Source organism: Tetrao urogallus, assembly GCF_951394365.1.
Source record: "Tetrao urogallus genome assembly, chromosome: 8".
Lineage (NCBI taxonomy): Eukaryota > Metazoa > Chordata > Aves > Galliformes > Phasianidae > Tetrao > Tetrao urogallus.
In genome coordinates, this window is record NC_136821.1 from 22,888,649 (window position 1) to 22,960,737 (window position 72,089).

The following is a 72,089-nucleotide window of genomic DNA, read 5'->3' on the forward strand; positions in this document are numbered from 1 at the left end:
TCTTCAGCTAGATAAGTTTACACTGCCACCTAGCTTTGGTGAAATAAATAGTACAGTCCAGGAGAAAAAAAACAACACCTTGACTGCTCCCCAGTACAACCACAGAATCTACGAAATCATCAATTACTAAATTTATTGTAACAGCAGTATGTAATAAGGCCATTCTTGCCCTGACTTTGATGTCTTTCTGAACTATAAGGAGAAACAAGTTTAATACATACAAACACTTTGAAGCTGCACCATCATATGACATTTAGTTCAAAAACTATGCGTAGTGCCTTCAGCAAACACTTTGCAAATGGGTTATATTTGGTGCCAGAAAATCCACACTGTCCACAGATTAATAAGGCACTGGGGACCATTTTGTAATTTCTGCTCGTTTAATTTGATGCCAAAGTTGTGGATCCCTCTAAAGTAACTTTTATCTCAAAAATGGTAGGTTAGTGTAAGGACAAATGAATGTGTATGTATTTATATATATGTATATCAAAAAGCGTGTGAGGAATGTGAAGAATGAAATATTTTCTTGCAAGTCTACGAAACATGCAAAATGTTCATCTTCCAAATGGCTTTAGTGATTTTTTGCACTTTAACCAAAATGGCTTTGAACAGAAATTGGTTTGAGATTACAGCATATAAATATACCTCAAATGCTGGAAAAAGCATTAAAATTCTTTTTAGTACAAACAATGCAAAGAAATGAAACTAAAGCATTTTATTTATCTTTGAATTAGTTGACGTAAGTCAGTAAATGTGATAATGTTGCCTTGGAATGCTTTCTATTCAGATTTTGTAATTAACATGTAAATGTTGGTTTCCTGTTCTTAAGATATGAAGCAAAAGTCAATTCGTTGTTAGAAACAAGGTTGACAAAAATAAATGTACACTGTCTTAATGGTGGCAAAATTATAAAGAATCACTTGATTTTACTTTACTAAAGAGAACTCCAACAAGTTGAGCATGAATGCTGTTTCTTTTGTAAGTTCTTTTGTGAATTTTCAGTTATGTAATAAAAACAGTTAAATCTACTCCACGTAGCTGGAATGTTCTTCTCATACACCTTCAGGAAGCTTAGTTTAAATTGTCATAAACATTAAAATATTTGGTGCAATACAGTAGCAAATACAGCAACATAATTGACTACTCACTGTGACTCAGAACAGCCATCAGCTGAAATGAGAGGATGCCACTGAACATCAGGAAAATCCTTTTCCCCACGAAGATAGCCCAGAAGTGGAGCTCAGAGAGGTGGTGCATCTCCTTCCTCAGATGGCTTGAGATCATTTTGAATAGTTGGGAGAAACCAGTGTTGACCTTGTAGCTGGACCAACTTGGGCAGGAGATTGGGCAGGGGCTCTGTCAGTGCCCCGTTCAGTCTGAAGGATGCTATGATCCTGCTCTGCCATCATTGCCCCAGTGCCAAGCATAACTGTAGCTGCAATGGTCCTATAATGATTACATCTGAAAGAGGCATTTATACTGTCTATGAATTTGGCTTCTACTACTGGCCACGTTTGTCCACAGAAGCTGCGTGAGGTTTCCAACAAGTAACAGCTTGTTCTGAGAACACAAGTAGCCATCCTCGATACTTGTGTACCTTATTTACCACCAGTAAGAATTTTTCACGAGACTTACAACAGAGTGAAATATACAGCTCATGCAGGTCTTGAAAATACAGATCCCATGTAAGGGGATTTAATGAAATCTTAAACGACTGGATTTCACAGTATACTGAGCTACTTACAGAACAAAGACTTGGAGCAAACCTGTGCCAGCCATGAAACAACGCTGCTTTCACACCATTGTGCATCCACCTGTTTCATAACAATTCATAGACAAGAGAACAGAACCACATGCTTAGCACTGCAGACAAACCCACCAGGCTGCTACTTTTCATCATCTTTCTGGAAACTGGCTCTTCCTTTGAGAATCTGCTCTAAATTTGCATTCATCTCAAATAATGTAGAAAATATGTAAGAAGTCACCTAAAAAAAAAATAAACACTTACTTATAAAAATATTTATGCCCTTTAAGATAGTTACCAAAATTTGAGTCAATGAGAAAAGGTTTTTTATCACAACTTTATTCTCAGCAACAGAGAATTAATATTGTTAGCTCTACGTTACATTAAATACTTTAAATTTTTTTTTTTTATTTTGTACAATGAGTAGTCTTTAAAATACCTTTCAACAAAAATTACACGTCACCATGTTCTTTTTTACTACTGTTTGACTAGAAACCAATTTGAAAACAAACATTAAGGAAACATTGTAAGTGATACCTAGAACTGGAAATACCTGATCTACACTTTGCCACTACTCTTCAGTGTGAGGACTATCTTATCTCCACTCACTAGTTCTGTTTGAACTGAGTAACCTGACAAAATGGTAACAACAGCAAACTCAAAAATACTTCATAGTAGATATACTGCAGAAGCCTGAATAATTTTAAAGAAAACAAAAGACTTTCCATCTATAATGACAGATCATTTCAGAACCCAAAATTTATTAAAGAAATCCATTTAATCATTTTTTTCATTTTTTTCTTGTTAAGCCTAATAAAGTTTTTTCACAATAAAATATAACAATAAAAATATATAATTTGATAAAAATTTTAAACTAGAAATGTAATAAACATCCTTTTACAACTGAGTTCAATAAGTGCAAGAATGGGACATAGAAAGAAGAGCATACAGGTGTGACAGGGACTTATAAAGAACATTCAGTGTATCCCTTCTATATGCAATTGCACGTTGCTTTGGAACTCTCCAGATCATCAGTGTTCACTCCATAGAGATTAATAAGTTGAGGATGCACCCTGCGAAGTGAGGAAGTCAAACTATCAATTCCATCAAGTCCTGCAATCCATGCCTTTTTTTAAACAAATATACATAAAGTGCTATATGGAATAAAATAATGTGAATTACATTGTGACATCTCCTACAAGGTCATCTCTAATCTCTACAAGCATATTATTTTCTCAGTCATCCTATAATGAAATCAGTCTTCTATAGCTCAGACTATGTTACTCTGTACACACTGCAGAAAAAAACAAGCCATCTCACATTTATTTCTACTGCTAATCCTCTAATTTCTGTGTATTAATTAATATTCTTTCTTCAATCCTACATATGGACACTATTCTCAATTACTACAAAGTTTCCCACAATTGAACAGCTAAGTTTTTATTAAGGTTACAAACAAGGCTTTCCACGCGTACCCAAATAAGTCCTCCCAGGCTTACTGAACTTCAAATTTAACTGTCCTCTTCTAACAAACAGAAGAGTAAAGTAAAATGGGCTGAAAGAGCAGAAGAGGAGCTGGAAGGTCATAGGGACCATGAACCTTTCCAGAGATGTGCACAAGGCAACATGGCAGAGACCCTGCACAGCAGGATACAAAAATATTAAAGTATTTACACTCTCTTTTGGTGTATTTGCATATATACACTTAAGATTGCAGTGCTAGTCTTCTAGAGGGATATTGTCCATAAACATAATACTCAGCCTTACCGAACATGAACTTCTGATGCTTCTACTAAGTCCCCATCTATATTCCAAGGGTAATTTTCTTCTGCAGCAGTGTTTTCTTCAGCATCAAGCCCACTTTCAATTCTTGGTTGCACTTTTACTTCTTGAACTGTGTATGTCTCAACAAAGGGAAAACTGAACTAAATCAAACACAGGCACATGTTAAACAAAGATGAAAGCTATAGGTGATACTTTGCAACAAACTGGATTACATGAAATTAAAAAGCTTGGGGATGTTTTTGCCTCTTAATTGTATGAGAACCCTTAACTCTAAATGTGAACACATATAGAACGTATTGTATATTCCAACTAGCATTCATAGATTACCTGCTATTTCTTATCCTAAATAGTGCCTCAGTGAAAAAAAAGAAAAAAGAATAATACACATCATTCCACTCGCATTCCTATATCAGACTTGCTCAATTTACAGATGAGGTGGTATATTTTTCACATGCCAAAATGGCACATGCTCTCTGAATACATTAAAGTCCATGGAATTTTTTTCCTATCATTTGTTTGCCACTACCAGTGATCCTGTTCTCAAGTCTCAAGTGAGGCTCTACCATCTAACTGTAATTTTTAACTATAAAGACAGAGAAAAGCAAAGCCTTCTTCCTCCAAGGGCGTAACTATGACATAATTGGAAAACACAAACTGTTTCCTAAAAGCATCTGTTAGTGCTGTCACACGGTACTGCCACCACCTCCATGACAAACTCTGACTGCTCAATGATTATCTAATCCAAGCCTGGACCTACCTGTAAAGTGAGTTCACATAACCCTGAAATGTTTGAATGACTACCACGATGTTTAGGCTACATATGGGGTACTTAGGATGACATTTATGTTTAGATGCTTCATTTTTTCTTTAAAAAAAATATATATATATATATATGATCACAGTTTTTATGTACAGTTCTATAAATATTCATAAATGGTTGAAATGTATATCTGCTAAACTCAATGGTGATAATCTGATGCTGTCGGTGTAAGGTTCAGCAATCTGCAGACGTTATGGACTTCACCTATTTCTTACAGAGATGCATCATGTCCCCAAGTCTTGATCTCTTACGCAAGATTTAAATACAGCATGCATTTTTCTATTGTGCTTTATTCCCACAAATCGATGGTAAATCAAAAATACAATTTAAACCACAACAGATGGGTTGAAATAGGCTAATCGGTATTAGTCTAGTGATTTAAGAAAAAAAAAAAAAATCAGATAAAAAGGGGGCTAATGTATTCTGACAGGAAGCTAAGTCTCCTTATGAGGATGCTAACATTAACTCTTCCAGCATGTCTACCTTCACGATTTACTGTTCCTTTTATAATCACCGGAAGGAAATTAACAGTACCTGATTTTTTACACTGGCATATCTTTTCAGGTGTTTTATAAACTCAGTTCGGGAGGTATTCCGTACAATAATCAGAGCCATGCTCCCATTATTTAACCTGAAAAGCAGACAGATTTAGTTCCCTGAAGTAAACACATTACTGGAAGTTTAACAGGCTTATAGGTGCAAGAGCACATTAATAGAATAGTTATAATTTAAATATATACTTTTAAACAAAACAAAATAAAACCCCCACATCTTTATAGGTCAATTAAAATGATGCATTTGAAGTTACTCGGCATCTCTGTACCTAAAACACACATAAAAGAAATTTAACTTCTTTATCAGTAGCTATAATTTATTAAATGCTACAAATATTTAAATGAAAATGCTTTTCTACTTAACAGCAAAATTCTTAAACATCACAAATTTGTTTTACATTTCTCTCCAACAAAGTATGATGATTACCAGAAATCCTGTGATTAACCGCTCCCATGACATGTGAAGCACATACCACTCAGTGCAGTTAGACTCATTCAGCTCCACCATTCACACTTCAGCTGCCTTAATGAACATCCTCATCTTAACCATGATGCTATTCAAACCCTCTTAGAAATTCTCAGCAGAGTTCTACACTCCACATGTTTCACGTAGAATGAATAACTTCAAAACTGAAGGGAATCTTGTACAAAAGTGTACACTGGAGGTAAATCAAGAAGAGATCTTACAGTGCAGATACTTATTGGTGCTAGGTACTTACTTACAGTGATATTCAGCACTTCTAAATTTGGGTCAGACAATGAGCTGGTACTACTTCACAGGCTCCTTAATGCAACTGTATCCTGTCACAGAAACTAGCTGCCTGAATCTCATTTCAACCATTCCTAAGTTTTATTCAAGTTATGGAGAGAAACCAAGTTTCAAAAAGTGTGTCTGGTAAAAATGCCAATCACTGCTGAGACTGTACTTTATATTATATTCAGAAGATACATTTATTCATTCACTAGGAGCAATTAAGAAATAGGTTAAGGTCATTTCAAAACAATACTTTCCAGCGCCCCACCACATAACTCCCCACTCAGAGCTTCCTGGCTGTTTAACAACTATAATTGGAACATTCTCAGACTACAATAAAGCAGAACCTAGGAAGATAACTTTTATACAGCCATGGAACAAGTCAGATAGCATAGCGTTATTTTACTGATTTAGAAAATAATTTTTTTTAGTAAAATTGAAACAATTGCCTCCTTATCAAGTTTTTACTAGAAAAGACGTAGCAGGTTACTGGAGAATGCATTTCACATTAGAGCATTTCTGAGGTGATTAAGAATTCTCTTTAATTCTTTTGCAAGTCCAATCTGCAGCGAAGCATGACACAATGCAGATTTAGGCTAGTATAAAGAGAGTTGCAATAGTCAAAGCATTCATTCATCTTCAAATGTCTTCACATAGCAAAAAAAAAAAAAAAAAAAAAAGAAATCTCATGAGAAAAAACAGATTGGAGTGAAGAAACCTAGATGTACTTAGCTGACACTACCATAATGGATTCTGCCTCTCAAACAAACAGTGCAACATTTGTTTCACAGGTTGAAAAGCTTTACAGCCAAGATATTATTGACTATGAGAAATGGATCAACTGTCTGAAACATTTATGCTTTCCACCCTGCCAGATAACTTAATTTCTATGATAATATTCAACAAAGAACAAAAATGGTATACAAAATAGGGGGATCCACTAAGCAACTCTGCTGAAGGAGAAACAGGTTCATTCAAACCTGTAATAATTGCACGGAATTGTCTTAAAATTCTGTATCACTGAGGAGCAGGTGTCATAACAGATGGAAAAAGAAAGCAAAGCTAAAAAAGACTATTCAGTTCTTGTCAGAAGGTTTCTGCTAACTGAAATATAACAGTAAATGCTGAACAGAGATAGTTTTCCTGGGAGGGGAAAGCAGCACAGCACTACCTTAAAGAATATGCACCTCAGCAGGACTTCCCAAACTAAGAAAAATTCTCCACAATATCTTTATCAAACACAACTATTTTTAAGTCATTTTAAATAAGGCAAATCCTACCAGATCAGCAAGTAATTTGGAAGATAAATATCTAACAAGTCTTACGGCATATTCATTTTCACTAAAGATAATTAAAACAGGCTCATTCCATAATTTTTATGAACAGTAATGTATAAGGACTAATATATAATGTACAAGAAAAGTTTATGAATTCTTATTTGAGAGATTGTGTTGAATTTCACATACAACTGTGAAGTTCCTACTTGCTATTATTCCACTTTTAATTGTTAACCTAATACATTAGCTACAAAGATTTATCACCTGATAGCTGTTTGAGCACCACAAAATATGCTGTCAACAATGAGCCAAGGCAAACTGAATAAGTGTCAACAGCCAGATTACATGCACATTTGTTTTCAAAAGCCTAAATATAAAACTGCATTTCCTAAATTTGGCAAAAAATAAGGCAAAATACAAGTATGAATTCAGTTCTTGACAGAAGGACTCATACTTCATTGCTCCTGACTGTAAAGCAGAAGACAAATGGCACCTTTATGCTTGAAAAAGTAAACCAAAATTTAAGAACAAAGTTTCTACATATAGCCAAAACCTATGACAGACAACTGCTCGATGACTACTACTTAAGTTGGACTTGCCAACTAATTTAATCACAGCAATTATCTACTCATTATTCTAGTTAGACTACTTGACCTTATTTGCTTGATCCTAAAACTGATTACAATTCCTGGGATTATCAAGTCTGCTGCAGACCACACTCCCTCCCCTGCTCCATAGTCTAGACTACCTAAACACAGCCTTGTATTCTGGGAAAAGCCAAGGTCTTAAGGTAAGATGTCAGAATTTATAGATGTGACTAATTCTTTAAACCGCCACTGACCTCGTATTAGGTGCCAAGCCTCTTGGTGCCATTGAACACAGACAAGGGATTGCCATAATGCTCACGTTCAGGAAGTCACCCTGAATTTTGTGCCACTGATCCTTGCTACCTAAATATAACAGAGTAATTCATATTACTCCAGTTTAACCACTCACAGTTCATTTTTAATGAATCATAAAAGCTAAGGCTCACCTTTTTTTTTGTTTTTTCCTTTTTTCTTTCTAGAAGGGTGAAAAAACATGTAGGGAAAATATTTTAAAATAAATTTAGCACATATAAATAATATTTCTTTAGGAAAAAAAAAAAAAAAAAAAAAAAAAAAAAAAAAAATCAATGTGTCACCGGACGACAGAAATAATGGAATTGAACAACACAAGAATATTAAGAGAAAGTCTGCTTTGTAATAAACCCTCTGTAGTCTCAGAGACAGAAAGACTATTTTACAAACTGTGAAAGTTCACAGTTCTCAAAATAAATCTTTTTCCTTTTAAAATTTTATTTTATCTGATGACTAAATTTGAACGAAATACAGAATTTGCACAATTTTCAACAACTTTTTTTTTTTTTTTTTTTACATTTGAGTTTGACTCAGTTTTACTTACCTGTCATTCTCATAAGAGTCTTCCTGTGGAATTTGTAGAGGTAGAAATGATAATTCACATTTCTCTGTCCTGGAAAAGTATTTATATATAGTGTAATATTTACTGTAATCCAATTTTCTGACTGCTAGACAAACTTTTATTCAAATTAAAATGATTTTAAGGAAATGCTGAATATAACAAAGTTAGCAACCAAAAGATAAGTCAAGACAGCTAAACTACTGTTGTCTATATTTTACCGCATTCATTATTGCATATTCCTCAAGAAAATGAGAAATGGTAGAAAAATGTAACAACTTATGGCGTACTTGAGATCTGCCAGTGTTTTGATAAAAGCAAAGTTCTTTCGCTGATTGGAGGGCATCCAACGGTTCTTTTCAGCCAAAGCTAGAGTCCTTGCACCAAAACCAAACATAGCCGAGAACCCAAAACGCAAAAGCCTGCTTGGAGTACTGAAAGTACAGGCATCTACTGGTTGAATATGACCTAAAAAATCAAAGACAAAGATCAGAAATTACAAACAACAAACCAAACATAACTTACTATTTCATTTTCACCTGATTTTAACTGAGTGAAAGATCTACAGAATATTCTCTCCTTAGGAAGTCGAATTTTACTAATGAAAATTGGAATCAATTCAGATATAATCAAGACTGTAGAAGTACTCATTTCACAGAACAATGTTCAGGAAGCTTCAAAATGTCAAAATTTTTTACGGCAAAAATCCATCCAACTCGTCAGGCAGTACATATTGTGACTTTCAATTACTATACAAAGAAAATTACAGTTGCTACATAAATACATTTATGTCCTATATTTAAGAGTTCCTGAAATATAACATCCAGTGCAATCATTACAAGCAATTGGTGAAATGGTCACAAATGTTTTTACAGTTACAGAACAAAGACATCTAATTTTGTTCAAAATAGCGTATATATACATTTTTTTTTTTAATGAATGAATCTGTTGTTTCCATTATGTTCACAGTCTCTGGAAAAGACAGTTTCAGATTTTGTATATAAACTGTAAGCTTTACTATCCAGGAAAAGGAATATTCCACTGCTGACTGTAAGGTCTAGAAAACACACGTTCAGGATGAAGCTTCCTTATCCATTATTCTCTTTTTGAAAAATTATATATGTATTTTTATATATGCATCCTAAAAAAAATTTACTTTAGGAGAAACATTGACCTTATTCAGTTAAGCATTTGCTACTTCCTAAGTCCTGGAAATATGGCTTACACAGGCAAGCTAGTTGTTCCTCTTAGCATAATCAGATTTTCACACATAAAACCCCATTTGTTGTGCAGATCAGACTGAATGGCAAGAAATGAAGTTCTTCTACAAATAAAGCTTTCTTATGGAAACTGTTGTGTGTGTTCTGTTTTTTTTTTTTTGTTTGTTTGTTTTTGTTTTTGTTAAGGAATGTTCAGCCAGTACATAACACACAGAGTAACACAGTTCACACTACACAGTCCAGAAAAGGTTACTCTTTGCAATAAAGAACATCAGCAAGAGGAAATGAATGCCAGAATTGTTACAGATTGTTATAATTACCTCTACTATTAAGCTACATGCAAAGAACATTCCATACTCTATAAACCAGGTCAGAATCATTTGGACATAAAAGTCTTACAGTATAGGTTACAGTGCTATAGCATAACACTAGGTATTTTATTAAACAATTGGCTATGGCAAATCCCTAAATGCTGCTTCACTATTTAAAAACAGACACTGTGCCTATAAGTATTTACCCATTACAATGTGCAGCGTTGCAGTCACCACATGTTTGATGCCATAGAGAGTGTAGGCCAAAATATTAGTAGTACCTGCAAAAGTAAACACAAACTATCATAAATAAGATAGAAGATAGCAAGAAGTATATATTTATGGCATGTATATAAAAATTTCAGAAGAGGAAATTGAGATGGTTAATACATTTCCAAAGCCCCCTACACAAATTATTCCGCCTTGGTAAAAGCAAAATGCTAAGTAGCACAAATTATAAGCATACAAAATTCCAGAGATCTACAAAATCCGATCTGTATATTCACTGATACGTGCCATAAAATCCAAAAGCAAATACTGCCTTCTTTGTTGCTGCTATTAACCTAACTCCCTTTACAAATATATTTTTTTATATACATAAGTCCAATACCGGGAAAATGTACCAGCAGGCAGATTATCAAGTAGGATTCATCTGGGGAATGCTGTTTTGTTTATTTGCTTGTTTTTAAGTTGGAAAAACAATACAATGTCAGGCCATTGAAAACATCAAGTTTCCCATGCAAAATTCTACAATATCTAGTCAGAATGCTGTTTTTTCCCCTTGCAGACTATATCTGAGAAGTAACGGCAGATGTTGTTGATTACAGCATGTTTATTTTATGTATAAGGAGAACATCAATGACTGAAAAACAGCTTTTCTCAGCCAAGTAGCAGGGCCACAGGATTCCACTCTGCACAGCTAGAACTCCAGGGCTGCGCAGAGAGAATATTGAGCTTCTTTATAGCACTGAGTAAGGCATGAGTAATTCAAGAACAGATTAATTCAAATTACAAAAATTGTAAATGAACAATTTAGAACCTAACATCCCATAAAGGAATAAGTTCACTTACTCGAATTTTCAAATCATTTTCTTGTTGCTTGAATTATTTAATATGCTACAGCAGCAATAGACAACTCTGGTTGATAGATTTGCCTTCTATTTTATGGATGCATTTAAATTTCTCTGTCAACAGTGGGGGTGTGGGGGGAGAGAAGCGAGGAAAGGGAAGAAATCATCATATTTCAAATAAGAGGCACTCAATATCTCAATAAGCACTTTAAAAGCATCATATACCAGACTGAAAAATTATGCTCATCTCAAAGTTTTGCCATCTTTGACATCACTTTAGTGGTAGAAATCATACTAAATATGGAAAGATTGATGTACATAGTTGCATAGCTCTAAAGGCATTTTGTCATTCTTATTCAGTAATACACGCTTTGCTTTTTTTTCCCCCCCAGTAATTTCCCTAAACAAGAATGTTAAGAGAAAAAAAAGAAAAGAAAGCCAGGTGTATTTTATCACAGTATCTCACAGAGAACCTGTTACCTCCTTAGGTCACCTCAGTCTCTGGAAGCAACCAGAGTGCTCAGAGCCTCATGGAAAGCCTTCAGAATGTCAGAGAGAGAAGCTCTGAGTAAGGGCCTCAGGGCTCCTGTTATGTGAAGGAAATGAGGGAGGTACATATATCAACATAACAGACACAACATTTCTTGAAGTTTACATCCTCAGTCACAGTGGAAGAAATCTGACCATGTGCAGCTTTATTCTTTGAACAATTCAAACAGAAATGAAATTTAATTCAGATATTTCTCAGAGTTCAGAGGTGACTATAATACCAGTTTATTTTTCCTTTTCCTAAAGAATATATTTAAATATGCCCATGAAACTGGGATTACAAAGCACTTTGAGAGAAGAAATCAAAAAATTCAATCTTAACTTTCTTTTTTTTCCCCCCCAAAGAATTTTTCTCTACATACAGTACCAGAAAGTGTATTTTATTATGTATACTACAATGCCAGCAATTTATCTCCAACAATTTATATCCAGCAACTCAACGAAAAGCTATTTGAACTTTCCTTTCTGTACAAAAGCAAACACAAAATTGTAGCTCGAGACGCCGTTTAATATTCAAATCAGCAACTTTTATCACTTCAATGAACATAAAATATAGTTCCATACAGAAAACTTTGGGATAAAAAAAAGAAGTTTGCCCTAAAAAGTTATTCTTCAGAGAACAGTACAAGTCTGTGCTTACAGTATTTCATGTTTGATTATTTCTGACATTTAGACTCTAGATTCAACTGTTTTTGTTTAGTCAGTGAAGCTCAAATAGGAGCTCAAAGCATTCAGAGATATCTCCTTGGATCAGGTTTTTGTTTTTGAAACTCTAAGTGACTTTTATAGGAATCTTTTTTTGAGGAGAAAGAAAAAAAAAAAGAAAAAAAAAACAATGTGCTTTGTAATTGGGATGAAAACAAAGGAAATCACCCACAAGCAGTATATTTTTTACAAGTAATGCAAAGTTATTCTGATAAATATTGCTTTTCTATGTCATTGAAGATCAAGCTAACAGAAGAGCACAGGGTAGAATAAGCTTCAAAAGATTGGGCTTGGTACCTCTTAAACTGGAATTCCTCCTTTAAGTAAGAGTGATTCATCAATACAGATGGCAACAAGATAACAAATGGCCAGGGCTGAAATCAATACCAATTTTCATGCTGACTTTATGGGAGTTAAATCTCTTTCCTACTAAACAGGATAGCACAAATAATTGCATCCTTGTCTTAAATCTGTGAAAGTCATTAAAATCTGCAGAAGTAAACAAGACAAAACCCCACCTCTCCCAGCTACTGAGAAAGTAAGCTCTGCCTGTGTTCAAAAATGTAAGTACTGCATGCAAGCAAGCCCTTCCACAAGCTGCAGATCCAGAATATGCATAGTTATACAGCAGGGAATGTCACCACCTATTCCAGAAAACATTCTTAACACGCATCTAGCAGCATTTTGACCCTAGCAATGATTGAATTAAGCATCCCTTCATCTAGGTCTTGTACAAAGAGGATGATGCAAAGAAAGATTACACCAACAGAGATAAAACAATCAAAGTTATCATACAAATAAAAATGTTAGGATGAAAACTTTGCTGACTTAAATGGTGATTCAATAATAATGGCTTTAACGCCTGTACAATCAATGAATATACAGATGGTATAGCATACCCAGGAGTATGTCTGATGTAATTATGATACTAGAGTAAGGAAAAGAAAACACTCACCGTATCCTGGGCTCGCACAATAAACTCCAGTGGAGTAGCTCTCCAGAAGACATCCTTCCCCACTGGTAGTCAGTTCTTAAATGGGCCTAGCCTAGTTCCACCCCTTCCTGCAGCACAGGTGAATTGCCTTCACCTGTGCTCCCTTGGTTGACTCAGTGCTTGCCTCAGGTGATTAATCAGAGGTTCAGGCTGTGATTCAGCAGCCCAATACAATGCCATGATTCATCTTTTTAAGTCAACCTTAAACCTTTCTTAATTCTATGTAAGTTTGGAATATTACTTACCATCAACAAAGTGGCTTCCATGAACACTATTGTACTACACTGAAGAGACTAATAACCTCCTTTGATGCTCATGTATGGCCTTGTTCTCCCCAAAGATTACAACAGGCACATTTTTAGGTCTCACTCCAACTACTCAGTTTATTGTAAATCAGCATAAAAGTTATAGACCATACAACTCCAGCATCTTTGTCAGACATTTTTTTTTTAACAGAAACCAAAATAGATTTTATTATTCCAGAACTATAACCCTGTTCTAAATATTCACCCTGTTTCCTGACATTACCAACAACTTCCCACAATCTTAATCCTACGAAATGCACAAAAGCATAATGGTAAGGATTAAGTATCTGCAGGTCACGTAAAAAATGACTGATGGAGGTACCAAACAGAAACTGTAGGGAAAAAAATTGTCCTTGGAAGTGCAAGCACTTCTGCAGTACAATTAACTTAATTAACCAGACAACATGAATATTCATAAGGCTGTTAATGTCTCCCCCATCCAAACAGATAAATGTGATGTAATGACTTCCTAGTCAAGCATAGCTAAAATTCTGATGAAAACTGCACCAACATTTTGGTTCTTTGCCTGAAATATCACAGAAATTAACAGTCCCTCAGTAATATTTTATTTTACAAATTAATTGGAAACCATGAATTTATTTAAATGAACCACTTAGGACTAAAAGGCTCGCAGCCATTGGATACAGATTGACTCCTGCTCATCACAACAGGATCACTTTCCATGTCCTCCTGCTCCCTCTGCAGCCCCTCAGCTGCAGTTCCCATAGCAACAAGCTCTTGCTGGTGGCTGGTGGGACCACCACAGGCCGCCCTACATCACCCGTCCGGCTGGGACCACAGGAAGGCAGCCTGGGAGCTACTGCCATGGTGCTCTGCTAAAAGTATGCTCTCGTAAGATCTGTCTGCCCAGAAGGGAAGCAGTTTCAAATGCAGCTTCTCCCCATCAGGTGGATTGGAACTTCAAAATGCTGCTCTATCTACTGACAACACACCAGACCCAGATCTCAATCTGATCTGCCTTCAAAGAGTGCAATCCCACAGAATCATAGAATGGCATAAGATTTCCAGGGGCATCCACAGCTTTTCTGGGCAGCCTGTGCCAGTGCCTCGTGCCTCCTGAGTAAAGATCTTCTTCCTAACATCTAACCTAAATATTTCCTCTTTTAAAGCCATTCCCCTTTGTCCTATCACTATCAGATTGTGTAAAAAATTGGTCTCCCTTCTGATTATAAGTCTCCCTCAAGTACTGGATGTCCACAATGAGGTCTTTCTAGAACCTTATCTTCTCCATGCTAAACAAGCCCAACTCCCCCAGCCTTTCTACATAGGAAAGCTGTTCCAGTCCCTTGATCATCTTCATTGCCCTTCTTTGGACCCCACAACATTTTTCTATTCTTGCATGGTCAGAAAATCCTAATAATTGGTTCGGTGAAATTACAGATGGAAAGACCATTGAAGTACATCTTTATGTGCCCAAGTATTACACTGACCTATTTCTTGACTACTTTTTGAAATATAAACACTATTGAAATAAAGGAAGACACTTAGGAAACCATTAAGAAGTTTCTCACACTTTCACTATAAATTGATCCCAGTCTCTTTTAAGGAAGCCTACAGCAGTCTGTGTAGCAAGCAATAGAACACTCAGGTTCTCATACCCTTTCATGACATTATTCTGCTGACAAACTGAAGAGAGGAAGCACTGGCACTGAGGCGCAGTGACTTGCTCACAGCCAGACAGCGTGGAGAGAGACACTGGAGAGATTCCACCCTGCCACCACTTATACACACACAGTCTTAACTGACAAGTGATGGTCAAAGCATGTAAAACTTGCTTTCTGAGTTTACAAATTACTTACTCCTTTCTTTGTAGAAAGCTGAAAAGAATAATTTGCTGTTCTCTTGGCTGACGGTTAAAATCATTTCCTATTGGTTAAAATCATCTGAAAAATTACAGCAAGCATTCACATTGGCAGTCACACCTGAGGGTACTGTCCATGCAAAAATGCCCCCCTTCTTTCTAAGGGGCATAACCCAGACACAAGTGTAAAATAAGCTCTGCATGCAGTTCTGCCTCATCCAAGTTACACTAAGAAGGGCAAGAGAAAAAACACGGGAAGAAGGAAAAAAAAAAAAAAAAAAAAGCACAAGAATTACGTACAAGTTAAGGTAGGAACGAGAGCATTATTCAAAACAGATGCGTGTATTTTCAGATCTGTGGAAGTGAAGGAAGATAAAACAGTTTTCTGTACACAGTATTTTTATTTTTTAATATCATTTGCAATATATATTCCTGATACACCATTTAAAAAATAGATCGTAAGCATGAATATAACTAGGAATCTGCCAAAAAAATTGGAGAGAGAAGAGAAAACCACCACGGACTGAATTAAGGACAATCTAGAAAACAAAGTTTGCATTTGATTGCATTTCTGTTGGCAAATAAGTGCAAAACAGGATTTTTGCATGGATCATCTGAAGATAATTTTAGTTTTCTGCCTCCAGAGCTGCTTCCTTTAGGCAAAGAGCTCATCTGTGCCATTACTATAAATTATCATAATGATTTAAAATCTAGTCATTTGTAATCAATCTAAATCACACATATAGGTCATTTATTCAATAACTCCCTTAAGTAACTGAAGCTTTAGCACCAAAAAATGCCTTTAGTAGCCAAACCTATAAAACTTGCCAAAGGGACCTAGAACAAATCACTGACAAAACATAACAGTGTTGTTTAGTCTCACCTGCTGGTATCACTCCAAGAGGGACTGGTGCTCTGACAGGTGCCGATATGAAGTCTGTGCCCTTTCCAGCATCTATCTGGGCTTTAAGTAGCAGACCATGAGCAACTTCACTGACAAATCCATCTCCACCAACACAAACTACTCTATTAAAAAACAAAAACATTTCACAGTTCAAAATAAACCATTCCATAATTGAGCAAACCAGCAGAAGGCAGCTAAAATACCACGTCAATGCAATGGTACTTCAAGCAGCTGAAATCCACTCTTTCTTTAGGAACAGTCAAAGCCTTACTGTCAGGTCAGTGCATATCAACTAACAAGATATAAGCATCCTTTTTTCTGCTTCCCTCTGAGTAGGAATAACTATACTTAACTTCTAACTTATATCTCCTCTTATAGCACCAGAGCCACAAAACCAAGCAGGGGAGGACTCCAGCATAAGTCCAAGTACTTCAGAGGAAAAGCTCTCCAAATCTTTCAATATTGACCACCATAAGCATTCCACTGGTTTTTAATTGCCATTATCATAACAACTAACCAAATATTAAACTGAAAATACTTGAAAACACACTATGCAGACAGTGGAGGGATTTAGGAAGGTATAAAATCCTCATACCAGCAATCCTTTGCATGAAGGTACTTAATCACTGCTTCTGGAGCATGTAATTAAACTCCCACCTGCTGTGGCTATAGAGAAGAATGTATTTGTCTATAAAAGCTCTCTAAAAGCTCTATAAAAGTTACAGCAAGTGTCCATCGTTGATGCCATTTTTGGTTCTATTTATTTATTTTAGGCAAACATGAACACGATTCTCCAAATAAGCATGTTTGGAAGTTGAAGGTTTTTAAGGTGCACATTCTACAGAACAACAAATAGTAATCTTACACTCAATATGTTTACAATATAGGTAAGTCAGGTTTATTGTAGAAGGTGCTTATTTAAACTGTTTTATCATACATTCATGCAAATGCAGTTGTGAAACTATGCCCAAAAATTCAGATAAAAATGGTATGCTCTTTAAAAAATATATTCATGACATTACTAAGTGCTTAAATTAAATCATCCATCTCTTTGGTCATTATTTTCTTTCTACAGCTTAATTTCTAAATTGGCAGGAATATTTTTCCCTCTGAGCTAAACAATTCTCATATGCACGCACACAAAAAAAAACAAAAAAAAAGAAACAGGAAAAAAAAGGAAAATAGAAACATTTGGATTCTGTAATCTTACTGTGTGTAATCAGGAGTCAGATTTTTACTTCATTCTTTATTTAGTTTGACAGAATCATGGAATCCGTAGAGTTGGAAAGGATCTTCAAAGACCATCCAGTCCAACTCCCCTGCAATGAACAGGGATATACATACACAGCTCAATCAGGTTGCTCAGAGCCTGAGCCAGTCTGGCCTTGAAAGTCTCCAGGGATGGGGCACCCACCACATCTCTGGGCAACCTGTGCCAGTACCTAGGCTTGAAAATCTCTGCCACAGGAGAAAAAAAAAAAGGAAAAAAAAAAAAAAGTGATCTTTGGAGTGTGATAAACCTAGAGGGACTTAAATGCAGATTCTAAATATTAGCACTACTGAAAACAGACAAATATTCTGATTTGGGATCTGTATTGTTGTTATAAACAAAGGAGATAAAAAAAAAAAAAAAAAAAAAAACACACCCTGAAAGCCAGAAAGAAATGTAGCTAACTTTATTTTTTTAATTCATGTTAGTTCTCAACAGTTTTCCTTTTGGCCAGAAACAGAGATGGTATTAGGCACCAGGGATTTCAGATCTAATCAGCAAGAACCTGTTATGCATAAGGAGTGAAAAGCCTTGAGCAAACAGATTTGACTAAGACCACGAAGAAGGCCTCTTAGAGGAAAAAAACATCTGTCTAACCATCAGACACAAGTTTATCAGTCATCTGTTCCCTGAAGTCTGACCAACTCTAGCTACTCTAAATAAAATCCAGTCATGTAGGCTCGTGACTGGGGAAGAAATACTTGGATATACCTTTCACATTTGTTACTGCATAAACAAGAGAATGCAGCTCAGAGGCAGTTTGCATCTGAGATGCACGCGCTCTCTAACCATGGCTTGGCCTCCAGACAGGGAAAAAGCACACAGCCAACTTCAATAATTTATGGTGTGGGTAAGAAAAACAGAAGAGGATACAAAAAGAGGTGAAGTCACACATAAGATGCTTGACATACAGCCATGATGTTGCAGAACAGCATGGGAGCCAGAGAAATCAGGGAAAATAAATGAAATAGAACACAGTCGAGGCCAGCTCTGACAAAGAATTAAAGCACTGCAGAATTGCTTACAAAAAGCACCCAAGATACAAATATGCTGGACTAACACCCTGCTGGAGGTGGAAAGCTTCCAAATTACTTCATGTACCGTTTAACATGTAAGGAATCATAAGCCTTTTTGAGACAAATTCAAGATCATAAATTGCACTTCATTATACTGCTTGCTTACTCTAATAAATAAAACAACATTGTATCTTTGAGGTACAGAAATGCTGTTCTTCTGTTTTGTAAACAGGCAACCAAGAGAAATGTAGCTGACTTGAATAAAACTGAACTGGAAGTGAAGGCAAAACTAGAGAGACTGGAGTCCACCAAATAACAAGCAATGCTGCTCAATAACTGGGTAAAACTTAAAGGAAACAGCAAACAGACATCACATTAGGTGGCTGCCAGAATTGCTAAAAGGGTGGAAAGAATTACCCTTACCATTAATCCTCCCTAAAACCAAACTATTACCATTTAGAAAGGACAGGGATCTGTTCGAATCAGGCATCGCTGCATTACATTATTTTTTTTTCCAGCTTTTTCTGTTTTATTTCCTTTTGTACCTATGGCTACTAGAAAGCCTTACAGAAGCACTCCAGTGACTTCACCCAGTGTTCAAAGACAACAGTTTAAGAAAGCTTTATGTTTATTTATCATTATTTATGAATTAAAATACCTGCCTGTTGACAGTTAAGTAATAAAAAAATGAAGCATCTAAAGAGAATTGATTTTCTCAGTCTGAACATATATCATAAACAGAGTAACTCATAAAATACCTCTTGGCAGGCTTTGGGTGGAATACAAATAAAAACTAGTGTTACAAGGTTTATTAATGTTCACAGCCACTAACTGACTTACCCATCAAATGCTTGGAGTTCACATTCTTTAAGTATTGACAGAGCATGTCCTTCATATTCAGTTACTGTGGAAAACAACATTACTCAATTATCAGAAGATTGGATAAATTGATTTTTTTCCACTTCTAGCATAAGAAACACACATTAATTAATTCAGAATATAATTTTTATCATTAAATACATTACAATTATGAGAAGGTAAGTTGTGCAATTACACTAGCTAAAGGGCAAGACATCAAAACTCAGCTGGCATCAGGCACATGGCTATTCAACACATTTAAATTCAGAGAATTAGAGAAGATGTTTGTTGCATCAAAATGGAACTTGTAGCATTGGTACAGTTGGTAACCTTCAGGAAAATGTAAGCATATCATCAGTTAAGACTGAATTATTTCCGTATCAATCACCTTTAATTGCCTTTGTATGCAAATTGCTAAATGAAAAATATCAGGAGTTACACACAGAAATATGAAATCAAGCCAAATACCAGTGACAACAGAATATAACACACAGAGGAAGGTGGCACAAGTATGCACCAGAGTTCATAGCCTCTGGAGGAAATGAATCTGTCAGTCTACATTGATGTCTTTGTGTTTGCTGATACCCTGTATTGTACCGTAAATGCCAGTGAAGACAGGATAAACTGGCATACTACAGATGGCACGAAGCATCATAACTACATTTAGCATTTTCTAGGCCAGCTTTGCCAGAAGAGACTGCCCAGCTGCACCCACCCATCAAAGATTTTTGCTGACTGACATGACACTTGCAGATGGATTTTTTGTGTAAGAATGTGCATCATTATATGCAAAATTACATTAATCTTTTATGCTTGTCTGTCCCTGGTACTAGCATAGTTCAGAGCTTTTCTCCAGCGTTTCTAAATACTGTTAAAATTATTAGTCTTGGTGTCTAAAACAATCATCCTGTATCTGTACATGTTATAGCATACTATTTCTGCAGACTACTCAAATGCTGCATAAAGATGTTGAAAACACTCCTCTGTCTATGCACAGTGTGCATGTATACAGTGAGTATAACTCATTCTTTAAAAACCAATAATAATAATAATTTTTTAAAAGTGGTAAAATCTCCACACTATGCACTAAAAACTGTCTACCAGCACACAACTTTCAAGTTGAAAAACAAAAACAAATGGGCACTTCATTCTATTATTGACAGTGAAAAACAAGCCCTGGCAGAGTTGATTGTATAGGAATTAAAAACACTGCATAGCAACACCAAGAGCCAACTACAGAAATATGAGATGGGATGAAGAGTTCTGTCTTTCAGCACTTCACTGTCCAAATTTGTTCTTGCTGCTTTGTGGATGTTGTTCTAAGTAACCTTTCAGTCTAATATTGTCTATGTACTGCAAATCACTCAAACTTACATTAACATTTTCCTACAATAAATTTTAGACTTTAAATCAGTGTAGGCATAAAGACTAAAAATAAAAACTATCTTCAGTATGAAAATTGTACAGAAGCTTTCAATTCATAGCACTCTAAGTGTGTAGTTATTGCCCCCAGAGTTGCTTTTTTTGTTTGCTTGTTTGCTTTTTTTTTTTTTTTTTTTTTAAGAAGATGGCACCAGTGAACCAGACAACTTTCACTCATCCCCCTTTTCCATTTCTTTTCTTCTTTCCTTTGCTTCTTTTTCCTTAATACTTTGTTCATAATTATTTAATTCTTTACCAGCATTTAAGACACTAATGCAGTTTTCTCCTTTTGCCTGTAGGAGGAGTGTTAGGCAGCTAATAAGCACTTTAGCACTTGGTTATTGCCAAAATAGCCCTATTTTAAAGGATAAGCAATTTCACATTTATTTGGCTAAAAACAGCAGTTTTCCTTTTTCAGAATTTAAACAAAAATAATCAAAATAAATTTTCAACCATTTCTATTCAATTAGGAAAAATGCTTTTAAAATCAGAAAGAACGATATTCACAGCTTATATTAAATTATGTGAATTAATCTATAAAACTTGACTTAAATTTGGCTCATTAGTTCAGCTTTAGGATTTCAGCCAAAAATGTAATTTCATACAAGTTAATGATAATGCTGCCTTCAGCAGAGTTTAACAAATGAGGTTACCTTCACACTAAAAATAAATAATAACCAGTAGTATGGAAAAAGTCCAAAGGATAATTTTATTTCAATAATTGCTTAAAATGAAGTAATACCTAATTTAACAGTATGACATGGTCGCCTCTTATCGCTATGGAGTTGTAACAGAAAATTCTATTTCACAGTTTAGTTGATTTTCTTTTAAAATGGGGGCTAAATAACATAAATACATGTAAATAAAGATTATAAAGTCAGCAAGATACATCTCGTGCGAACACTTATCACATTATTGTATTATTATATTATTTTATTAGTATACTTAAGTCAGATTTGTTCTGAGTGCTTTTTGGCTTGTAACCTGAGCTGGCTGTGATTTCACAAAACGTTTAGGCAACGACTGCAGGTTAAGTAGTGCCTTTCAGCTGGAACCGATCATTTTGCAAACTAATTACAACAATCACAAGAAAAAAAGACTTTTTGGGATTAAAATACCTCACACGGCTATGAAATCGTAAGTAAAGAACAGCAATGTATTAGAGAGAGTTATAATGCTATGAATATAATATTATTTGCATTGAATAATACCATTTCTCTGTAAACTTGGATGTCTGGGGGGACCAAATCTGATGCAGCAAAAGTTTTGGTCACTTCGCAGAAGGGAGCAGAAGCAATGAGATCATTACAATTTTAGTGCTTTAAGAAAATCTGTCCAGTTCCTTACAGGAAGCCAATGAAATAGAATAGCCAAAGGGCAAATTCAGTGAAAGACATAAGGACATAAAGCATAACCCTGGCAGAATTTGGAGCTTTAAATCCAAACCTGATATTGGAGACCCACTGTCCAGTGTCAAGCAGAAGGCAGCATCACTATAACATTAAACTTTTACCTTTGTGTTCTCCAGACAGCCAGCTGTGCCTGGTGAGAACTGCCCTTGTCATGCCAAAACTTCATCACTTAATCTCCCAGGTCATCCCTCAAACTCAGTCAGAACCCAGAGATAATGTGCTCTTCCCATTAGCCTCTCTTGTGATGTCCAACTAATAGATGTTCTCAGAAGAGAGGTAATATTTAAGGGCATGTTTATCAGAACGCTGAAGGAAATATTATCAAATGCATACAATACTGTCAGACATTAAATGCTTGTTTCCTTTTATTCAACATTTGGCCTAAAAGCATGAAAGCGATATTATTGGTATTGATGACTAGAGGGGAAAAACTGTTCAATGAAGAATAAAAATGCTAAAACACTTTTGATGACAAAATAAATTGCATTGTATTAACTAGAATTCCAAATGCACTGTTTGCAGGCAGAACCAGTAAGGGTTCAAACTGTCCTGCAAGCTTAGGTAGTAGCTTCACAAAAGATTAAACTATGCTTCTGAGGCAGCTTACCTGTGACATCAGTTTTTATATCAGCAAGTTTAAAAAGAGGTGACACTTGTTCATAATAAATATGAGTGGCTTCTCTTTTGTGGCTGCTTGGATTAACAAATACTTTCAAGGATTTTGGCCTATTTTGAAACCCTAAAAAGAAAACACAAAACATTTATCATCACACACCATCCAGCTATTGCTACAGCTTAAATAAATTTTTAATACTAGAACAAATACAGTACTTCAATACAATAATTATAGCATTAAAAAGTCTCCATTTCTTCTGAATATGTGCTATTTGTCTCAAAATTACAGTACTGATTACTTTTTAATGTAAAGTTAACAACAGTGGAAATGATTTACAATTGTCGAAACATTGTAGAATGAGAAGGAAAAAAATATATAAGTCATAGCTTAGTTAAACCTTGATACAGGAGCAGAATGTGTGCAGAAGTTATAGGATCAGGTAACAAAAAGAAGTATCAAAATATTTTCTTTTTGGAATTCCATGTGAAACACTGCCAGCAGGCATATGACAATAAGATCTGGCAAAACTGGCAGCACAATTCAATACTGTTGTTTTCTGGGACTGCAAATCAAACAGCACATCTTGAAAGGCAAGAAGAAATGTCAAGCAATAGATAATCTGGTAAAATTCATCCAGAAATCTAAGAATTGTGCGGTTTTGTTTTGCTTTGTTTTTTAAGTTACATTTAGGTCTTCAAGTTAACTCTGAACAGAAAATGCTGAAGAACACTACTTTGCAAACACTCAATCCTGCACATTGAGCCAACAAAATGTCTTTGAGAAGTAACTTTATTACCTGCAAAAAGTGCTTTTTTGCTGAATTGTAAATAATTCATATTCAGTAAGTAATAAAAAAAAAAAAAAACAGTAACACCATTTTTTAAAGTCTTTTCTGTGATTCCAAAAGTTGCCCTGATTCAGTTGATTTGTTACTAAAAGCAAGTGGTGGCATCCAGTATGCTGTTTTTTGGTCATTACTTGAAATAAATGAGTTGAACAATTTTGTGTTCAATTAATTCACTCAAATTCTCAATTTCCATTTAGCATCAGGTTAAATTATCACTTTCTCAGTCAAATAAAAGCTAGAAGATCTGATAAGTACGCCACTTTCAACATTCAGGAGGAACATCAGTAGTAGTGCTCGATGTCAGAAGGAACCAAAACTGAAAAAAAAAAAATTTCTGCCGCATACAGAGTATTACTTTATTTTTTACAGTCATATTGAACCTTAAAATCATTGGCTGGGATTTCCTGAAGCTGTTTCCCTCTTATTCTACTGAATAGGAACAATTCCTCCGAAAAATTATAGATAAATACTTTTAGAGTCTAAACTTTAGAAAGTTTAAAGACTTTTAAAGTCAAAGGGAAAGTATTCTGTAAGACCAAAATATAATGACTATAAAATTCCTATAGATTTCTTTGACTCATCTAAACACATCAAGGAATGCACAGATGAAAATGAACACTTTTACTAGCACAAGCCAGATAATCTTAGACGATTTCTTAAAGATACTGAAGGATATCTACCAGGGCAGTTTAGTCTTGATGCATCCCTAATGCCTGGTGAATACCCTGGATGTCTTCAGTCAGAGGCCTTAGCACCTTCACAAAGAAGCACGTTCTTGGGAGGCATGTCAAGTAATGTGTATGAAATAAAACAGCCCTTAAGCAGAGACAGATTCCCCCTTCGTGCCAACTTACGTAGTATGTTAAACACTTTCAACTCTAAGCATTTGTTGACACTACTCACTGGTGTTTTGACTTGAAGTCACTGGCCTGCTTTATTTCTTTCTATCCAAGAAATACAAAAATCCACAATAAAGAAAATGGTAAAGCAAGAAATTGTCAAGCTTACTAGTAACAGGAACTTCCCTCTCTTTCTCTCTCTCTACTAGCAAAAGACACACAGATAGTTTAGAAGCAAGGCAACAAACTTTTTTCTCCTATAAAAAATATGCTGATGAGCTTTCTGTTATGCACCACAATTGACGTCTTAGAAAAATCCTGAGGGAAAAAAAAATCCAAAAACTTTAAATGCCTGCTTATGGGTTCTTATAAAAATCACTTTGAAAATATGGAGCATTATCTAAATTTACTGTACCACCAAAAGAGTAGAGAAATGTTACACCAAAAGAGTAGAGAAAAGGGACATGAGTAAATAAGGTGTATTCCAAAGGCTCTTGATGGTAGACCAATTCTTTGCTCATTCCTTTTTCATTTCACAAATTACATTTGAGAACAGAGATGGTACAGTATCATACATGAATGGCTGATCAGGACAAAAATTATTAGCTATCATTCCCAGTGTGTAACAGACATGTTATAAATCAAGCAACTGGGCTTAATAAAGAAAATCCAATAACAGTCAAAGATGAAATTTTCACACAGTCATAGAGTGAAACCTCTTTAAAAAAAGGAGTTTAAATAATTATCATCTTTTAATTTTCTTTAAACAACATTGTGAATGAATTGATCTTATTTACTACAGCCTGCAACTGCTTTCAGTCTGTCAGCCTTTTGGTGCTGTCCTAACTGGTGTTCTGTTATTGTTTTCTGTAGCTGCTCCATTTGAAATGAACCAGCAGCCTAAAGCAGGAAGGCCAACTGTTCCTCCAGTACTAACAAATGTGCTAATATGCACTAGTTTAAACTTGATCTATCAAGTGAATCAGTGAACCATGAAGGGTGGTAGGTCAATCAGGGTGCTCTGAAAACAAAGGCTCGGAGGGCAGCAGAGACGCTATGCTCAGACATACATCTGTGCTGCTTTCCATTCCTACTTTTATGGAAATGGGTTTATGTTACAAAAGTTAAGGGTCTGGAATCATGTCGTTATTACATGCATTTATAAATAATTTATACACCAGTAAGAGTATTATACATGAGGAAAATTAATAATATGAAACAGATTTGTTATTGTAACTATGGAGATACCACTGTTAATATTAACTAAGCAAAGTTAATGTTTAACATTAATGGTTTAATTAAAACTTCATGCATGAAGTTTCAGCCTTGTATATCAAATCCCAGTGTGAAAGAGATGCTACAGAATAGTACATAAAAATAAAATGCACTTTATGCATTTTTTGCTACTTCAACACTTATTTTTAACAGTATTTACCATCTTACACTAATTTCCAGAGCTTTTAAGCAAAACTTTTTCAAATTAACTGCTAGTGAGAATAAGTCTCATCGCAGTTGAAAAAAATTCAAAAAAGGAAAATGAGTAAGCATTGCTAATTATCCATTTTCTCCCATTTCCAGTGCCATCTTAACCCTTTAAGTAGCTCTGAGCATTTGCATGTGGAGAGGATTCGAAATTAATCAGTGAATCCCGCTTACACAGCATGCCTGCAGCACACACTCAAAAGCCCAGTACAGGAAGATGTGAAGAGGAAATCTCTGCGAGTCAGCGTACAACAGGTCTGACATAAGACCAGCACCACACTAGGAATGGTCTAAGCAGCCATTTGGGATTTTCCAGGAGCCTAAGCTCCATAGGTGCGTGCTTTGATTTGGCAGCAGTCATTTCACATCAATTTAACAAATATGCAAAACAGATCATAGGTTTTTTTTTTGAATGCTGTATCATTGAGCAAGCTCTTAATATCCCGCAGGAGAAACAGCACTGTTATGTATAAAATCAGCATTTATTTAAAAGTGAGAAGATAGTAGCACGTGCTTGTTACTGTTGCACACATGCGTAGCAAGATGTAACAGACACTGAACCTGCACTGAAAACAACTACAGAGTATGCGTGCTCACCTACAGGATGACAGGCATCATGAAAGAACAGAGACTAGACAGACTTTAAATTGAAGTTCTTAGAAGAGAAATTGAGAGCAGACAAGATTACTCATTATAAAGAGCACGAGAGAAGTAAACATACAAGAAACTTTCACATCAAATACATAGTAAAAAGGAAATTGTGTACATTGTATTTTAAAAAAGACAAAACAAATATACAAAAAAGATCTCACTAGAACAGACTTCCACGTAAAAACTAATCCCTGATATACTTGCAACTACTGTTGGTTAATAAATGAACAACACTTTAAAATCCAAAAAAGAGTAAGATAAACAAGTAGAAATGTATTTTGTTTCAGCTGCTGGAGACATACCCTTCAGTAATGTTTAACCATGTGACAAATACATATTTACTGACAGCCATATTCATTCAGCATACAGACATAATGTTGACAAACCACCTCCTTTAATTTGCTCTGGCCTCAAAGAAGAAAAAAAATCATCCAAGAATGTAAATCAATTGTTAATGAAAACTTTTTTCCAATATGAAACATAACAACAACAACAAAATGTTATTTTGGAAGGGTATAATTTTATTTTTTTCCTGCATTCTATAAATAAACAAAAAAGAGCCAATTTGAGTTCATTAGTGAAGATGTCCTAAGATGTCCTCAGCACTATTACAAAAATAAGCTATGGAAAAAAATAGGAAAACTTATCACCATTTCTAGCAGAGATATATTAATGTACCTTTTGCAATTTTAATTAACAAACAATCAACAGAACTTAACCACACTGTATACTTTTAGTCCAGAACTGTATCCTACTGGAGCCCTCCAGCCAATGTTTGGTGTATTTTTAATCAAAATAATTTTTTTCCTGAATTACATTATTAGTTTATTGTTATATTATCACCATTGTTTGAATGACTGATGTTTCTGCCACTCTGAGTGTAGAAATGATACTGTCAATTTGCTGATTTTCTGCATAGAGATACAGTTTAAATACTTACTCAGTCTTCAATAACCAAAACTATATAAAACTTCTACTACAACTACAGAATTTGCAACAATAAACACTTTAGTAAATGTTGCAGGGGTTGTGTTTGGTTATTTCCCCCATACACACACTGAGTCCTGATTATTCCTGAAGCAAAAAGAAAGCAGAAAATGCACTGATTAAACATCAAGCAAAATCTGCACAAGGTTTAACTTCTGGAGAAAGACCAAAGCTGAAGGAAGAGCCAGAGACAGCAACATTGCACAGAACGCTTTTTTCAGGTTCAGGTGGCTTCCAATTACAAAGCTATGAAACAGAGGCTGCACCTCGAAGTCAAGGCAACCTGAGCAAGAGATACTGCTGCTTTTTTTTCTGTGAACATATGGTATCACTGCTCCTGATGGATGGAGGGTAATCTGGGAACAAAACAGACATTTGCTTCTTATGCAAATGTCTTTGCTTTTATGGGTAGCTGGAGATCTGCAAGAATCTTGGCACTTCTGCAAATTTCAATATTTAGTGATAAGGCCTTTCAAAAGGAGCAAAGGAAAGTATGTTTTTATACACAATTTTGTTTGGAAGATCCAAAGCATGTTGTAAGCAAACAGTACACACACCTAAAGCATGTTATTTTACTTTCTCTGGTATCTGTTTTTGGCAAAGTAACTTTAATAGAAGTACACTATAATTCAGCATTGGCAGTGCCACAACAAACATTAACAGAGATTTGAATGCTCTAATCTGCCTCAGTATTAACAATTCAGCTGGAGTTTTAACAGCCTATTATAAGATCGGTTGTTTTTCTTCCATAATTAATAAATTCATTTGCTGTGGTCAGTAAACAGAAACATTTTGAAGATAAACCAGAGTTTGGTTTGTATTTTTCTGTTTTGTTTTAATTACAAGTGCACTATACTACGTGTCTTTCCAAAACTGAAGGTCTTAAATTACAGTGAAAGGCTTTGGCTTGTTTTTTTGTTTTGTGCTGTTTCCACCACACACATACCCTCTAAACAGTGAATGTTTCTTTAACTTGAATCAGGTTCCATGAAAAACACAACTATCAGGGGTTAACAAAGCATCCCAAAAACAACATTAGCCCAGGCAAAACCAGAAAGATAGTTCTAAAATAAAGAATTGCCTCTTGTCAGTAGCCAGTGTCAATACACTTTGTACAAAATTATACAACAAGGGTCCTACAGAGCCTTAAGAGCACTTCCACCTGTGAATTTATGAAGGAGAAAAGCCTGTCCTGTTAGCCTCTAAGAATCTGCACATCTCAAGTGGAAGCTCTTAAACAAGCTCTGGGCAGCCTCTGAAGAGTCCAGAATACAATCAGCCACTCGCTTGCAGTGCTTGAATACTTCTAAGTAATAACATCAGATGCAAAAGCAGCATCTTTTTCTACAGATGCATTAGTCATCATCACTTTCTTAATCTGGGCACTTCACTACGTAGAATGTCAGTAGCAAACATTTTCCAACAACATTCATATGTTTGTGTTTTAATTTTCACAGACAAAACAGTTTCTCTAAGCTTCATTAAACCTAATGCTTTACTGGTAGAAACAAGTGTGAAATAATATTAACTCAGATTAAGTGCTTACCGTTCAAAATTTCCTTTAGACATCTAAACCATGAATGACAATGGTCTTCACTGAAGTTATTCAAGTGGATAGCACAGTCTGTTAGTTTATTTTCTTCTTTATGCAAGCATTTAAAAACAGTGATACCCAACAAAGTACCACCTTTCTTCTGTCCAACAAAACGGCGACGCTTCACTTTCACTGAAAATACATCCTTCATTTCAATAATCTCCTCTTTCACCTGTAAAGCTGTACTGGAATCACCTGAAGGGAAGGGAAAAAAAAAACGTTATGAGTTGAATAGGAGTAAATATCTTAAAAAAAGCATATAACAGCAACAACAACAACAACGAAACTTATGGCTTCAGCACTAGCTTCAAGTTTTCACAGAATAATGGAATTATTTGAGTCAGAAAAGACCCTTGTAGGTCTTCAGGTCATCTACATCTATAGAGGGAACAGGATGCTCAGAGTGCTATACAGTCTGACCTAAATGTTTCCAGGAATGGGGCATTCACCATTTCTCTGAGCAACCTGTTTCTGTTTTCATCACCCTCAGTGTAAAACACTTTCATTCTTATATTCAATCTAAATTTCCCCTCTTTCAGTATGAAACTATTTTCTCTTGCCCTATCACAATAAACCCCGATAAAGAGTCCATCCTTTTTTTTTTCTTGTAGCCCCCCTTTAGACACTGAAAGGCAACTTTCAGATCTCCCTAGAATTTTGTCTTCTCCAGGCTACTACATCTGCTTGTGCCTGTATTGAAATTTAGTGCATATCACATGCATCAATTGCTGGTCTGTTTGGTCTTGTATTTTACAAACTCTCTATTACTTAGGTTAGATATTCTGCTATACAAATACCATAACTTCAAAGAGTCTTTTGATATTGAAAGCACTAACTAAAATTCTAGACTCTAAAAAAAAAAAAAAAAAAAAGTTATAATCTCCCCCCTCCCTGCGTTTGTTCTTTGTTGTAACTGTTGTTACGTCCACAGGGCTAATTCTTCATTCTCCTTTGAATCAGAACTATCGGAGATCAAAAATTCTCTATGACACAAGCTGACTATATAAACATAGCTGATTAATTATGTTTTTTTTTCCCCCATTAATACAAATGCTATTCTTGGGGTTTAAACCAGAGCAAGATCAGAAAACAGTTGAGTAAAACCAGAAAAAAAAACCAAAAGCACATCACCAACTTGTCTTCTGAATTGTATTCATAACTTGAGAAGGAAAGACAAGTGGAAGAAAGTCTCGAAAACTCCTCCAACAGCTCAAGGTTCTTAGCCCCAAGAAGAGCTTCTTCAGGCTGGAACTGAGAATTCTGTAGCTGTCATACACGTTGCAATTCAATTACAATAGTTGCAAATGCCTTTCTGAGTGCTATTAAACAAGCTACTCTGGTACAAACTTTTCCCGCTCCCTTAAGCTACAAAACATTTGAATCCTCAGAATCAACCTAATTCAAGTACACAATTTAAAAGAAAAAAAAAAAAAAAAAAAAAAAAAGAAGGCATAATTCCTGTAGGAGATGGATATTCTGGACCGGAAAAGAAAAGACTCTCTACTATCTACATAACTACAGCAGATGCAATGTGCTATAGACCAACAAAGAAAGGTCGCCTTGCAGCCCAAGGCAAGAGTAACTAGAAACCAGAGTTTCCCAAATCTTTTCCAAACATTGCAGCAGCTCAAATGGTTTATTAGTGGAAAAGCTACAGGGCATGGTGTGTGATGAATGCCATGCACTGAGAGAAAGCTCAGGGTAAGGTGCAAAACCCTGTCATGGTACTCTTGCTGGAGACATGAGCAGCATGAGACTGCAAAATCAGGTGCTGCCTCCCTCAGTACACCACACTGAGCTGAGCACCTCAGCAAGTCTACCTTTTCTGAGCAGGAAAAGTCTGTGTAAACACCTGCGAGGCTCTGATCCAGCATCTGTCAGCACCACCGACAGCGACCACATTTCCATCGGAGCCCCAGGGCAGCATCCAACACGTCCAAAGGGTGAACTGACAGCACAAAGGAACCTTAACACCTACATTGCACCACATCTGACATCTCGGTTTTTACCAACTTTACATTGCTCCTCTAAAACATTTGGGAGTAAATAGCCTTTGAAGACCTTAAATGAAGTACTTCTTAGAGACATCCTGAATTCCTTACTTTGAACAACACATATGCTTAGGTTTTGTTTAATATGCGTATTGAGTACCTGTCTTAACTTTTAAAATAGCATTTTCAAGGAGGGGTCTGCTCTTTTTCCAGAAAGACTTGTGCTTTCAGGCACAAATTCCAATGAAAATTCCAGCACACACTCAACAATTTAGGAAATTTCATAAACAAGGACACACAAAAAATAATGACAATTGTCCTGCAGCAGCAACGAGGCCACAGCATTTATTCACTCAGAACAGTATAAATATTTTACTTTTTTTTTTTTTAATATCTTAAGTCAAATAACATTTTCAATTAACTATTAGCTTTGCTAAGATATCAGAAATTCTGTTATGCTGATGTTATACATACAAATAATAACTGGATTACAAAGTCTAGTCCATTTGCCCTGCACAGAACAAGTAAAATAAGTGTCTGCTAAAATACTTTCTGCTATGAGTTCCCATAAAGTAACAGTCATAAGTCAGTAAGTCTCATCTTGTCTTCTCATGCTAATTCAGCCAGGTCTCAAAGCTTCCTCTCCCTCCATATTTGTCAGTTTTGTGTTGCTGAGATGCACATTAAAGCTTTAGATAACCAAATAAAGCACTCATAATAGACAGCACTGCACTTCCAAAAACAGTATTTGACTCCGGCTGTTTTACTGTAACATACTTTCAAACACAGCATAGAGAAGTATATAAACTATAGGAACACTGAAACATACAAAAGCATAATCCTCAAATTTTAAGTTGCAGAGAAAATACCAAACAAGCTAGTAGGATCAGGGCAGCCAATTTTTACTGAGATTGGAAAGAACTCTGCATACAAGGCCTTAGGAACATCTTACAATATTTTTAATCTTCTATTTTTACTGAAAGTAAGATAATTTCTAATACAGTAAAATCCTATAAAACAATTCAGGTGAAAATTTAAGTCAAGCTGTATTTATAAAATATCTCTAATGTGTAATAACAAGAAAAATTACTTTAAAAATTAAGTTTGTATTGGATTAGACTTTTTAAACTTCACCAAATCAGTTTGTTAGTATCACGTTGGTTACTGGTAGCTTTTTCAGGACATCAACTGTCCTCTCACATTACTTAGAAAGATATTGGGTACCATCTGTTCTTGCAAAAGATTTAAGTATACATCTATTAGATATCATGCTATTTATTTAATTCAGTACCCACTTCCCATTGTTGTATCTTCTGAAAAAAAAAGTCAATTTAATTACAAGGAATAAAGATAATCTCTTCTACCGGGCTGCCCTGTCATCATGAGAGCTGAGAAGGAACCTGTACAAAGTAGGTTACAGGCGTTAGGAAGACTAAAACTAGCAGTACTTAACATTTAACAAAGAACTAACAAAAACAGAGTATATGGTACTTAAAAAAAAAAAAAAAATTACTATAAGCCAAGAGCTTGTCTAAATCAATCTCAGCACATCTGTCTGATGTAGAGCGTAAACAGGATTAGAGTTGGATTTATCTGCTTGACGCTAATTGTACTCACAGTTTCTGCACATGTCCACTTTTTTTTTTTTCCCCCAAATACAGCATGAAAAGAAAGCCTGCCTGATACATGAATTTCTAGGAAGTTTTATGCCTCTATTTATCCTATCACTGATTTAAAAAAAATGAGACTATCCTACATTCTTCCTGTTTACAATTATCTAATCTCCTATTTAATAAAAAAGATGTCTAAATACACCATAATAAGCTAAATCAAAGGGTGAGATATTGATGCACTCAAATACAGTTTCATTGCAGATTGTATATGTTTTAATTCATTCAGAGAGTGAAATTAAGCTTTAAAAAAAATTCTCACATTTACAGCAAACTTGATCAAAATACACTCAAGAAAAAAAGTTTGACAGAAAATAGAACAGCTTGCAAAGTGCATTATTAAGACATAAACACTTCAACAATAAAATGTTTATTGAACTGTTATCTTACAGTAGAGGCCCAACATCGAGAAGAGGTGAGTAGATCTGAGGACCTAATTCCTATAACAGGTATCTGGAGTATATTAAAAAGAGAAATACACACGTGAGGTGGGTGTATGGTTCAAGTACAAGATTTGGAAATAAGGAAAAATGGGTTGTGCTTCCTTGTTCATTAATTCTTCCTACGACCTTTAGAAAGCCATTTCCCCGCCTAACTATATTTTATGGATCAACTTATTGAAAATTTTGTCCCACGATGCTTTGAAAATTTGCCTCATTAATAGCTCATTGCTGTATCTGAGCACAGTATAAAAACAAAATATTTAATTAGAAATAAAAACCATCAAGAATATACCAAAGAAAATTCAGCAAACAGCAGTAGTTACCACAAATCTTACACAGCATGAACACTATTTTCAAAATGACCATTCCAGATATACAATAAGGTATAATGGAAAAGGAAATAGATTTCATTTTTCATTCAATGTAACTGGGCAACGTGTTTACAAATTCAGGCTTAGCAGTATTTACTTAGATATAATAATGTTAAATAATGTCTAACGAATACATACAGGAAAGCAACTACTAACTTAAGCCTATTTTTCCCCTTAGAATGTGCAGTGAAGTGGCACGCCACTGCTTCATGAAACCACTCCAGAGTTTTCTACTACAACATTGATTAAGAAGGATCAGTAACGAAGACCACAATGGTGCAAGTATGATCATCCTTGCCAAAAAAGCTGAGAAGTGCCATATAGCTCATGTCAGACTACTCAGTATTAGTTAAACACTCTAAGCATAAGACAGAAAAGCTTTTTTCAGAACATCTGAATATTCAAGTGCTTTCTATTTCAGAAAGACAGATCAGGCAACTCCTTGGGAAAAAAAGTTGATGCAATGCCTCTTACTCTCTCCCATAAATAAAGAAAGAAAACTTCACTTCTTGGCCAGAATAGTGATGAATGAACTGGAGAAACAGTGAGAGAAGGCCCAGGCTTCAAAGGAGTTTGTGTTGTTTTGTTCTGTTTTTCCTTTGAAGACCACCTTTACACTACTGCCCTCCTTTTAAATGATGTTATAAAAGATATATAACTCAACCAAGGCTCTACTCTAGAAAAATGTTTTCCAGGCTGTTTGATCTCCTAGGGAATGGTGAAAAGTCCAGGAAATATTACAAAGTACAGAAGGGATGCATCTCCGTTCCTCCAGAGCCAGAAAATAAAAGCAGGGTGCAAACACTACCATCATATTTTCATGCCACTATTTACTGGCAGCAACAGCTGTAATCCTTCAGGGCAGAAAATTGAGCTTAAAAGCATCTGACAGGAATATAACCAATTTTCATTTTCCTTTACAGGGTGAAGTGATGTATTTTGCCAAGCCAATGCTACACCTTGCTGCTTATCTCTCTTCCAATACAGGCAACTACCACATCCATGTAGTCCAGTCCTTCCCTTTGTGTTGTGTCTGGCACTTGGCAAAATCAAGCTGAATTAACTCAGTTCTCTGAAGTAGCACAGACTGTAGACTTTATTTTATTTTTTTGCTGGCTTAGGCTTCTGACAAGGTGGTTAATACAGTCAGTCAAACACAAGTCCTACAAAACCAGGGATGGTTTAGGGTAGTAAGGAAATACACAGAGGAAAAGAAAGAGGAACTGGAACTGCCTCCTGCCATCAGCAGAAAGAACGGCTTGACCAAGGTGCTGTGCATGCTCACTTCAAATTGTTAACTCCTCAAAGATCATGCAAGGACAGATGAATAAGAGTCTGCAAGAACTAGGAAAGATGCACAGTGGTTTCCCAAAATTTTTTAGAATTCTGTTTACATATTTTTAAATATATATATATATATATACATATATATACACACACACATATATCTAACTCGTAGAATAAAGCTCCACTTTATAAGCCTGTAATAGCACATTAAGTAAGTTTTGTCGGATAAGAAATTATGAACTATTTTAGTATAGCAGCAAAAGGCACCATGACAATTATTCACTATTACTGCTTAGTGAAGCCATCTGAAAGAAGGAAAAACATCTGAAATGAGGGTAACTAGTGGGTTCACTCACTTCTTACACCCACACCTTTACCCACACCACTTCACCCACACCTTTAAAGGTGTTTATTTAGCTGTCCAGGAGTACATTCCTATGCATCAAGTAGAGTACAAGCATAACAGTCCTATAAATAAAAAGATTATAATGGAATATTATTTTCATAAGGAACTAGCATAGTCAAATCAAATGTGTTTCAGTCTCTACCTGTAAGAGCCCCTCCATGCTATTACAGTGCAATCAGTTTAATATGAAACAGTCCAAGCAGAGGCCAGAATCCCAACCTCCTTTTCTTGACTCAAAGTTTTACTGGTTACTTGCTTCTTCTGGCCTTTCATCCTCCCCTCTCCTCTCTCTCTCCACATTCCAAATTTCTCTTTTCACAAGACTGATTGACAAATGGTTGATTCCAATCCCTATTTCTCGACCACATCTTTTTAAACACTAATTTTTTTATTTATTTTTTTATTTTTTAAACACCCTCATCAAACCTAGTGGGCTTTGCTGCATTGTCACAGCAACTATCGGAGTTGTTTTTTCAGGAGATAATCTTGGTATCCTGTGCTGAAGCACACTCAAGGACCTAAAATGTAGGTAACTTTCATTATGCCTTTAATAGAACAGCAATAAGCAAATATCTAATAAAACAAACAAAATAATATGAAACTGCCAAACTCTAATTTAGCCAAGACAAGAGTCAAAAAAGCAAAGTTTGAAAGTAGCAAAGGGAACACAGAGACTAAATCAAACAACGGTTTAATTAATCTCAGACCACAAGGCCAGAGTTCAGTGCAGCTCAGAGGATGCCTTTGCTGGATCTGTCTTCCTTTTAGAGATGAGCCAGGCCTGGGAACACTCTCTCTAAGCCTTATCAGGCCTCAGGAGTGACAAAGCATGTAGCAACCCGGGTTGAATTACAGCTCTTCACAGAAAACACTCATGGAAGAAGAGTTTCTCCAACAGAGAACTTGAAGGAGATGAAAAATAACCCCAAAGGAGAAGATCTGCTAGGTTGGCCAAAAAGAAGGAAGGCAGAGAGAGATCCCAAACCTAATGCACTTCAGAGGAAGTATGAAAGTCTTTGCTTTTTTAATAGTTACATTTTCTCATTAACATCACATTAAGAAAGAGGTCACTGAAAATAAATTTAATACAGAAAGCTCAAATACGGCTCAAGTATGGCTCAAATACTGCCTAATTTCATAATGTGATTGGAAAAACAGCAACTTTTTTTTTTTTTTTTTTTTTTTTTTTTTTTTTTACTAAGTGCCTGAACCTCCAGGACCATTTCTGTAAATAGGAGCTATGGCAAACATCCATGCAACAACAGTGGAACAAACATTGGCTGTTTTCACCCTTTTGTAAAGCCTTGGCAGACACAGCCATCAGACCAACAGCACCACTATCATATGAAGGAATTAGTTTAAAAAGTGTGATCTGTGAAATAAAAGAGTGGGATCTAACAATGATGTGATTTGATACAATGGGTTAGCAGAGTTGAAAAGTACTAGAGAAACCTCTACGAGGAAGCAGGAGCTCCATTTTGCACTCCTTTGAAGAATCTCACACACACCAGTTTGTATCTACTAATTTATGTCACAATCAAGACAATTGATTCTGTCATTTCAGGAAGTAATGGGGAAAAATAAAAGTTGCCTCTTACATCCACATGACATCACCACCAAGTCTGATCAATTACAAGTTAATAATCAGTTCTACTTGGACTCTTATCACCAAGGATTTACTTCAGTCTCAAATACAGATTTACAGAACATACTGATAAATATCAGTGTCTTGTGTTCAGGAATACCAACATGCCTCAAACATTTGAATTTTGGTTTTTTTTTCTGGAAAGATTTTCAAAGCCAACATTTTCCTCTCGGAGGAAAAAAAAAAAAAAAAAAAAAAAAGAATTGACGCATTCCATTCTAAAGAGAGCAATTATCTTCCATAAGCTACTGGTATTTCATGCATATTGACATTCACGCATTTAGGTATTGAAGCACAGCTATCAGCTACTAGTTAAACTTCATCCGTGAACTTCTCATCGACTAACAGTTACATGTTTGGTTTCAAACTCATCTCTCCTATGTTTCTAGGAGCTTTCTTCATAAACTCAGCCAACGTTTGTGCCTGCCTGCCCTTCCCGTGCTTGCCCAAGGGTAGGACATGGCAGCAGCACCACTAGAATCCTCTGACAAGAACAAAAGCTTTCCCTCACCACCAGTACATTTCAGCTCACTTGCCACACAGGAATAGGAAGAATGTAAGACTACACCACTTTGCCTGCAGAGATGAATGAATCCCATTTTGATCGTGTACACCACACTAAATAGACTTAAAAGAAAAACAGGAAAAAAGAGAATTTTGTTAGATTATCTTTATAATAAACATCTTTCCCTTGCTTTTAATGAAACTGTTCATATTTCTCTAGCAAACTTTGCAAAATATTTTTGGCGTATTAAAAATATATATTTTACACAACATGGCATGAATGTAACAACAAATAATTGCTTAGAACACATTGTAAAATTTAAGGTATAGTCAGCTATCCAGTCTACAATTGAGACTTTCACACAAAGAAAAAAGCTGCTAGAGTATTGCATTGTGAAAGCTTTCTGGTATTACTTTCATAGTTAGTATAGGGAATTGGTTACATTTACAGTGATGCATAATCCTGTGACTGAGAAAATTATGTTCCCAGACTTTCATCAATTCTGTTTGTGGCTTAACTCTACGGCAAAGCTCTCACGAAAGATTTGATACCAATATGATGTGACACAAGTGAACCAAACCTTAATTTCACTCACAGTAAGAAATCACAGGATTAAGTAACACTGTGCAGTCTTTTAGAAAAGTTTATTGCTTCCAGATGGATGCAAGTTTCCTTTCAGCTCTGATTGTATCTTCTGTACACAGTGCCAATTTTGCTATAAATATAGACAAAATGCAGTTATAAAGATAAATTATTAAAATATTGACATAAACAGGCTTATACAATACCACCCCTTTCCACAAAGTAAGGACACACACATTAAAGTTAGTACTTATCACAAATGTTCAATATTAAAACATGTATGCCCATTTCAGAAATTACAGTCCATATCTGAACAAGCACAAATTTACAAGGTATCCATAAAATGACTTCTAATTTAAACTGCTTGCTCTTTGCCCCATGTTGTGTAGTGCCATGTGTTTCTCTGCATGGTGCACGCAACCAAGATGTCCACCTGTGCCCATGTATCTGTGCTGCAAGCTAAGTATATGCTTATTCCATTTAGCAGCAAAACTGTTGAATATACTGCAGTACACTTCTGTTGAAATTAAAAGTAAAACTGTAAATAACAAATTCATTTAAGGTAATTAGATTTCAAACTACATCACAAGATATTGAAAAATAGATCAACGGCTCTGCAGCAAAATTATTTAATAAAAATAATTGTGGAGAATATCTGATCAGCACATATAATGCTACATTCAAAAATAATATGAAAGTTACTTTGTTACTTTTAATTCTTTCCAAGACTAAAGCTTTACATCTTTGCAAGTACTAATAGCCTCCAAAAAAAAAAAAAAGAAAAGAAAAAAATAAAGGGACTCTTAGTGCTTTGTTTTCTTTGTTTTTAAGCAGATTCCCTGATAGCTCCATTTGCTCCTCCTAACACCAGTATTGTAACTGTAGCAACATACCACGTTTATATATTAATTTCTTATTGCCATCACTGAAGGCAACTGGTAGCTAAGCATGTGAGCTTGGAGACATGGTCTTCTGAAGATACTTGGGGAGACAAGTAACAATCACACAAAGAATCACAGACACAGCTGGGACAACGAAGAAAAATGAAAAATACCAAGAAGTACCAGGATCAAAGAAAAAAGGCTACTGATCAACATGTCAAAATACCCAACTTCAGATGAGATTTCACTGTTACAGAGATGCACCTCAGATGACAAAAATACTCCTTACACTTCTGAATTTTTCGTTCTACCAAAACGTTAAACGACAGCAGTACATCAACTGCTCACAAATCTAAAGGGATCATCATTGGAAGAGGCAAATGCAGACCCTGGCAATTTTACTCATAGCATACATATCCCACCAGACTCATATTCAGGGTAGTCATACAGCAGCTAACAAATGCAACTTCAAACTGGATTCAGCAGCAGCGGCTTAAGTTATTTTCACATTGCTTCAGAAATCAGTCAACTGGCTACCTCCATCATTAAAGCTATTCTACAGCCTTTGCATCAGCCTGAGATTAAGACAATTCAAGTAACCATATTTATTACAAGATCTTATGCTATGTATTACAATAAACGTATCTCACATCTGTCCTCTTTTCAAAGCCAAGTGAAGGGTATCTTAGAGTCATTAAAGCTCTTTCTACAGAAAGCCATCAAAACTGTTTCAAAACTCATTAAGCAGGTTCAGCCTAAGAAGCATACCAAGGGAAGAACAACACGTCTATAGTTGGAAACATTAACACTGAACAACAAATCAGAGAAAAAATGATCCAGAAAAATTTTAAACATCACTTATCTCCATCTTTTACAATCAACCAAGTGGTCATTAATAAAGACAGAAAAAAACTTTGCAGTCCAAAATGGTCGACACAGAACAAAAGTCTACATAATAGACACAAGTACCTTGCAAATGGAAGGCTAGGCAAACACTGAAGTTCAATTTCTACCAAGAAAACTTGCCTAGCAGTGCAAATACAGGTAAAGTTACAGGCTAGTAATGTTACATAAAATAGCATTTAAGTATAAATTAGTTGCTTTCTGGTACATAAGACCAGCAACATCAGCTCAGACCAAGAGTCCATCTGTCCCAGTATCCTGTGTCAAACCACAACCATAAGCAGATGCTAAGAGAAGAAAAGGAATAAAGCAAGCATTTATTCCATTTTCCCCTAATGCTTTTCCACAGCCCACCTGTCTTCAGTTGGGATAGACTGAACTGACTGGTGTCTCGGTATGTAACAGCCCTCAAATGAGGCCTTCAGTCTCCATATGAATCCACAAAATCTTTTAGCATAAATAATATCCCTGCAATAGGTTTCACAGTTCTGTTACCACTGTATCCTTTTGTTTTGAGCCTGGTCCTTCTTATTGGGTACACCTTACTTATTATGTTGAAAGATAGAAAGCTATGGCCATCTGTTCCTTCCTTGCCCCATCACAATCATCTCTCTTTCGGATTATAGAGTAATAATCCTTAGCATAACAATCTTTACAACTGTTTAAGTGATAGATGACATTTTCCACTGAATAAACTTAGGATTGCACACACTAGGAATGGCCTAGTGACAGCTCCTGATCTTGATCCCAAGCTGATGACATTCAAAGACCAACACATTATACCACAGTTAATTGTATTGACTCTTGGTTCGCTGTCACGTCTGTAAAACAGGCATATCTCTGAAATTGCACTGTAGGACAGAATCAACATCTAAATGCTTTTCCATTTCTACTTTAACAGTCCCCAAACATACAAATTCAATGCCTCTTCTTTTCTATGTTTATCCCATACTAATTTTTCCCTCTTCTATCCTGTTTCCCAACCACGTTGTTGATACCAAAGCCATTTTGATGTTTTCAAGCAGCCTTCATTCCACTTAATAGAAAATAAACAGTAGAAGTAAAACCAAACAAACAAACAAAAAAAAAAACAAACAGAGAAATATTTTTCAAGACAAGTTTCTTTCTACTGCAGGTTTCATTAGTCTGCTCCTACACACAAACTAATACTGTTCATCTGTTAGACTTGCAAATGTAACGAGCAGTATCTGCTTTAAGCAAGATAAACCAGCGTAAATGTATAAATCATCCTCAACTCGGAATTGATTTTCTGTGTATATGTTTCACAAGCATTCTTACAAAGCACATAAGACCTAAGGACAAAACTTCAAAAGCACCACCTGCTTGTTTCCAAACGCAAGAGCAAATAAATGTATTTTTGTTTCATTTTTATTTGTACTGCAGTAAAACAAATCAAAAACCAAACAAACAGAAGAAAGAAAAAAAACAATAAAAATTTATCAGGTACTCTTTACCTTTGTTTATTAATATTTTCAAGAACATTCGTAGTTGTTAGTCTTCCTCCAACACAGAAAATCTACAAACAAAAAAAGGAGCTGGAGATTTCGCAGCCTTGTTTAAGGAGCATGTCACGGAAAACTGATGATCAATCATTACATTCCATGTGAAATACTCATAACCCTTCTATTTCCTCTAATGAAAATAATACCAAGTTAAAGACAGACATCTATTTTAAATGTTTTCCTGATTATCATAATATGTCACACATTTGGGCTTACCCTGGAACATACTAACAACAGAAATTGTTGCACAGTGCAACAAATCTGTTTGAAGTTTGAAGTCCACGTGAGTGACCAGTGTCTTCAGCCATCTATCTGTCAGAGCTGTGATAAGACTGATTCCTGTCTGTGTGGTGCAACCAGGGAGAGGTGATTAGACAAGACAGAACAGGCTCTGAGGAAGCCCAGTCCCACTCAGCCCTGGCTGTTCGTGGCACCGCTCAGCAGGCTGGGACATCCCAGCAGGCCCAGTGACAGCACTGGGCCAGAGAGAGGACCCAGGCAGGAGCCATCTATAAAACACTCAACAGCTAACCAAGCAAATTTGCTTTTCGCACATAAAACAACAGGCAATTAACTGGAATTTTTTCCTATTTACTTTTAGTAATTTACAAGAACTGTCAGCTAAGCTAAATGAAATTAGCTTTTCCTTAAAAGCCATTTTCCCACATTACTTTGAGAATGTTTCACTTATTCCATTTATGCTATACTAAACAATATAGAAAAATATAAATACAAGGACGATTTTTGAACATCTTTCAAATCAGGGGTTTTAGTGTAGTAATGAACTTTTATTTAATTGGAATTTAGCCTTTCCAATTCAGTATCTGCAAAGGAGCACTGTATTTAGTCATCAGTATTTACCACTGTTTCCCTTTGCACGATCATTTGTATGTGAAATCTTGTTTTTCCAAGACTGCCTGCACCATGTAAAGATCTGTTTCCAGGATACGTATAATTGTGCAGCACATAACATCTGTTGCTTTGCATTTTCTGAGCTTTGCAAAGCATACTTTCCTACACTCACTTGAGTGTATGAACTGACAGAAGAGATATATGGTCACAGTGCAAACAAAATGACAGCTACGGCAACTATTCTGTGCTGAAAAGCATCTCAGTAACTCCCATCTTGCACTGCCTGAGTAGGCAGAAGCCAGGAAAATCAGTTTAGTACTGAATTTTGCCCACGAACTGACCACTTGCTTAGAACTGCTACACACAGGGAAGTAACAGCCACAAGTTAGATGAGAGAATTGCATGGTAACCCAAGTTACTGTGCTCCTTTAGTCAGATTTAGTACCTCCTGACCTCTACAAAGAAATGAGAGGTCATGCCGAGGAAGATGCACCAGACAGATCTCACACATAAGAAGTGTGTTCCAGCAGATCCCTTTACAGTAAGGCTACCACACAGCATAGATCATAGGAAAATTCTGACCTACCATTTTCTTTTTTTTTTTTTTTTTTTTCTTTTTTTTTTTTTTGTTTGTTTGGTTGGTTGGTTAAAAAACAAAAACATATTTCTCTGTGTCTGGTAAAACTGGCAGACCTTTCTAATATAGGAAAAACAAATGATGGACCTGGAAAGCAATCTTCAATACTCCTACATTATCTTGGGATCATTTGATCTATTATGGCCTTTGAGTACCAATTCTACCAAGAGTGGGGGGGGAAAAAAAAAAAAAAAAAAAAGTTAAAATATTCTACAAACTCCGGTTTGCAACTGTGTTGCAAAACTTCCAGATTAAGAATGGCTTGATGTACATTCTTGGTTTTGCAACTGGAGGGCTTAATCTCTAATGCTCATAATACAGCATTCAGTGTTTGGCATTCACAGTATGCCCTACACTGAAAGATTTGTCAACATTCAGCTAGAACGACAAACACAAAACACAAGAAAAAAAATACAAGCACCTACCCATGAAAAAATAAACTAAGGATTTTCTTCAGTCTTAAAAAGAAGCATACCAGGAAAGTCTGGGGTGGGAATCAAAACAGACACCCACTCTCAATCTCCAAATAAACATTCAGAAACACTCCCACGTATAAGAAAGAAAAAGACAGAATTGCAGATCTGTACTTCTGACAAATGTGGTCTTCTCCAAGCACCACACTCATTCCCAGAAGATAACCTAGCCAACACTGTCCTATACCATTCATGACCACTCCCAAAAACTAAACAATGGGGAATTTGGACACTGTGTGAAACACAACTTATCAATTCTTCTCTAAATAAGAACAAGAACTACTGGCAATTCTAGCACCACAAGATGTCCAGGTCTGTAGAGAACTTGTTTCTTTACCACGCTTAGGTTTCTTGGGTTTTGTTGATCACCCCACAAGGACATACAGTAAGAAAACAGCCATTTTAAGAAGTTATGCGTTCTTATCAGTAGGAGCAATGCATTTTTATTCTACACACTTTAAAAGTAGGAAAACACAATAGGCTTTTAGTTTCAAAAAAAAAAAGATACAACTGCGTTTTAAATACATTTAACTTTTTTCCTCTAGAAGCTTTGCCATTAAAAAATATGAAGTAAATTACTTTCAACTTCATAATCACCTTCAGAATTAATACACTGCTGGATAAAAAGGGTCTGAGATGACATTTCATGTCAATACACAAAGCAAAAAGAAATAAGAAGCACAGTTATTCTTTCAAAATACTGTCTCACATGTTTAAACATGCACGTAAGATTTAAAACCATGAAATGTATTACGTGAAAGCAAATACTATCTCAATACAAATATACATCATATGTTGGATGCAAAATAATCTGCCACTTTTCCAAATAACACGAGCTCAGCACGCTGGTTTTTCCTGCAGAGGGCCACAGTCAGACAGTTTGATAAGAAAAGCTGAAGTCCCACAAAAACATTTTCTGTTCTCCAACAGAGAGCACAAATTGAAATCACCGGCGCTTTCAACTCTTTATTATAGTCTACATAAAACTCAGCTCCCCAGCTACTTCCACGTGTGAAAGCTCATTACACAGCATGGCTTCTCACCCAAGAGGAAGAACTTCCAACAGCCTAACAAACCCTTTTGGTTGCATCTACAGGGTCATGACTTCACTGCCAGCTGCAGTGGCACGCCATAGCTTGCAACATCACACAGTCAGCTCACTTGCAGACATGATCCTTAACTGGAACCACGGCCCAGAGGATAAGCTGTGCTTCATTCAACGGGGAAAGGATTCCTTAAGCACAAGAGAGGAGTTCTAAAACCTCTTCCCTGGTGAAATAGTTTGAGAGACACTGTCCTAAACTGACCAACTGACCAAACTTATTTCAAGCCAACAGTAAATTTTGATAATAATAATAATAACAATAATAATGAAATGGTATTTTAAACAGTTGATCTGTCAACTTTACAGTTATGTGCAACTCTATAACATGTCAGAATATACTGAAATCCAATTAACTCAAAAACCAGAGAGTTAATGACTGTGATACAGAAATCAATTCAGAAAAAGATCTTAGTATAATGTAATCCTATAGGAGGCTCAGTAGTAAATGATGAGAAGGTCGAATTTTGAAAGGAAACAGCAGATACCACCACAAAACTAGCAGATGTTTCTAAAGGATCATCTGTACAAAAACACAAGCATATGTGAGAGAAATCCAACACTATCGTGAAATCAGTTGCTGTCTAACATAATAGCAGTTCCTTATGGCAATATGGTACTACATGTATCAGATATTCAACACATTATGGCTTTTTGTCTGCACATACTGCTACAACAGAAGTCATAAGAACTAAGACCACTGATTTCCTTGGAAGGCAAACAAACTCCATGATCTACTAGTATTAAGGTACACAGACAAGCCAATTCTTTAGGTTTGTGTTCTCAGGTATTCAGTCACTTAGGCTTCTTCATTCATCGTCTGAGAAGGATACAAATATTTTTAGAGTACTACCTGCACTGACAAAAATTTACCTCTAAGAACAGTGCTTAATACAATTGGATACAACTAAATGAAACAGCAAAGAAAAAGAGGCACTTTGTATCCTGTACCAATTTGTTTGTGCTTTTTTGGTATAAAATCAACAACCACTACTCATTACCTGCTATTCTTGTTAAATACATGTAACAAATATGTATATGTAGCAAATAAATGCAATTAAATATATATATGTAGTATAAAAAAAGTCTACAATGAACAGAAAATTGTTTTCCTAAGTTTTATGTATTTTGACTCCAACAAGGGCAGACAACAGACTTCTTTTTATTTCTGTTTTGTCACTGTAAAATGCAGACAGAAATGTCTTCATCTTTCTTGTCAAAATACAAAACAAGAGAATGCAACAGAGCATCACATTCTGAGTTCTAGCCCATCTGTCACCACAAGCAGTCACAACCCCCGGGGCCAGGTGCCACGGATTTACGGCAGCACAAGACCTCACCAGGCAGCAGGATCCCCAGCGCTGCCCCACGCAGGTGCAGCCCCACCTTGCACACACCGGGGAGAGAAACAGCTGCAGGCAAAGCAGCCTTGGGGCCCAAGTGGACATGCTGTTTAAAAAAATAATAATAATAATAAAATAAAATGAATGAATGAAAAAGAGAAAGAAAAAGTTTAAGGCATCTTTTCCAAAGTTCTGTAGCTTCTTGTAGCTTACAGAGCACTGCTTCTAAATGTAAGGGACTGAAATAGCAGCCACAACCACAGGTCAAACTTGAGTGCCTTTATCAGAGATAAATGCTAACAAGAGAGTGAGCGTCATGTGAAAACCAAGATATGCCAGCAACACCTGACAATGGAAATGATGTAAAGGAGTGTAGCAGAAGGATACAAACTGGGGGACGATATGGTAAAACAACAACCATGAAAAGATTACAGCAGCACCTAGAATATGAACAAGGCAGACAGAACAGTGCTTCTCAAAGGCTGAAGCACAAGGCAATTCTGAAACTGGGGTATGAGAAAATACATTTGGTGGCATACTATTCTCAGTAGTTCTAAAAGAACTGTAATTACCATTGAAGAAGGGATGCTTGTACACACTAGTGCAATAGGGTATCAAAGATTGGTAAATATATGAACTTCAGTTTTTTCAACACATACTTTGAAATTCTTTCCATCCTGGGCTGCAGCCACTGCCCTTCGATGGCCAGGCAGGCAGGGCCAATGGAGAAAGCCAAACTCTGCCTTACCTCCAGAAAGTGCATGGCAAAGCTGCATTATTGCTTAGCACAACAGGAGAATAAAAACATTAACCTCACCACCTTCAGGGAAGTCTAAAACTTGCCATTTTGTTGGCTACAAGAACTTTAAGGTTACAAAGCACACAGTACCAAAAACAAATACTTTTAGATTAAAATGTAAACACCATGAAGAAGAGTTATTTGTGTAACAGATAGATAGCTGCAGAATTCTATTATTTCATATTCAAGTTGCACTGGAGTGCAAGTCGCCAACGTATATTTTAACACACATGTAAGCTCACACACATGAAGATATTTTGCAAGACTTCGCATAGAAAGCTATTTCCTGGGCAAGGATTTTACTACCCTTTCTCTCTTTTTGAATATAGAGAAATAAAATACATTAAAAAGCCACTGCTGGATGCTGTGTGTGTGTTGATCCCTTTCGACAGATGCGAGGAGGTGCACAAACACATGAATAAGAGAAAAACACAAAAAAACTTCATGCAATGGAAGGAGTTCTGCACACAGCTAGCTATGAACTCTCCCACACTGACCAGCCACTGAAAGGAAAAAGACACACAGAATCAAGACATGATGTCTTCAAGTCCCCTGAAATAAATTCTCTTTAAAATAAATTCATTTATTTTATTCTTATTTTTTCCCCCAAAAAAATTGTAAATTAACAAATTCCTTCACAATTTCATGCAGCATTCACCCAAGAGATGTATTTTATGGACTTCTCAGAAAAAGAAAAAAACAATTAAGTCTCTTACACATTTAGAAACCATGGGATCACTTAAGACGGTATGATTTCTTCCTTCAATTCACATCTTAGAGCCATATATTCATACAGTGCATATACATCATTTGCACTTGTATTGTTTTTATATCTCTTCCTCAGAAGTACTTTTCCTATTTGGATGATACATAAAACACTTAGAGAAATTATGTTCTCTCCACATCACACACGGAATCAAAAGCTCCCCAATGTGACCCAAAGCTCACTTCAGTGCTTCACAGCCAGTTCCCACTTCCATTATTCCTCACTGACCAACAGACTGACAGATGTCTTACTTTAGAGATCCCAAACAGACTATTGGTATCCATTTCACCCACATCTGTTCCTAAATAGCCTTGGCAGCAGGCCACCCTCCACTCGGAATTAATTTTAAGTCCTTTATTGCTGATTCTTTCCCTGTTTCAATACATCAGTGATTTTTTCCTTATTGCTGCACTTAGGCAGAATATTTATAATTTCAGATTTTAATGAACAACAAGATGATACTATGCATACTTAGCCTACACACTGATCTTTTTTACTTCACTATAAAAGCATACTGTCAATAATATGCTAACCTCAATATTACTCCAGAGCACTTTCTTGCCAGTCAATTAATTTAGAATATTTTGTTCTACTATTTATATTTTAAAAACCAGGTTTTATCTGACAGGTTTATTACTCAAATACTCAGCCCATGCTTACCTGCTGTCAGTCTGAAAGAATGAGTTCATACACTCTTCAGTCAAGTGCACTAAACACACAGCAAACTACACTTACAAAAAGGTTTTCACAATTAGCAAAACCCTCTGGGTTTCTCATGCCAGTAAATACAGAGTCTGTGCTGGGCTTGTTCTAGCTCTTGTCTGATAGAAATGTGCTGAAAAACTGAAATTTTCAGTTTGTAAATTCTGTGGCAATCTTCAAAAAGATGCTGAAGGAAATATCAGTCAAAGACAAACAAACAATTCAACCCAAACAACCCATGTTTTATTGGAAGAACAAAGTAAAGGAGGTTGAATTGACATTATATAAACAAAAACTGTTCTAAAATACAAATAATTCCCACATTCACCACTGCTAATCCCCTGTATTTTGCTAGCTCTTAAACTTTAGTTACAAAGAAAAATATTTCATTCTGAGCATCTCTTCTGGAAGGATTCTCCATCATTCAGTTATGTTTATTATTTTCTGAGAATTCCTAAAAATCACGTAACATTCACATCTGCATTTCAGACAACCTTCTCTTGTGTGGCATTTTAAGCAGCATCCAGAAGGAGAAGCTCTTACAGTCTGGTGCTAGATTGTTAATGTAGAAAGGGAAGACAATTTCAGTGAATGTTACAGCAAAGGAAAGCCATATGGAAAGAAACTGGAGTAAAAACTAGTAATTAGTGACTGTGAACTGTGCTTTCATCACATCACCCGACACATTCTTAAAGCAAGCAACCTGACCCGTGTCAGGGCAGCAGGTTGCACAGGCTGAGCTCAGCATCCTGAGCTCAAATTGCAGCCTTGGGGCAGCGGGCTGAGCCCCACTTTGCTCTGCCTGCCTGACTCCAGCCTCAGACCCACACTCATTTGCATCATTCTTGTCCAAAGCTCTGTTAGTGCAGAGGGTACAGGAAACTCACAGCAGACCATCACTTGGTAAGACAAAACCCCTCTGGAGACAGACGCTGCAGAAGGTAAAGGAGGAATAGAGCTTGGTAACCACACACTGACCAAGAGCTCCACAGAAACAGTTCAGTGGTGCAGAACTCTGCTTACATTAGGATGTAGGTGACTGAGCCCAGCCAGAGCAGAGACCGTGTATTAGGAACCTGAAACTGCAACTTTGAACTGACAGAGCCAAGGCTGAGCAATGTGCCTGACAACAAGAGATACAGAGCTGCAGGTTACAAGCAAGGACATCAGCAAGGCAGGAACAATTTGGGGAACTACTGAGGGAGGAAGGGAAAAGAGGAATTAGTGGCTACCTGTACCCTTCGGACATGTCTGCCACAAAAAGACTTTTTCCTAAAAGAGGAAGAGTTAGTACACGCAGGACCAAGCAAGAGACACTTAGCATCAGGCTCAGGCCACCTAACAAAGTGAGTTTCCTTGTTTGAGTCAGCATTAAATGATATTATGAAGCTTTTGGTTTGGAGAAAATATGTTTAAACAAAATCCCAGGGAAAAAAAACATTCTGAGCAAGCTGTTCAGATAGTCCTCAACCATCTCCTATGCCTGTTCACAGCTTGGCCCAAGTACTCACTGCTTTTGCACTGTACAAGATAACCACAAGAAGCTCCTGCAGCCCCAGTGCACATCCCACCACCAGTATCACTATGGGACGGAAGAGAGTCGGAGAGAACAAGCATCCAAATTACAAATCCTTATTTGACCTCTGCAATTACAGAAGTAAAGCCATCCTGACCTCCAGTGCCCAAGCTGAAAGGAAAACCAGAACAGCCTTTCTCTGTATCCGTCCCTGCAAGAACAGCAAGCCCAGAACAAAAACCCTCAGCTCTCACGCAGCTCACCTGCCTACACCAGCAGGCTCATGTAGAGCCAGCCCAAAAGAAGGCATCACAGGGATACTGCTAAGTGCTCTTCAGGTAGACCACTGAGTTCCCATCACAGCATGACCAAAAGGGACTCAGGAACAACCTGACAGTTTTCCTTTTAAGATGTTTTCATTCTCAAAGAAAGACCATGACAGTGCTGGAACTGACTTTAAACACAGTGCACTTTAATACCTTGCACACAGAACTAAATAATTCATAACTGACGCTTCAGACCACGTACACAGAGACCTACAGATAACCCCAGCCAGGGAGGAGGAGTGGCCTCAGTGCTGCATTACCGAGACTCCCATCCCAGCTGTATAAAGCAGGGCCATGCTAACACCTGCACAGGTGTCACCAGAACTGCTGCTCTGATGAACAGCAGGTATTGAAGTGTGAGCATAATACTGCCATGAGCCAGCACACCACACTGGTTTGGCTGGAGCAGCTCTGATGTCCCTGCAAGGTTACATCGAGCAGAGCACAACTTCAGCTTTGGGCTGAGAGTGCGTTCCTCTGCAGCAAGTTCCTTCCAAAGCAATACCACAACGAACACGGTGTGTGCGCCTAGACAGGCCACCTGTGCTGTAATAGCACCCAGCTGCGTGATCAGAGAACCGCAGCTCTGACACGTCCTTCCCTTAGCACCACGAGGTCACCTCAGTTCACAGGCACTTGGAAGAGTGCACGTGACGTTCTGAAAGTGAGCTTAAGCTCCCCGAGTTTTTAGGAGGAAAAGAAAAAAAAAGAGATTACTTGGATAAATTAGAGGAGCATGCCTTTTCTGCATGATTTTTCACTTGACTCCATAGGCAGTGCATCTCGCAGCACGCTGCTGCATGGAAGAGCGGCGGGCTGGCCCCACCCACCAGCACAGCCCGAGCAGGTGCCACTGCCTTACAACACACCTCAGAGCTCGCACTTTCTGCACGAAGTACGGCCCCTTCCGAAGGAGCAGCTCGGCACACAGCCCCTCGTAGCGCCGCCAGCAGCCGCTCCGCTCGCCACAAGCGGCAGCCCGATGCCGGGACCCCACCTCCCTGCCCACAGCCCGGCCCGTCCCACCTGCGGGGCTCTCGGGCACGATGGGACTCCAGCGCAGCCGTCGGGCGCTCAGAACCACGTCGCAGCTCCTCTTGCCGATCTCGAAGATGCCCCTGAGGAGCGGCTCCTCCTCTCCCGCCGGGGGTACGGCCGCCAGCGGGGCCACTCTGCGCCGCCGCTCCTCGGGCCGGTCCCGGCTGCGCGGGAGGAAGGGGCCCGCGGCGCCCGGCATGGCGGCACCGCCGCCCCTCAGCGCTCCCGCCGCGTCCCGGCGGCTGCCAGGGCAGCGCCCGCTCCGCCTCGCGGGCGGGGCCGCGGCCGCCGAGGGAGGGAGAGAGGGCGGGAGAAGGGAAGAGAAGGGAAGCGCGCGCGGCTCGCGCGGGGCGTTTGGGCGCGCTGCTTGCGCTCGTGGAGAGGCCCGCTGAGGGCGGTCGCATCAGAGCTCCTGAGGCGGCCCCAGCCTGGCGGGCGCTGCTGAGCCTGCAAGCGCTTGACGCGAAGGAAAACGGCGAGGGCTTTTTTAGTTCTGAGTTGTATAACTTCGTGCTGCCTTATTAACGCACGGATACCATTAAACGAGCAGGTCAGTAATCTTGTTACCAAGACATAGTGCTAGAGATGTAATGCTATGTAGCAGAAAGAAATAAAGCAGTAAAAAAAAAAAAAAAAAAAAAAAAACCAACACTGCCCTTTTTGAGTGTCGTAAGCTGCAGTTCTTCCGATTGTGTGTCAGAATATCCAAGTCTCTGTGTGCTTGGGTCTTTAGAAGAGAGTTGCTGGCAGAAACAGGCCAACTTCTCTGCAATCAAATGGGCTGGAAGTCTGTGAGGTAACTGTGAGGTAACTCATGAGTTTGTGACTGTAAAGCTGCCTTCCTTAGTAGCTCCATAAACACCTGTATCAAGGACAGATTACACAGCCAAAAGGAACATTTAAAGACATTCAATCTCAGTACAGGGTCGTCTTGATAGTTATGTATTCCTGTTATGTTGAATATGCTCTGAATATTTGCCAAGTGCACAACCTGTAAGTGCTGTTGAATTAGATGTTGATTTAGCTTTAATTGAGAAGCAGCTCTGGCAAATCTGCCCTTCTGAGCCACAATCACGTGAAGCTCCAGGTTGCTTAAAGCCGTTAGCATCAATTGTCTTATTCTGACTATGTGTCAGTATTTTTGTCCCTTAGATCTCCTCTGTTGGAATGTAAATACCTTGATTACAGAGTAATCAAATAAGATGCAAATAATTTGAAATATGTACAGAATATGAAAGTTTCATGCAAAATATATCTTCTCATCTAAGGATAATAGTGAGAAGGCAGGAAAAGTTACAAGCTTAAAAAGAAAAATCTTGTCCATTCACCTTTCTGATACAGCAGTAGATTGAACAATTAAACTTTATCTGGTTTTGGACATCAGAGCTTTTGAACATGCTTTCATTCATTTCGTTCTAAAGGAAAGGTAAATCTTTAATAAGAGAACGATTTAAAATGAATGATTTAATCACTTGAGACAGTATATGCTTTATAATCCCCTACTATCATATACTAGACTATCCCATCCACATATCTATGTATTTTCACTAGATTATTCCTCACAAGATTAAGAAAAGGATGTGTTAACAACTTCCATAGAAATGTAAAATATTTTTAGTGAAAGACTGCTACAGTTCCCTGACTTGCAATATTCTTCAATTAATGACATTGGGAGTTCCAATACTCCATGTAATGATAAAAAAAAGACTATTAAATTGGTAAGATATTAGTTGCTAGTAGATTAAAACAAAATAGTAGAATTAAGGGAGTTACATGTTTCATCTATGGTTTTCATCTCTGTCTAGAAGTCTATGCATTCTTTGTATGCTACCAAAATCCTCTATCACCACAGTCCATTAAGTTTGAGGCAGACTTTCCCCTGGGAAGAAGAAACACTATTTGATGCAAGTCTACTTAGTTTTGCTTGTTTTGGTGCTTTTTGTTGTTGTTGTTTTTTATATGTATATATACCACAAGTTTTCAGATGGTTACTTTGAATTGGGAAAAAATGCCAAAGAATCATAGTCCAGCCTGATTTTTTTAACTATCTTGTATATCGCAAGCCATACTTTCATATTTAGAGCTTCCTTGTCATTTCTTGTAAGAAGGTCTCTGTGTATTGATAATCCCATTAAAGGGCATCTAGAAGGACAGTGTTTTGTTACCCTTTATAAGTATTTGAACATCTTTGGAATATAATTATTTAGTGTTTTCTGCACAGGGTAATTTGAATTTAATGTACATCCTTTGGATCCAGGGAGAAGAACCTTGTGCACCAGAGCACAAGTACACCTTGTTCTTCAGCAGTGCTGTATAAGACATACCTGTTGTGTGTGTTTTTTTCCCCACTGATAATTACAGGCAAGATATGTATTTTTATAATACAGGAGGTGTAACATACCATAGAGCTGAATTCACAAAAGTGTTTCATTCAGTATTTTAGTTTGAAAACAAGTTTACTCTATTTTACCTTAAAGCCTGTAGAGCTGCCTCGGGAAGTGTCTTATTACTATTCATTTTTGTGATTAATGCTCTTGTAAGAGCAGTAAAGGGTGAAAGGAGGAGAGCCCTGCATGAAGGGAAAACATGCCACTGTCAGGGCAACAGCCAGTTCCCCCCTGAGAGGACTCCAGGTGAGCACAGCAGGTCCCTCCCAGACCACACATGGTACCTGGTGAAGCAGTCCAGGGCAGGTGCCAGCATCAGCCAGGAGGCTTAGCCACCAGGAAACCTGCAGCAAAAAAAAAACAGGGCTGAGGCTACACCACTGGTCTGGCTCCTCTCCTGTCAGAGTTGCAGCTATTAGAACCAGCATCTCACAGCTTCTCTGGAGTAGGGGAAGAAGGACTCAAGGCTGAGCTTAAATAGAGCTCTGGGCCCTTGGGCAGGTTGCAGGTGGGGCTGGTCTGGGCTGTTAATGCTCCTCAGTGCCCTTAGCACTCTGGCAGCCAGAAACATGAAGGAGAGCATCAAGGGGCAGGGAGGGCAGGCTGCCCACAGAGGTACTGACAGTGAGTACCAGACAGGTAGGCCCCATGTCCCTCAGAGCAAAGCCACCTGTAGGCACGCTTGGCCAAGGCTCCAGGTAGCTGGACCAGTCTGTGCAAAGAGCTAGGCCCAGTCTATCACTGGAAATAGAATCAGCAGTTCAGGGCTAGTGACAGCAGCTGTGGTCATCAGCAGTCTGGCAGGCACTAGGGAGTCCGTGGTGACAGAGCAGTCCCCAAATGAAGCTAGACTGTTTGTCAGGCTGCAAAGATCCTGCCTGGGGTTTCTCAGAGCTGGATCTCTCAGCAGACCAGAGGAGACCCTGCATGTCTGTGTGCTGTGCTGGCCTCGGAGCCAGGCAGCTGAACTAAATGAAGGGAACATCCTCGGCCCTGACAAGAAGTAGCAGGGAACAAACAGCATCTCCTCAGCTGACAGCATTCCTCACCAGACAGAGGAAGCCATCTCTGACTGTGCATGTGCTAAGAAGCAGTGGGCGTCTCAAAAATCTCTTCCAGGAAAACTTAATGAAGAAATAGGCTTTACAGCTCTCTGCAAGGAGCAGTGAGGGAGGGAAGCACAGCTAGTAATTACTGGAGGAGAGTAACAAGGTAAAGCAAGCTGTTAGAAAATAAATCCTTTCCCTCAAGGGAAGGAGTAGAAAAATGCAGTGAGGTGAATAGGTGAGAGATTAGAAGGCCAGGTCTTGATTCATGGATAATATGATGCTGGATTTGGGGTATGGATATTAAGACAAGAGGAGAGGATGCTGTGAAGAAGGCACTCTTTTCTCACTCTGGAGTATTGGCCTGGACGTTCCTGGAAGCTCTGTTTCACCAGCTGGATGAACAAATCTCTAGATTTTCTTCTGGATAAACATGAATTAGGAAGTTGGCAGCATCTCCTTGGTTTGTGTTTTTCTGGCTACTGTGTTCATGCAATAAAGGCTGGATGTGTAGTCAGTTATACTTCAGGTTATCATTCCCAAATATTAGCTCTCATAACTGCTTCTTCTTCTTGCATTCCTCCTATAGAAAAAAAAAACTATTAGAACTGTCAATATTAATTAATCTCTGTTGTTTTTTCTTGACTTCAAATAAGAAATACTAAGCAGAATGCCAAGTATTTCATGATTAAGGTCGAAAATTAATTATTTTGCAGAAAAAAATAGTAGCAATAGTCTGTAGAAGAGAGTATTGCTATTATTATATATGTCTGTATGCCTGAAAAGGAGAAAGAAAACACCCAAAAGGAAAAGGAGAAAAATATAAAATGAATATGAAGATAAAGAAGAGCAGATAAGGAAAACAAAGCCTGAAGTTGTAGAAGTGACCAAGTAGGTTTAGCAGAGATGACCACAAAGAGAAAAACAAGAAGGACTGAAAAGGTTGAAGAAATAGGAATGGAGTATGAAGCTTACGTCATTCCAAGAGTACTGGGAGCTGAAATCAATCTTAACAAAAATAATAATATAATCATGATTTTAAAAGAGAAAAAAAGAAAAGAAAAATGTCATAGAAAATGTGGTACTGGAAGGAAATATAATAGAATGAGTTCACCAGAAGGCATTTCATTCTTTCTTTCTATTAAGGTCAATATACTCTTTTTAAGAAAATGAGGTTCTAATATAAATCTTTTATTCTATCATCAACAAAATGCTGGCAAATACCATAGACAGTAATTTTTTCTATTTCACGCAAAACGCAATAACTGCAAACCACGCTACTACAATCTAGGAAACTGAAAGCCAGGGCTGAAAGTCTATGTTTTACATACCCTGTAGGCAACCTAAATACTTGAGAGAACGCTTTGAGAGGATTGTCAGTTTTAATTTTGTATTGCATAGCTTCTGACAGTTTGTTAAATACATGTATGAATTATTTAAAAAACACTTATGTACATATTTAAGGAACAGTCTATTTGTAGATCTTCATCTCTCTGCTTCAATACATAGTCACATGCTGTTTTTCAAGACTTTACATAATAAGGGATTTAGAGCTAAGGAATGAGTGCAGAGCATTTCTAATTCCTAAAATAACTACTATAAAATCTGTCTTGGTGAATAAAAGCGAAGACCAATTTCTGCATATTTTCCCTGCTACTTTACCAAGCAGGCTTTGATTTCTGTGATTTCTTCCTGAACAGTAATGAATGAGAAATGAAAGATTAATTATTTTAAATAATATATATATAAACAAGGGAAGGAGCATTTAGCTCTGTAATTTCAAAAACTATCTGATGAGGTTCTTTGCACAGAATACTGTATTGTTAGTAACCTTTTATTTCTATGAGAGGGATGTGTTATATTTTAATACGTCAAAAGCGACCGTTCAGGTCATGATGAATCCAACTTTGATCAGTTGCAATGCTGAAATAAGTGCAGTAATTTTTATTGTTACAGATGATAGAAAAGGCTTGGTTTACTTGCTCTCAAAACCTAGTTTAGAATAATTTGTATTAATACCTATTACCTGTTCTTTTTGATATTACTTCATTAACGTTCTGAACAGTAACTCCTGGAGAAATTAATACTCTGATTTTCTCTGGTGTTGCAGGGCCTTTGGCTCTCTCCAGAGCTCCAACTCTTCTCCACTCCTGGAGCCTTCCTGAAAGCACTGGCCCAGAGCCTGACGACGTTCGGCCCCATCTTTTATTCAAGGTAGGTAAAACCCGAGGTTTCTGCCTCTTGGGCACTTTGTGGACTTGAGTTCTTATGGCTGGAGCCTCAGCCACGTCACAGATGGTGGTGGGTCAGAACCTCCAGGTCCGAACCTTTTGCTGCAAAAACCAAGCAGGGCAGATGTGCCAGTTGGACTGTTGTTGCTCATGCACTGTTCTCGCAAAGATTGCACTGGTGTCTTCTCGAGCATACACTCACAGCAGAATGATTTCTGCCATCGGAGAAATATGGTGTAAAGGAGGAGGGAAAGACCACTGGTCCCAAAGAGCAATAAAAATAGCATTCTAGGCCTCTGTTGAATTACGCAGTGTGTGTGTGGGGATGACTCAACCCCTCGGTTTCCTTCGCATGAGGAAGTTAGATAATCCCACTGTAGCCTTAGTTAATTAGCGATACGTTCACAGGAGAGGGATGGTATGAGTAATTCTTTCCTTTGAAAGAGACCTTGGTAGACCTTCCCAAGGGAGTCACGAGCAGACATCTCTGGACTTAGCTTTATACTAACAGTAAAAAAAACCTAAATATCATGGAGATAGCAGGAGCAGCACTGAAGGAAAAAAAAAAACAACAACAACCAAACAACTCTAGTGTACTATAGGTAAAAAAAAAAAACCCTAAACTAATGGTAATAACAGAACTCACAAGTGATTTTCAAAATGGAGCCTCTAGTTACCAAAATGCCTAATTAATTTCCTTATTAAATTGCTCATAACATTAAAATGTTATTAAGGATAGCAGTAGCAAATACCCAAGAAAGCCTAGGTGGGTCTTTTAAGTAAATTGCATTGGCTAGAGGAGTTGGATTTAGTTATTAATTGGGGAAAAAAGAAAAAGGTAATTGAATAGGTTCCTTGTGGTTTGGAAATGCTTTCCAAATATTCATTAAACATTTAAGCGACTAAATTTGCAGAATATGTTCCTGACATTGGCACTGGTTCTGCAGTATTTCTCTCATCAGATGGAAGTACTGTGTGTTATGCAGAGTGCATTCATGCATAAACAATATCATTTTCATAAATTAAAACCTCCCCTGCAGAAGGAACATCTGTGCCTGCCTTTGAATAAAAGATGGTGGCATGCGAGTTGCCCCTTGACTGGAAGAATCCTCGTCTTGGCGAAGAAGGCACGTAACCCAAATGGCAAACAAACCCGGGTCGGTCCTCGGGCGCTGCCTGAGCATAGGCGCTCGTTCCCGTTACGGGGCTCGCTACAGCCCTGCACTGCCCAGGAGGGGCTGACGGGGGAGCAGCGCCCCGCCGCCCCCCCGCAGCTCTGGCCGGGCCGTGCCCGAGAGACCCGCGCGTTTTCTGCGGGCTCCGAGCGAGGGCAGCGGCTGCCGTCGGGCGCCGACTTGTTGCTGACTGCAGCCGCTCGCTACGGGTCGCCACCTCCGGGTCCGCACGTCCCGGAGCCCCGTCCTCCCGCTACCTGGCAGCCCCGCTGCGAGCACCCGGCCCGGCCCCCCGCCCGGCCCCGCGCTGCAAGCAAGAAGCCGCGTCCTCGGTTTGTTCTTGTTAGTGGTGGCTTTTTTTTTTTTTTTAAAGTCCAATTTTATTCTACAAATAATAAGTGTCGCACCTTCCATGAGCTATCCGAGTAAAACAATAATCCCATAGGAATTACTTACACTAAGAAAAAATAAAATCACATTGAAGGAGAAATGCAACATTCGACCAAATGTTCAATACTAGGTTGTTGCAAAAGGATGGACATTTCCTAAAATCCCAGTGTGCATTACACCATAATATACAGGTTTACAAACAAAATTACAGTACAGATTTGATTCCAGTTGAACCAGCGTTACATTTCAAACAGCACTTATTCTGGACTGCATTGTACATGCAATAGCTATTGTTCTAATTACGGATTAAATGGTTTGAATCTGTTTCAAGCTACCGTACTAATCGACTACAATAGGTATATAGCCCAACTCCAACGACCTGCTCAGCTTTAGGTTCCGAGTGATGAGACGAGCAAATGACAACCACGGATCGTGTGAATATGTCTAAAATCATGCAGTTACAGCGTCCGGAAACACCGAGAGCTTCAAGTTCTCTGCAGGAAAAAAAAAAAAAAAACAAAAAACAAAAAAAACACCACGGGATGCCAGGGGGCTCAAAGACTAAAAAGAAACAGTGCAAATTGTATGTGATAGTCAAGCAGCTTTTGATTTAAGAAGGGTGTTGGCATTTGCTTATAATATTTATATACAAGTTTGTGCAAGTCACGTGTTGAACTGATATGTTTTAATAGAAAATAAGTCTCTCGTTCTTCTATCTTCTCAAGAGCTGGGGGTCTGGTTCTGATCGTAAGAGGGAAAGGAAAAAGAAATGGAAAATAAAATAAAATAAAATAAAAGAACCAAAAAGACTTTAATGGGAAAGAAATTGCCCGGATTACGCTTCGTGTTGTTTGTTTGTTTTTCTTTAACGATTTGAAAGGAAAGCAGTGCTAAGGCAACAGAACTTCTCTAAGCACTTTTCTGCTGGTTTAAATTAGTTAAATTATTTCGTATAAATTAGATATAATTCTACCTTTCCGATATGTATAAAAATTGATGAAGCTGCATGGTTTAAAATAGGAAATCCACGTTATAAAAAGTCATTAAAAATTCTGTACAAAACCACAACAAAATAATTCGGCGCGGGAAAGGTAACAAGTAGTAAAACGTTGGTTGAAAAATAGAGATCTCATATATATTTTGTAATTGGCCCATCGCGAGGTTAAAAATTGCATAGATCCGAATTATTGCTGGTGGCCCCGCTCGGCGGCGGCGCTCACTCGTGGAAGATGGCGCTGAGCTGCGCGCTCAGGACGCGCTCGTGGTGCGGGTGCCCCTCGTAGGGCGCCATGCCGTCGGCCGGCAGCTCGCAGCGGGCGGCGGCGCCCGAGAAGACGGCGGCGTGGGCGGGCGCGGCGGGCAGCGGCCCGGCGGGGTAGTGCATGGTGAAGGCGTAGCTCTTGTCGAAGTCGGCGGCGGGCTCGTGCTTGAAAGAGAAATTGCCGTTGATGCTGAGGGGCGGGCTGAGCGGGCCGTCGAAGGCGGGGCCGGCGCCCTCGGGCAGGCCGCCCTCGAAGAAGGGCTCGAGCGCGGCGCCGTAGGCGTGCGGCGGCTTGAGGTGGAAGAGGTGGGAGCTGTCCATGGTGCCGTAGGGCGGGCTGGGCAGCCCCGGCGACGCGTAGGGGAAGGGCGGCGGAGCGAAGGGCGCTCCCGCGGGCGGCAGGTGCGGAGGGGCGTCCGCGCTCTGCTCGGGCAGGAACGTCCGCGGGTTGAGCTGCAGGCAGCCGGCCACCAGGTTGGTGGTGGGCTGCGAGAGGCCCTTGCACAGTGTCTGCACGAAGGAGACCAGGTCAGGGCTCTTGCCGGAGCGCAGGATCTCAGACAGTGCCCAGATGTAGTTCTTGGCCAGGCGCAGCGTCTCGATCTTGGAGAGTTTCTGCGTCTTGGAGTAGCAGGGCACGACCTTGCGCAGGTTGTCCAGGGCCGCGTTCAGGCCGTGCATGCGGTTGCGCTCCCGCGCGTTGGCCTTCATGCGGCGCAGCTTGAAGCGCTCCAGGCGTGCCTTGGTCATCTTCTTCTTCTTGGGGCCGCGCCGCTTGGGCTTCTGCTCGTCGTCCTCCTCCTCCTCTTCTTCCTCCTCCTCCTCGTCCAGCTCGTCCTCCTCGTCTTCCTCCTCGCCGTTCCGCAGCGCGTCCTCTTCGGCCTCACCGTGCAGAGCCTCCAGGTCCTCCTCTTTCTTGTCGGCCTCGGGCCCGTCGGCGGGCGGGCTCAGGCAGCCTGCCGCCCAGCCGGGGGGGGCCTGCGCCTGCGGCTCGCCCGCCGGCCCGCTCTCGCTGTACGACTTGGTCATGGCGAGCGCCTGCAGGACAGGGACAGCGCCGGTCAGTGGCACCGCTCGAAGCCGGGCGGGTGCCGGGGAGTCGCGGGACGGGAGATGAGAGCGGGTGCGGGAAGCGCTCGGGGACAGGGACGGCCCCGGGGATGCAGCTCCTCCCGGGGACGCAGCTCCTCCCGCCGCCCGCGCCCCGACGCCGCGGACAGCTGCTGGCTCCGCGCTCCTGCCCGACCGCTCCCGCGCGGCGCGTATCCCCATATATCCCCATACAGGTGCCCACCCCGTTCCGGACCCGTTACCTTCGTTCTCAGCCTCTCCCGCGCGGTGACGGTCGCATAACCCCGCCGCCGTCCGCCGGCGCGCTCCGGGTGCGAGGGCGCGGCGCGTCGTTCCGAGGGCGCAGTGCCGGCCGCCCCGGTTTTATAGCGGGGCCGGCGGATCGCGGCGGCGGCGGGCGGGGGCCGGGCCCGGGGCCGCGCCGCTCGCCCCCGCCCCGCGCGCCTGCGTCCGCCCCCTGCCGGGCCGCGCCCCGCCCCGCTGCCCGCCCCGCCCCGCCCCGCGGCCGCCGCGGCACGCGCCAGATGGCCGCTCAACGTCCGGCGCCGCGCCGCGCCCCACGTGACGCCCCCATTTGTATGCGGCCCCGCGCCCGGCCGCCCGCCGCGCCGCCCCGCCCCCGGTGGTGGCCCGCCGGGCGCCGCCATCTGCCAGCGGCACGCGCGCCCCGCGCCCATTGTTCCGCGGCGGCGGCGGACGCGGGGCTCGGACGGCGCGGGGCCGTGGGCGGCGGCACCCGCGGGGACCCGCAGGGAGGATGGGGACGGCGGGAGCGGGGCTACGCCGTGTGCCGGGAGCCGCGGCATCTCGGGGTGTTCGTGTGACGGGCGCGGACGGACGCACGGGGCGGGACAGGAGGCCCGGAGCGCGGCGACGAGGAGCGGCAGCCCCGTGCCGCACGTCGGGGCCGGTCCGGGTACTCGCTCTCGGTAGCGCTCTGCCGCTCCCACAACACTCCCGGGGCCGGTCCCAACGCCCCGTCCCTCCCCGCAGCCCCCTGGTGTCATCGCTCCGAGCGACTCTTTCCCCCGACCCACAGACTCCTCCTCCTCCATCTGCCTCGTTTGGCTGCTTCTTGTTTTCCCCCCCGAGTCTCTTCCTTTTCTTTCTTTCTTTTTTTTTTTCTTTCTTTCTTTCTTTTTTTTTTTTTTTTCCTTTCCCCTTGCTCTTTCTTTGTTTTTCCTCTCTTCTTTCTTTTTTTTTTCTCCCCATTTCTCTTTTTCTTCCTGCCCTCCTTCTCCCTTTCCTATTCTATTTTTTTTACTCTTTTTCCCTTTCACCCTCTCTTCCTTTCCTATTCTTCTTTCCCCTTTTTCTCTTACAGTTTTCTTTTTTTTAAAATTCTTCTCTTTCCTTTTCGTTTTTCTTCTTCTATTTCTTCTTTTATTTTTTTCCTCTTCCCCTCTTTTTCTTTTATAATTCTTCTTTTCTTCTCTTTCCTTTTCCTTTTTCTATTTTTTCTTTTTTTTCTCTATTTTATTTTTTCTTTTTTTTCCCTTTTTCTTTTCCTTTCCCCATTTTCTCCATCTTTCTCTTTCCTTTTTTTCCCCTTGCTTTTTTTCTCCTTCCCCCACCCCCCCCCCCTTTTTTTTTTCCTTGTCCTTTCCCTCATTTATGACTTTATTTTAATTCTCCTTATTTTCCTTTTTGTTCTTGTTTTTTTTTCCCCTCAGATCTCGTTCCCTCTCCCTCCACTCTCCTTTCTCCCCTCCCCTCCCACCCCCCGCAGCGCCGCACGCGAGTCGCACGCGGCCCGATAAAGCCCCGGCCTCCCCCCTCCCCCCTCCACCCCCCCCACGGCCAGGGCTCAGCTGCCGCCCCCGGCCCGGCTCCGGAGGGCTTCGGGAGAGCCGTGACCGCCGGGGACGGGGAGGCAGGGGCCGAGCTGCGGAACTCCTCTCGGTGTCCCGAGCTCCGAATCGCTCCCGGGAAAATCTCGGGGGTTCGCGGCATTATCTTAATTAAGATAATTGATTCATATTGCACCTGCGAGAGTGCGGGAGGAGGATGCTTCCTCCCCAAATAGCTCGGAGCTACGGCGAGCGGGAGCCGCGCTCCTCACTTAGCGCGTGATTTACAGCCGGGAGCTCTCCGACGTGCTGCTCGCCTCCGCCGCTCTCTCCCCGTGCAGCCGAAGGTGCTTAAAACCCCTCCGAATGTCACCGCCGAAACTGCCCCGAGCCCCGGAGAGGGGAGCGCGGGCCCGGCTGTAGGAGAGCGGTGCGGTGCGGTGCGGGGCGGACGGGCGCGGGGCCGCTGCGGCTCGTTCTGCCCATCCGGACGCGGCGTATCGCGTTGAGGCTTTCGCCGTTGGGTAAATGCCGCTGTTGTTTTAATTCTATAAATGTAAACTTCTATTTAGTTAATGGAAAAGACATCGCCGCCGCAGTGTAATTATCAGCTTTTTAAATGACTCTTTTAGTCGAGTACACACGATTACGGAATCACAATAGATTGAAAATATCGTTCAAATTGATTAAAAACCAAAAACAAATCAGAGGAGTACGTACCATTAAAGCAAATGTCTAAACCGTAGCGGCAGGCCGAGCCGCGGCTTAAATAACGTCGGCAGCCGCCCCGGTGTCGGAGCTCCGCCGTCATTAGGAAAAAGGATTCTTATCAGACGGGATTTAGATGCCGTTATAACCGCAAAATCTAATTATTTTTGATCCAGCCATTTACCCCCAGAGTCCCACCTTGTTTAAATAAAGTGTTTTCTTTCCTCTTGAACAAATGCATTTCCATCTGAATTAAATATTGATAATTTGACCTTTTAGTTCCTTTAACTAATCAAAAGGAGAAAAAAAAAATCCAAACGTGGATCCTAGCGCCTGGCCCTGGTGGGTCTTTCCGCTTGAATAGACACTGAGATTAAATGAGTCAAACTTCCTCTTTCATTGCACTCTCTTTGCACTAATTGCTTATGCAAAAATGCAGATTTGTATTAATTAGTAACTCCACTGATTACTTCGGTGGTATTTCCACGTAATAAATCATGCTGCAGACACGATTTTTGGCACATCCCCAGTAGTGGCTCAGGATGCAATAAGTTTTCCATATTAAATAAAATCTTAGCCTAAATCTACCTTTTCGTTGCAGGTACACTGTGTACCACCTGCTGTATGCACCTGCTACGGGAAATTACCTTCTGTCCCTGGCAAGCCTTTTTCCTTCCCCTAATAATGCACTGTTCTTCACAGGGTGTAGGCTTCAAAATGTGAATCATGAATCACAGAACCCAAGAACTAGATAAATCTGATGTTATTTTTAACCCTTTCACATGACTAATGCTCATTTTAAAGGGTATGAAACCTATTTAAGATGCATCAGATACAGATTTTTTCCTTTCCCTTCCTGTGCCCAGCTACTGGAGCTCCTTTTCTAACCATTCCCCACACTGCCCAAATTATAATGTAGAAAACCATCTTTTTATTTATTTATTTTTTCTCCTTAACAGAGACTGAACCCCTACATACAGGGCTGCTCAGCTGGTGTCGATGTCAGGCACTGGGTCCTCAGCAGAAACAGGGCTCCTCAGCACCACCACCATGGCACTGAAGTGTTGCTATGTCCCCCCCTCCCCCAAACTGGAAGCTAATGTAAGACTCCCCAGAGCTCTCAGGCTGATGTGCCCAGTGTCTCGGTTCTGCAGTTGAAAAACCTTGCCGAAAGTTTCAAAACCCACTCCCAAAAGTGCCTTCCTACCTGTTCCCCCCTCACAGTGTTCTCTGTGCTTCACACCTTTTAGTCAATGCATCACACAACGCGGATCACAGCACGCAACACCTGCCAGCTTGGCAGTCGGGAAGGGAGTAAGAGCTTCCAAAAGAAGCAGGCGCTGATGTCCTTTCCTGTAGGTGATGGCTGTGGGCACAGAGCCCATATGCCTTTGCCTCTCTCCTGGAGCATCTCACCCGTGCACAGGACTGCTGTCGCCAGCAGGAGCCGGCCTTTGGCCCCGCTCTAACCAGTGCAGTGGGGTGGAAGAGCAGCAAACACAGGTGCCAGCAGATTATCCAAAGCTTTGCTGAGATTAAAATCTTGTCTCAATATGAGTTATTGCATATTCTCTAAATAGAAATCTCCTTAGCGGTGGCTTTAAAAGGTCTGCTTTTGTTTTCCTCTGAGAGAAAATTATGGTTGAACCTTAGACTACACACGTAATAGTTTACGCATTCATTCCCTATGGCCATGTGAGCTGAACATTTTGCAAATGTTTGGCAGTTCCTAGCAAAAATATTGGTTCTTTCAGTGCTCCTTTCCTGAAGAGATAAAGCGAAACTCAAAACGCTTTTGCTATGTTACACAAAAAATGATCCTGATTAACTTCAGAATATGGTTACTTATTTTAGCAATATCCCATGAACAAAGCAAGGAAGGTTAAATCAATGATCCAGTGGGATGGAAAAAGAGATTCAAATAATCGTTAAATCTTATTACATAATGCGGCTTTGTTTTTACCTCTCAGAGTGAGTTCACACCTAAGTTTGGGCTCTGAGTGCTCCACAAGCTGGGCATGAAGGAGCATCAGTCATTTCCTATAAGAGTAACTTCAACATCTGTAGGGCCAAACTGGTCAGTGGAAACTCCTGCTAAGCATTGCAAGTGTATAGGGGGATATTCTACGTTATATACAGCATGCATAGAGGAGGATATTCTACATTATATACAGCACCTCATTTTGAGAAGTTGTTTTCTGAAGTCGTTCCTATCATCACCTTCCCATAACTGCCACCAGTGTGCAACAGTGCAGAACATTCCCAAGGACCTTGTCACCTGGGTTTGTTCTTTGGGGATACTCCTGGGACATCCTGGCTGTGAGTGTGTTTTACCCAGCACTCCGCTGGCACTCAGGATGGTGCCTCAAACTCTTAGCTACAAAGGATAAAATCAGCATCAGGTGACAACTCTTGATAATTTTTACCAATGACAAGGTACTTGATCTTGAATTACATCTCTGCTGAACCTGATGCATGTCATCCCCTGTATGTTAGGGGAGATGTGATTTTTCTCCTTGGCCTTGCATAGTACTAGCACTGCACGGCATTTATGGGAGGATAAGGAGGGAATTAGAGTAATTGCATCGCATTGTTTCTGCTAGCGAAGCCTGCAAACAAATCCATACTGTATCAGTTATCTCTGGTGCAAACTCCTTCGTGGAACAGTGGTTTGAAGCTGAAGAAGCTACACAGTGAAGACATTTGCTAGTGAAATCCAATGCCCTTTCATTCTGCTTCCCACCATGATTAGAATTTTGTACTATCTGCAGAAAGAGGTCCTGAACACAGAGTTTCAGTCCAAGACTTTGGTAGAGAGCAAGCTTCTGAGGTGCTGGGGCTGAAGCAAGCGCTGCAGTGCACACACACACCTGTCCTGTGCCCAGGCAGACCTGTGAGAGCTCTTGCCCAGGAAAGCTTGTTGTCTTCCGAGGTTAAAGGTGCTGGAAAGCTGTAGCTCTCTGCTCTATTTTAGTTCTCCTGGCAGAATTTTCTTCTCTTAACTGAGCATTTCATTGGTTGATGTGTTTTCCCATGAGAGGAGGAACATGTTGGTAAATCACTGTGCTTCCTCCACAACCGAGCTCCAGTTACATGACACTATGATAATATAAATATTTACTCATTTTGTCCCTCTTCACCCTTGTAAGAGGATAAGAGCATCTGGCCCTTTGTTAGCATTCTATTGTCGATTTGCTAGAGCATCCACTTGTTTATGCTGACTTATACAAGGACACATAAATGATTTTCCTCTCCACCTTTTGCAGAGCACAGCCACTGCTGAAACTAAGTGTCAAACCTGCCTTCCACGTGGGAGTGGAGAGCTCTCATGCAAGGGCTCACAGAGCTGTACGAGGCAGTCAAGAACAAATCTATGGGTTTTGCATTTCCATACATTTATCCTGGCACTTCGTGCTGCGGTCTTTGGCAGTGAAGAAAACCTCACCATTAGAAGCAGGGTGCTGGAAAATGGGACGTAGCAACTTTTCAAAAAGATTCACAGTGTTACTGGAAGCAGAAATATGGAGCGTGGAGTAAGATGCATTTTTAAAGATCTGTTTCAGACTGTGATTTGCAGCTCTTCTGTATTCATCTCATCTTTATCTAGACTGGAGGTCTGCAAAGCTATCGGTAAATAGAAGGACTGTGTATTCTTTCTGAGATTAATTTAAAGCTTAATGTTGTCTACGTTGACTTCTATTTAGAGGGAGAAATCTCATTTAAGAGAAATTATTCCTTCCAGAATTCAAACCAACTCTCAGCTCTTTTTTTTTTCTTTAATACTTTTTTAACTACTAGAAGGTTCAAAGTTTAAACAGCAAGAATTTCTCTCTGAATAAATTTGTATTTCTATAATAAATTGTACTTTAAAAGGAGAAAATGGAGATATAGTCAGAGTCTCTTTGCAATTTCAGCTGGTGTCAGGAGTATAAAGTTCTTAAGTAATTTATAGCCCATTTCTTCTACTACATATTCACAAGTAGTGCAGTCAGATAAATGTAATAGCTTGCTGCTGCTCAGAAAGGGAGGGCTCATTCCTCCTGCCTCCTTTTCCATTCGCCCCTTCCTTATGTTCTTATCACAGTAACTTGTCCTACCTCTTGAGCCAGAGCTAGAGGGACAGCTTAGAAACCCCCTCACCACCGCAGGAGTTACTGAGGCTCAGCACAGATCAATAGGGTGCTGGTGTTTGGCAGGGAAGGGCAGCTGGGAGCAGGATAAAAGGAGACCTGGAACGAGAGTGTGGGAGGAGGCCCTTGCTTTTTATGCTGCAATGAGATGCTGCACTGAGTCACTGTGTCTCAGGGAGCTGTACCATTTTAGCCATTTTCTCATCTCCACTGAAGTACACAGGACGGACCTGCTGAAAGTATGACTGGCATGAAGTCTCCCCAGATGGCTTAAGCCCACTTCATGCTATGCACTGCACCATCCTTTTATGATGTACTCCTTTCTCACTCTGAACACACCCTCCTGTATCCTCCTGTGCTAGTCCAGCCTGAAGGACAGGTGGCACAGGGCTGCTTAGGTCTACATTTTAGTTTGAAGAGATCAAAGAATCATAGAATAGTTTTGTTGGAAGGGACCTTAAATCCCGTTCATTCCAACCCCCCACCCATGGGCAGGGCTGCCACCTAGCAGATCAGGCAGCCCAGGGCCCCATCCAATCTGATGTCAAATGCTTCCAGGGATGGGACATCCACTCTTTGTGGATTCTCTGGGCAACTTGATGTAGCTTTCACATGATAACTGCACTGTTGTGATCAGAAAACAAACCAGCAAGTTCCATGGGGAAGTGTTGCTGGGGAAGAAAATCTTTCTTCACATCTGTATTTGTTTGCATTAACATCTTCCTCACGTGTGAAATAGCAATGCCCCATGTTCCATTTGTCTAAGTATGGTTTGTATGTATATATGTTTATGTGTTGAAGAACAACTATGTATATATCTCAGGCTATTATTATCCTTTATTATTTACAAGTGTGCTATAGAGCCCAAGGAAGATCTACCAGAAACTAGGACCTTATCATCTTCAGTCTTACAGAGGCAAAATTAAAGGCAATTCTAATCCATTACCTCAAAGCAAGGAATCTGCTAGCAAGCTGAACAATGAATTTTCATAAATCAGCAAATAGTATGTCTCAGGGAAGTCAAATTCACAAACCACCTTTGAATTTGTGAAAATATAAAATAATCCACAAAGTTCCTCTCTTGGAAGTATTTTTCAGATTTTTTTTTTCCATTTTGCTCTCAAGTATGATGCTGAAGTCACTCAAAGTCGAACAACCTCATAGTTATACTTAGTGAAAGTCATCTACTTTTTAGCTTGCCTGTTACCTACACGTATTTCCATTTTGTCAGGTCCTTTTATCAACTGCAACACTGCACGAACTTCTTTCAAATACAAGAGTCTATCAGCAAAAAGGTTGTTACTAAGAACGATTTACGACTGCTGCTTTCAGAAAGGCCAATCAGTTCACTCTGAATTGTGCTGTATCTCTGTTGCAGCTCTGCAACAACACGTAGAAACACACTTTTGAAATATTAGTGGAAAATACTGAGAACTTTCTGCTGACAGGAATATTTACGCTTTTTGAAGTCATATCTAGTAAATACTTAAAAAGTTACCTGTAAATATATTTGCTTCACAGCGAAAAGCAGATTTCTGTCTTAAAATGCTAAATCGTGATTTTGGATAGATTCATATTGATTTAGTGACAACTGAATGGGTGTAAATCTGCAGTCAGTAGCAGTTAGAACTAGACAAGAAAAAATTACTAGTATGTAATATTTTGGTGGCAAATGGCAGTTATTACAGAAAATCTAGAGATCTGATGATGAAACTTGTTCATATTTCTTTCTTATCAGTAGCTGTTGCTTCTCATGGAGGCTGATATAAAGGTCTTCAGCATGATCCAAATTGCACTTACGCCTTGGGGTTTCACTTTGTGCCTTTTGATGCATCTCTGATCAGGCTTTATTTTGAAGTGTGTGATGGTATCACATTATCATCAACCATTACAAGTAAGCACTAATGTTAATCACACTAAGCATAATTCTCCAGTTAGTCCATCTGTTAGTCATTTCTTCTGATATCTATTTTTGTTTGGGGTTTCCTCTTCCTTCCAGAAAATTTCTTCTGCTTTATTTAAGTAATGGTACACTTTTTCTTTTTTTCTTTAAATTGCATTTCATATTTTTTACATTACTTCAGCATGTAGTTTTAATGTTAAGTTATGGTTCTGTGTGTGAATGTTTAACAACTTTAACATGCAGTATATGTCTTGAAAAATCAATCTCAGTGTATTTTCATAAGAAGTTGGGCTGGGCCACAATAATGACCCAAAGGTGGAACACCACCACCTTCAGCATGCAGATGAGAAGGCTCCAGGAAGACCTGACCTCTCAGCATCTAAAGGGGGGCTGTGAGAAAGAAGGGGACAGACTCCTTAGTAGGGGCTGTTGTGACAGGACAAGGGGAAATGATTTCAAACTAAAAGAAGGGAGATTTAGATTGAATATAAGGAATTAGGTTTTTTTCTGACAAGGTGAAGGTGATAGCGAAGGACAGGCACAGGTTACCTCTTGACCCTGGAGACACTCAGAGTCAGGCTGGATGGGGCTCTCAGCCACCTGATTGTGCCTTAGCTTCATTGCAGGGGAGTTGGACAAGATGCCTTTTAAAGATCCCTTCCAGCTCAAATGATTCTATGATTCTATGATCTTTTTCCACAATTCTATGATCCTTTGCTATCATCAAGTGAGAACCAATTTAGTTTTTATTTCCAGTGCTATGTTTGCCGTTCTTTTTCAAATTATTTTCAGCTAAAAACGGGATTTTCTGCACTACCCACCTGCAGCTTTACGTGTGGTGAGAGCTCAGTTCTGCCACCGAGTCGGGAATAGCCAGGAAAAGCGCAGGCTGTTAGCCTGCAGCCCGACGACGCGGTCCCATTCAGCCCTCAGGACTCCAGGACGATGCGCGGGCGCGCAGCACCGCGCAGCACTGTAGGGCCGGCGCATGGCCGGGCGCGCAGCTCCCTCTGCAGGGCGGCCGGGAAATCCCCGGCATGGCTCCCAAACCCTGCTGCCGGCCGGGGGAGATACATGCTAAAATTGTAGTCTGCACGGTTCAAAATAAATACATGAATTACTTTTCCCCTCTTCTTCACAGTGTCTCAGCCTTTCCCCAGCAGACACCGTACTGCACTGCTGCTCGCAAGGTCCAGGGATGTAATTGCAAGGATGTTAGAGGGAAATTTGAATAGCTGTTTTTTGGATGATTTTAGACCTTGTGAGCTGAACACAAGGCACCTTTGGAAAGCAATGTTTGAAGGAACTGATAGGTTTCCTTTACCTGCATCAATAGAAGTTAAACAGCGAACCAGCCAGAAAAAAAAAAAAAAAAAAAAAAAAAAAAAAGGTTTTCTGTAAAATGTGAGATTTCGTATATCTGGAGGCAAGGTGCAGTGAGATTCTGGTTAAGTCAAGGGTTTGGGCAAAGAAGTGTTGCAGAAGCAGTTGTCTACTGCATTTTGCAAAGCCATAGGATTGGCACAGTGATGTGTGAGTGCCTGGTGCCTAAATGTGGAGGAGGCAGAAGTATTTAAGGTCTTATAGGTTGACATCTGATATTCAGTTTAAGGTTTGAAAAGGTAAATTTGCACACATCTTTCCTGTTATATGTGTTAAGGAAAGGTAAGGTAAGGTAAGGTAAGGTAAGGTAAGGTAAGGTAAGGTAAGGTAAGGTAAGGTAAGGTAAGGTAATTCAGAAGAAGTTTAATAGACTTATTCAAACTACCTGGGCAATAGGGCAGTTAAGGGCTAAACCCTTCTTAAGGGCTGAGGCTGGGTCAAGTTTGTGAAGAGCAGATCACAAAAGTGTTCCCTGCAGTGTCTTTAATTTTCCTAAATGCTAGAGTTTGGAAAAACGCTTCTTGCTGTAAGGTCTTCAGAGGTCAGTGATGTGCTGAGGGGAAAGGAGATGCAGGCCCTCCTCCTAATGCTCCGGTAGCTTTTTCTCAGATAGTTCTTTACATCTTTTTCTTAGGGTTAGACTTAGGGCAAGCGTTAAGATTAGACCTGGAAGGTGAAGTCTGCTGAGGTGAGGAGACTGTACTGCTACATCCCTAAGTTTGCAGTAGCTTAAGTAGGTCTTTATTTTGTCTGTCTAAGGGCTCATGCTTAGTTAAAGGGCAAAAAGCAGCACAAGGCTGGAATAAGTAGATGTGGGTTTCTTGGACTTCAAACAGCCATGAATGTCTGGGGTTTGATGAGGGCTGCTCTTAGTGTCTGGAAATGTGCAGACGTAGGTTCTATGGTAAAGTTTTCAAGCCCGATGCAACTAGCTTGGGGTTGATGGTTAAAGATTTAAAGACCTTATTTTTCTTGGACAGCAGGTGGTGCTTGGTCTACATTATTATTTTGGTTTTCATGAAAGCACAGGACACTGAGCAAAACAGTCCTAGAATTGTGACTTCCCAAACAACAGCTACCAGCTCACAACTGGGGAGAAAGGAAACCTTCTGCGATCAGGAAGAGTAGTCATTTCTTTACCAGTTCTCAATGGGATGTTCCTGAGAAATTGAGAAATGAAGGCAAGACCTACAGATTTCCTGATTGGTGGCCTCATCTGCACATTGTGAAAGATTCTTAAAACTCAGCATTTAGCAGTAAGATCTCGCTATATCACAGAACTCAGAACCACCTCTAGTTACTGAAAGGCTGCTATGAAGAATCTCATGACCCCAAAGCTTTTTCTTCTCCAGGCTGAGTAAGCCTGATGAACCCCAGCTCTTGCCACAGGGTGTGAGCTCCAAGGGAGAGAAGGGAGCTATGTGTGCAGGTTCTGACAGGTGCAGTAGTGCAGCATGCTTTCAGAACTGAAACTCTTGCTGTGGCACAGCATCCTGCAAGAGGTGTTACATTGCACCCATTTATCACTTAGTTCTTTCAGGTAATGTTATATGATTGTAGGCTTTTGCCATGGGATCATCAGTTGTG

The 72,089-nt window shown here is 39.3% G+C and overlaps 2 protein-coding genes across 2 annotated transcripts; both read right to left on the reverse strand.

Moving 5' to 3' along the window:
* Positions 1–2,735: 2,735 nt before the first annotated feature.
* On the reverse strand, positions 2,736–51,226 carry CERKL (CERK like autophagy regulator; the record flags this gene model as incomplete). Its single annotated transcript, XM_079539141.1, has 13 exons — positions 2,736–2,817; positions 3,512–3,669; positions 4,884–4,980; positions 7,776–7,884; positions 7,968–7,996; positions 8,378–8,446; positions 8,683–8,860; positions 10,130–10,204; positions 16,252–16,394; positions 19,399–19,462; positions 22,858–22,989; positions 29,219–29,461; positions 51,016–51,226. 13 exons carry the CDS (start codon positions 51,224–51,226, stop codon positions 2,736–2,738), a joined length of 1,590 nt encoding a protein of 529 aa, XP_079395267.1.
* An 8,246-nt stretch (positions 51,227–59,472) lies between these two features.
* On the reverse strand, positions 59,473–60,546 carry NEUROD1 (neuronal differentiation 1; the record flags this gene model as incomplete). The annotated part of the gene is made up of 1 exon (XM_079539437.1): positions 59,473–60,546. The coding sequence occupies one exon, from the start codon at positions 60,544–60,546 to the stop codon at positions 59,473–59,475; it is 1,074 nt and encodes a 357-aa protein (XP_079395563.1).
* Positions 60,547–72,089: the final 11,543 nt, after the last annotated feature.